This window comes from Lactuca saligna, chromosome 8 (assembly GCF_052625555.1).
Source record: "Lactuca saligna cultivar CGN05327 chromosome 8, ASM5262555v1, whole genome shotgun sequence".
Taxonomy (NCBI): Eukaryota; Viridiplantae; Streptophyta; class Magnoliopsida; order Asterales; family Asteraceae; genus Lactuca; species Lactuca saligna.
Window position 1 is genome coordinate 81,447,150 of NC_136424.1, and position 72,089 is coordinate 81,519,238.

The following is a 72,089-nucleotide window of genomic DNA, read 5'->3' on the forward strand; positions in this document are numbered from 1 at the left end:
GCTAGTAGAAGCATGGGTGCTTAATGATTAACGAAAGATGCATATCGTGCATGCTATATAAATAAAAGGAAGGCTTTCATTTGTCTTATTCTTCTTACGTAAAACCCATAACATGCATCTTATGATGCATGTTCTATCACTTTTGATTATCTCTTGATGATATTACTTGCTTTTATACTCTCTTGGAGTTCATACTTTGGTTATGAACTTCAAGATTAAGAGATTAAGAGTTTTCTTACAAGACTAGCATCTTAAATCAAGTTGACAACTTATTTGTGTCTCTAAAGTTCATCATTCTGCATCAACTTCCAAGCCTCCCAAGAGGATCCAAAAAACTACAAAGGTTGTGATTTCTTCATCTTCTTTATTGGTGCTTGTTTAAATCTTTCTACAACTTGCAAGATGATCCTTAGTGGGTTTAAACTCGCTTTATGTTATTCGAAATTACAAGTCTTCCGTTTCAAAATATTATGTTTTGAAACTGGTTTTTGAATAAAAATCCAATACAAACTAGTGTTGGTAATGGTTATCTAGATAAATTGTCAACACTAACATCCTCCATCAATTGGAAAATAGGGAAAAATATTTTGGTAAATGAAATTACTACCAAGTCCATCAATAGAAGCATGGTCGGGAAAAATGCACCGTTGAATAAAGGGCTAGTGAGCATATTGATTGATGAGGTTTTGGCTTCTATTAAGTCATGTAAGTTCAAATGTTGTGTAAATTAAATCATATTTTTTTAAAAATATAATAGTTTGGCCATTTTTTTCTTCTATATTAAACATTTAAACCTGCCTACTGTTAGTGATTTGTATCACCAATATCATTTAAGTGTAATGGGATAAGTTTGTTGAGAAATGTAAACTTGATAAATATTGAACAAGTAATAGTGATGCAATGTACACACTTATTTGAGTTTATTTTGATTTAAAGTACATTGTTATTTAGGTGCAACCCCCTAAACCTCGGGAGTATGTGGGTAGTGCCCCTATTAGTGAGGTCCCAGGGATGGCAACCCATGATTGGTTAATATTGCTTTAACGAAAAAAACATGAAAATATGAAATTATGTTTGATACCTGTTTTTTACCTTATGTTTAGACCCGATTCTATAGTAATTAACTGATGGTTATGAAACAGTTTTTTTTTTCAGTTTTTAGACATTTGTTAATGTTCCTATTTTTTTCATTTGAATCCAATACGCAAGAAGATCATAACCTTATACATTCTCTGTTCTAAAAATAACTAAGTTTTATCCTATGGAGATTTCGACGGTACCATCAAAATATTGCAATATGAAAGTGCATCATGACTGTCAGTGAGTCCAATAAATCTATGTGCCCAAATTTCTAACATCTACATGGGATATCATGTACTATGTTAAGCAGGTAAACTATTATACATGGCATGCCACATAGGCAAACTCCGTTCGAGTTTCATCCCCATGGTGCTGACATAATATTCATATTGTTTTTTTTAACTAAATTAATTTTTATTATCAATAAAAAAGCTTTTATATAAAATCAATTTTATTATCAATGAATAGTAACTCAAAAAGTAAGACATCAAAAATGTTTGTGAAGATTTTGAAGCCATCTGATCGTAATCTTGAAGCTAAATATAAGGAGGTGTTTGGTACAGGGAAATAAAAGCTGGGAAAAAGAATTGATTCATTTTCTCTTGTTTGGTTAATACAAAAATTATGGAATTGGGAAATAAATTAATTCCTTTTCCATTAAATCCATTCTCTATTTTTAAAAGAAAAAGGAGAGAAAACAAAAAAGAGGGCGTGACCGAGAATCCAAAAAAAAAAGCGGAGAAATCAATTTGCCCTCCATTTGAACCTTAATACATACAATCGATCAATATTTTTCAAGGATTTTCATGCAATCGGCCCACGTAAGTGAACATATTTAATCTCGTTTGCCCTATATAAGCTGATACGTATCGAAAAATCATTCATGACTGTTGTGTTTCTCAATTCATGCCTTCTTTGTAGCTCCTCTTTAGTCGACTTTGGAACCGTCATCTTCCAATCCAAGGTAATCTTCCTATCTATTTTTAAAATTTGTTAACATATTGCTAAGAATTGATTCTTTATACAAGTTTGTATAAGGTTTTTGATGTTAAAATTGATTCTCTCTATGTTATAAGCAATCGTGTTGGATATTATTCCTTTTATATCAGCTCAGATACCGATTGTTGGAAATATAAAAATCTGATCACCACAACAAAAGGCTCGGTTACCAGTTACTGTGTGACAGATATATGAGTTAAAGGTACAAGATATAGATATATATAAAGAATAATAATTGCGGAATAAGTATAAATATAAAAGGTATAAATAACTGAAAGCTATAATAATATAAATGACTGTATTTAAATGACGTAAAGCTATAAATAATATAAATGACTGTATTTAAATGACATAAAGCTATAAATAATATAAATGACTATATTTAAATGACATAAAGCTATAATAAAGTATATATATATATATATATATATATATATATATATATATATATATATATATATATATCAAGTAAGTTCGTCAATAAATTGACTGAACTGGACTTATGGAGCGACTGATCGATATTTGTTCTTTGAATGGACTGGTCGATATTGGGACTCTTGGAGCAACTGGTCGATATTTGTTCTTTGAATGGACTGGTCGATATTGTGACTCTTGGAGCGACTGGTTGATATTTGTTCAAAGATCAATCCGACATTGGATAAGTAACAAAAAGTTCATTTAAAGCTCGATTTTATGTAAAACAAGTGTTTACAAAAGGGTACAAAATACATGGCTTTATGTATTTGTATTTGCAGTATTTTTGGGTAAAAACATGCACACGGGTCGTGTAAGATAAGGCACAAGTGACACGGGTCGTGTAGGAGGGTTTTGGAGGGTTTTCTTGATGAATGATGCTGACACGAGGCGTGTTGATTTAGCCTTGCTGAACACGGGGCGTGTTCATGATGCTGATGCTGACACGGGGCGTGTTGATTTAGCCTTGCTGAACACGGGGCGTGTTGAGGTTAGAAAGTATGAAGAAGGCAATCAGAGGGCAACACGGGGCGTGTTGATTTTGCCTTGGTTTTTAACACGGGGTGTGTTTGTGTCAGAGTCAATTTCGGGATTTTTGTGATTTGAAGGTAAGTTTTGTTTGTGATGTTTTGGCTAGGGTAATGGTATTATGGTGTTTTGAGGATGTTTTCAAGGTTGTTTAGAGGTTAGAAGGAGGTTGATATAAGGTGGTAAAGGTGGTGAAATTTCTATGAAGATGATGATGAATAGTGATGGGTTTTGTGGTTGATCTTGATGCAGAAGGTTTTGGGTTGTTTCATGGTTGTGTTTTGGTGTTTTGATGTAAGGAAAGTGTTTGGTGGTGTATGATGTGATGATCAAAGGTGGTGAAGATGAAAAACCTTTAGTTTCAATGAAGAAGATGAAGATGGTCGATGGTGTTCTTCATTTCATTGTTGATGATCTTGGTGTTCTTCACTTAGCTTCTTGTTTGATCTTGGTGTTCTTCATTTAGCTCCAGGGATGAAGATTGAGAGGGTTTAGTTTTACAAAGGAAAACTCACTATATCATATCTATCTCTATTACTCTCTTCTATTATGTCCAACAGAAACACACACTACATACACATGTATATATATGAGAAACAAATATCTTGTAGTAGTGCACTTAAGTGTAAGTTGAAAGATGATGTAGAGGTTGCAAGTTGATGTAGTAGTAGGAGCAAAAAATGTGGGAAGGTTTTAGGCTTCTTCATCTTTGACTTTTATTGACTTCTTCTTTGTTTGACTATTCAATACATACACAACACATATATACTACATATATACATATATAATACATACATATGTATATAATACATACATATATATATATATATATATATATATATATATATATATATATATTGTTTAAACTGTTTAGTCACACATATGTGTTTTCGTCATTCGCGTGTTTTCGTATTTTCCGTTTTATCACGCATTCATGCAACCTGAAATAACTGATAATATTTGTAAGATTGTATAAAAGCAGTTCATCTTATTTCAGTTATGGTCACATACAAGGTTACATAAGAACATTTTTAAACAATTTCCCCCTATGTGATCATTGCTGAAATAAGGACAGGTATGATATAATCATATTGACAGTTTAACTTTTGAAGATTCGAGATAAAAGATTTGTCAATAGATAAGATATATATAAAACCATAGCAATTGATTTGAAAGTTTGTGACTTTGGTTTAACATATCTTATGTAAAAGATTTTCAGAAATTTGTTTCCGAATCAAAGTCTCGGGTTCGGTTATCAAAGGGTAGCCATATATGTATCTAAAGAAATTTCTTAAGATTTTATAGCATTATTAATGACGACAAGTGGTTTAACAGGTCGATTCAGATGAACGCTCATAGGTATAGCTCACACTTCACTTGGGTTGTTGGTTGTTCTGGCACCAGAACAAGTTAATGATCACTAAAAACGAGTGATATCTCTCTCTGACAACTCACACTCATATTGGAGGTGTTCAACTATGCTTTTCCCGAAAGGTCACTTAGTCTCATTATTAGATAATCAATCACATAAGTCTGGTTTCAGCATTACTCAGCGGGTTTCTTCATTCATACCATTTAAGTTCACTCTCTCTCCGTCGGGAAATACATGTAGAGGGGTTTAGCAATTTTCATAGTGTAGTTTGCAACTAAGAATCTTCAGTGATGAAGGCTACAGTATCCCGGGAAATCCATTGTTGTTGCAGCTTTTTCTTTGATGGTATCCTTTTTGTTGATCAATATCTATTCGTTGTATAAGGATATTTTGTTTTAGCATCGAGAATTTGCTACATTTGAGAAAATTGGGATTTTTGAGAGTATCTATCTTGCGGGATTAAGATATCCCTTTTTATGAAAAATGGTTAAAAACAGATCACGAGATCTTTTGATGTTTACTTTGAAATAACCATTTGGTTGAACTTTGTTTGAAAATACCAAATGTAGAGTTTTTTTTTGTTTTGTTTGGTATTTCTTCGGTGAATGATTTGGCTTTCTTGTTGATTCTTCTTTATCTTGTTTCGTCTTTTCTTGTTGATGGATCACGGGATCTCAAGACATCATTTTTGGTTGGCTTATATCTAGGTAGGGATTAGTGGCATAAAAGACAGTTTGTCTAGTATGTAAGAAATGAATGTATCGTCCTTGGTCATTTTGATATCTAAGCAAAAATGAGACCGTTACAAGGTATAATCGGATATACCTTATAAGCAATAGTGACACACCTAAGCTCACAAGAAATGAATTCCACAATGATTCAGATTGATGAGGCACAAATTCTCACATGGGTTTTTGTTTTCATCTGAACCTCCTAACCTTATGTCCCTTTTTAAAATCATCAATAATGAAATAAAATTGAAGGAAATAAAGTTATGTACATTATGAAAAGTAGGAGATTTGAACCTTCACTCCAATTGAGAATCAATATGACTTAAAATCTTCATCGAGCATAAGCATCTGAAAATTAAGTCAAAAGACGATTAATCACAAGGTTCTATAAAATCTTATTACGGCAAGTCTTTTATTATATTTTTGAATATTTGTTTTTCTGAATGTTTTTGGAAATATTGGTTATTTCAATGTTTTTGGTTTTTTTGAAAAGAAAGCAGTTTTCAAATGTTTTTGAATTTTCTTTTTGAGTGAAAGTAAACACACTTTTGTACAAACAAAAAGTAAAAGTTTAAGGATGGATGTTATCTGGATTTAACATTCCTAGACGGCCTAGGAAGTATTGAAACTTTGTTTCATCGAGAGCCTTAGTGAAGACATCGGCAATTTGATCTTCGGAGTTAATGAAGTGTAGTTCGATATGACCCTTTTGAATGTTGTCTTTGATAAAGTGATATCGAATGTCGATGTGCTTTGTCATGGAATGGTGAACGGGATTGTGAGAAATGGAAATTGCACTGGTTGAGTCACAAAATATGGGAATTTGTGAGATTTTGAAGCCATAGTCACACAGTTGAGTTTGCATCCATATGACTCGTGAACAACAACTGGCGGTCGTGACGTATTCAGCTTCTGCTGTTGATGTGGACACACAAGTCTATTTCTTTGAAGTCCAACTCACTAGTCTACCTCCTAGGAATTGACAGCTACCAGATGTACTCTTCCTATCTAGCTTGCATCCTCCGTAGTCTGATTCGGTGAAAGCGTTCAGCTGAAAATCGGATTTAGCTGGATACCAAAGGCCAAGTTTGGGAGTGCCTTTAAGGTATTTGAAGATGCGTTTCACAACAACTACATGGGATTCCATAGGATTTGCTTGGTATCTAGCATAGACACATGTAGAAAACATGATGTCAGGTCTGCTAGCAATGAGGTACAAGAGTGATCTGATCATTCCACGATATCTTTTCTGGTCAACGGGTTTGCCATTTAAGTCTGCATCAATTTTGTATCCAAAAGCCATTGGGGTTTTTGCGGTATTGGATTTTTCCATTGAAAAACGAGTGAGTGCATCAATTTTGACATAATTCTCTTGGTTGATGAAAATGCCATCAGTTGACTGTTTGATTTGAAGTCCGAGAAAAGTAGTCATCTCCCCAATCATGCTCATTTCAAATTTGCTCTTCATTAGATCTGCAAACTTAACACTTAAAGATTCATTAGTAGAACCGAAAATATTGTCATCAACATATATTTGTACGATTAACAGATATTTATTAAAGATTTTACGAAAGAGGGTTTGATCAATTGAACCTCTTTTAAAACCTGATTCTTCGAGAAAGGTTGACAATGTGGCATACCAAGCTTGAGGTGCTTGTTTCAAGCCGTAGACAGCTTTTTGCAATTTAAAGCTGTGATCTGGAAATTTGGGATCTTCGAAACCTGGTGGTTGTTGGATGTATACTTCACGATCTATCTCTCCATGTAGGAATGCACATTTAACATCCATTTGGAATACTTTGAAATTCTTATGTGCAGCATATGCAAGAAAGATGTGAATTGCTTCAATTCGGGCAACTGGAGCATATGTTTCATCGTAGTCGATTCCCTCTTGTTGTGAATATCCTTTGACTACAAGACGTGCCTTGTTTCGACAAATGATTCCTTGATCGTCAGTCTTGTTTCTGTATACCCATCTTGAACCTATAACAGTAACATCGGGTGGAGTAGGAACAAGATTCCATACGTCGTTTCTTTCAAATTCTGCTAGCTCTTCTTGCATAGTTTTTACCCAATCTGGATCTTTTATAGCAGAATGTATGGTTTTGGGTTCAGTCGTGGATAAGAAGGCTCCAAATAAACATTCATTTGTGGATGCGCCTCTAATCTGAATGCCTAAGTTGGGATCTCCGATGATTTGGTCTGTTGGATGATTTCTGGTCCACTTTATTAAGCGATTCTCTTCCGCTATAATAATTGGAGTTTCAGTATCCCATTGTTCTTCTCCGGGTGTTTCATCTTGGAATAGGTTTGAAGGTTCCCCCATAAATGATGCATCGGGATTCTTTTGGCTATTTGGGGATAGGGTGTTTAAAGGAGGATTTGGTGTTTGTTCCAAAGAGGAAGTATGTGTTGGTGGTTCCCCCTCGAATTGATTTGCATCATTTTGGTTTGTTTGTGGAATTACTTCACTGGGTGTTCCTGTAAGGTCAATTAAAGTAGTTAGAAGTTCAGAATTGTAAGCGGTTTTTGGTTGTTCAAAAAGTAAATCAAGATCGATTTCAATGTCTATGTCAGGAGAAGGTGTTTGTTGAATTGGATTTTGAAAAATATTTTCAATCATTTTTGAACCAAAATGTTCACGATCCAATTTCCTAACATAAAATTCATCGAAATGAACATCGGTACATTCTTCAATTACTCTAGTACGTTTATTCAGTACTCGATAAGCAGCTGAAGAAAAAGAGTAACCAAGGAAAATTCCTTCGTCCGACCTTGATTCAAATTTTGAAAGGTGATCTTTATTATTTTTTACAAAGCATCGACAACCGAAAATATGGAAAAATTTGATGTTTGGTTTTCGGTTGTTAATGACTTCATATGGTGTTTTATGAAGATGTTTATGGATTAAGGAATGATTTTGAGTATAGCAAGCTGTGGCTATTGCTTCTGCCCAGAAGTATTGTGGTAGATTAGCGAAGATAAGCATTAATCTTGCAGCTTCACATAGAGTTCGGTTCCTTCTTTCGACAACACCGTTCTGTTGTGGAGTGTATGGGGCTGAGAAGTTATGTTCAATTCCTTTGTCTTTGAGAAATGAATCTAGAGTATTGTTTTTGAACTCTAAACCATTATCACTTCGGATTCTTTGAACAGGTCGTTTCAGCTTCAGCTCGATTTGTTTGATGAAGTTGATCATCTCTTCAGGTGCTTATGATTTTAGTCTTAAGAAAAAGACCCAAGTAAGCGCGAGAAACCATCAACGACAACAAGAATGTACTTTTTCCCTTGTATGGTTTGGGTTTTGGTAGGGCCACAAAGGTCTATGTGCAACAACTCTAGTGGTTCGGATACGCTAGATTCTGAGATGCTTTTGTGAATGGATTTGGAAAGTTTTCCTTTTTCACATGCGGCACAAAGAGTTTCGTTATCAAGCTTCAGAAGTGGTAGCCCTCGAACAAGATCATCGCCGATTAATTTGTTGATATACCCAAAGTTTAGATGGGAAAGGCGGCGGTGCCATAACCAACTAATATCTGCTAGGGCTTTAGATAGCAGACATATATCGGGTTTACCATAGATAAGATCCATGTCAAGTGGATACATATTTCCGGCACGGTCAGAATCAACTATAACATCTTTGGTTTTGGTGTCCATGATCAAGCTTCGTTGTTTGGTGAAAAGAACTTCAAGATTGTTATCACACAGTTGAGAAACACTGATGAGGTTGTGTTTCAGGTCATCGATGAAGGCAACTTTCTTTATGGTAAAATTACCATTTGTTATGTTTCCATAACCTTTGATTTTTGCTTTCATGTTGTTGCCGAAGGTAACATCTTGATTGGTTTGAAGTCACGTCAGTAGTTCCGGTTTCTTGTCATATGCTTGGAGCAACCACTATCAATATACCATGTATCATCATTGGGTTCTCCAGCATTAAGTACCTGCAATCAGACAAAAAGTTTAGGTACCCAAATCTGAATGGGTCCTGGTTTGTCAGTTGTTATTTTGGGTGCTTTTCTTAATGAATTTCTTTTATCATTTGACTTCACATTATTTTAATGGTTTGGTTTATAACGATGGAATGGTTGAGGTTTGATTTGATCTATCAATTTTACCCAAAATGTGATTTGTTTTTGAAAACCTGTGGGTTGATAAGATTTGTGATTTGGTGAAAGATATCCTAGATGTGAAGGTTTGTTTGAAAAGTTTTCTTCATATCTTGGATGTGATGGACAATTTTGAAAAGCTTTTTGATGATGATGGTTTGAAACTTTCTGATGTGATGGTTTTTGAAAGTTCCTTGAATGATTAAAAGTAATATCTTGAAAGCGGTTTTCAAAAGGTTTTTGAAAAGATTTTGGTTTTTGTTTGGAAACCTGTTTATGAGGTATGACGTAAGGTTTAACTGGTTTCTTTGGTTGTTTTTCAAAAATGTTTGGCTTGATTAGTGGGGTTTTGGTGACTTGAATGGATTTTTTTGCTTGTTTGTTGTTTCTTGGAGTATTTTTGTCCCAGACTAGTTTTTCCAACAATTGATGAAGTCATTGTAGGAAAAGCAGTTGGTATAGAAGTACTACCATCCTCATAAGAGGAATTTTCTCCATTCAAAAAGTTTTTGAGTTTAGTGGTTCCATCGGTATGTTTGATTTGGTGAGTTAAAGAAGTTGCAGAATCTGTTTCAGAATTACAACTCTTTTGAAAGACTTTTTGGAAACACTGAAAGCAGTATCATCTGGACTACAGTTGATAACTGTTTCGTCATCTGAATCTTCCTCATTAACAGATGTGAAAGGATTAGGTAGAGTAGATTCAGAGTTTTCACAATTCGTCATGCTTTCCTGTTTTGCATGTTCAATTTCAAAGGATTCTCTTCCTATTCCTGGTCTATAATTCGTATCAATTTTGCTAGTTCCTAAGGTGTTTGCCTTGGTGAAAATATCATCACTTAGTTTTCTGGCAACTTTGATAGAATCCATATTCCATATCAATCGTTTATTCTCGGTTTCAAGAGAATTGATTTGTTTTAAAGAATCAGTCAATTTTTCATTTAAAACATTATATTTGTCAGTTGATTCTTGAAAGTCTTGTTTCAACTGAAGGATTTCCATTTCTAAAACATCTTTTATTTAAGAAGAAATGACTGACTGATTTTTTAGTTCCAAATCCCTTTTCTGAATTAGGGTCTGATTTAATTGCTCCAAGACGTGATTATAATCTTCTGATTTTCTTTCAACGTCTATTTCCAATTTGCTTTTTGTTCTTGTTGATTCACCAAATTTGAGTTGCAAGGTTTGTAACTCAGATTTGCAAATATCATAATTGACCATTGTGTCATTATATGTTTTAAGATCAGCTTCCAGACTAGTCTCAATTTTGGTTATGTGCGACTCAAAAATTGTTTTGGAAAAACCAAGTTCAGAGATCATAGACCATACCTGTTCTATGACGTTGGGAGCTCTTGAAGGTATTTCAACACCAGCTACGAAGCAGAAGTTTGATTGTGTTAGTTCATGTTCAGCTTCGTCATCAGAAGTTGGCCAGTATTCCACACTTGTTTCATGGATTGTCATCAATGCTCTTTGCTTTTCTTGGTTTTCCAGTTTCTTCAATTCATCGGCTCTTTGAGCATAGTATGCTGAGTCTTTGATTTTGGTTTTGTTTTTGGCTCGACATTCTCTGGCATAGTGATTTGTTCCTTTTCAGTTGTGACAAATGATCACTTCTTCATCACTATCATCCTTTTGACTTTTAATCGGAATTCTTTCAGGTGTTTGAGTTTGGGCTTGTTGGGAAAGTTGAGAATGGTTTTGTTGGAATCCAAAATTTTGGTTGTTTTGGAAACCATTGTTTTGATTGTTGTAACCTTGATTTTGGAAACCTCTGTTTTGATTTTGAAAACTATTGTTTGGATTGTGATTATGACCTGAGTTGGGATCGTTTTGAAATCCCTGGTTTTGAAAACCTTGGTTTGAGTTATTTTGGAAAGAAGGTTGATGAGATTAAAGTTTCTTTTAATCTGTGAAGATCGATTAGATCTTGAACAAGTAAGTAAATAACGACGATGCAAACACAGTAAAATAACAAAACAAGATTGAATCAAACGTGTCGAATGATTAAAACAAAATCCTTAGAAGAGCTCGATTAAGAACATCAACTGTAGAGGATTGGAAGGTTACAAGAATGATCAAAGAAACCTTTAGTCGTCTGGAAAAATTGTATTCTCAGATCTCTAAAACCTTAACCTAATATGCATGCAAGCATAAACTTATATACAAAGCATAAAAGACTCACGGTTGGACAGGCCCAAACCGTAATACAAAACAATATAAGTAGACGAGCCCAAAAGACTCAATCTATAAAGCCCAACAATCTCCCCCTTTGCGTCAATTTGGAGCGAGATCTTTATTTATTACTTGGTCCAGCAGCCGAAACTGGTACCTTCTTCACAGTATTAAACAGACACTTGGTGATGGAAAGAATGGTCTGTCTAAACCGGATGTACCAGTTAATCATATCTTCAAAATACTTAACATCATCGGCCGAGTTCTCTTTACACCGTTTAACAATAAATAGCACATGCTCCAAGCAGGTTGTGGTGTAAAGATGCTTATCAGCTAAAGCGAAGAGACATTTCTGTCCTTCAGCTCTAGTGAACATAACTGTGTTACGTCTTGGGTCAATCTTGCCCAGCTGCATTTGATTGAGATCACTGGCCGATCCCACAGGAGCAATTTTGGGTTTCTTCTTGAAGACTGTGGCGACCTCCTGATCCATAAGAGCAACCTCCATGATATAGCAGACTAACATCCTTTTGACATGGTCTAAAATGGGACCATATTCAGCTTCATTGGTCAAAAGGATATTATACAGGACGATCCAATCATGAGGATTTAGATTCGATAGATCTGCCAGAGAGATGAGATGAACAGATTTTGCAGATCCCCAAATCCGTTTGAACCGAACGTTTATAAAACGTCCCTCAGTGTAAGGTTTTAGCACCCGAACGTTGACAATCTTCTGAGCGCTCCATGTAAGGAATTGAGGACGAGCGGCCGTCAGATAAAAGTCAATGAGCTCCCTGTCAAGCTCAGCGTTCGGGTGAGGGACATCAAAGATATTAGAGAAGACGTGAAAGATAAACGCCTTTCGAGTCAGCGGCATATCGAATTGCGAATCGACAGTATTACTGCAGTCGAACGATATGACCGGCTCGAGCCATAAGATGCTGGGTGTTTCGATGGCCTCTTTGATTAAGCGTTCCCTGGTCCAGGCAGGGAAGAGAGTCTTTCGGCTCTCAAGGAGATCGTGGGCTTTTTTTTGCTTGCGTTCGGCTTCGGCAGCCTCACGTGCCTCACGACTGGCATCATCACCAACCTTGCGACTGTTCTTTCGTTTCAAAATGTCGGCAATGGTCTCCTTTTCGCCTTCTTCATCTTCATCCTCAGCTATATTTTTACCTTTGTTCTTCACACCTGAACTTAAAATTTGATGAGTTGAAGATGGTTCAGTTGTGTGAGTAGCTTTGGAGGAAGGAGGTGGTTTTGAACTTGTCTTCTCATCTCCCCCTTGTTTCGGAATGGACACAAAACTTGGGAGGCCTTCGACTTTGTTAAGTAGATCGATGGCTGGAGAGAGCTTTTCAGCAAGGGATCGCCTCACCGAAAAGTTTAAAATTGGATCGTTAATGTATCTAACTGCTAGCAGACCTGATATCATGTTTTCTGTGTGTTATTGTGCTCGATTTCAGGCAAATCCTCGTGAACCTCACATGCTTGCAGTGAAGAACATCTTACGATATCTCAAGCGAACCACCTCCTTAGGTCTATGGTATCCATCCAACTCAGGCTTCTTTGTTCAAGCCTATTCTGATGCTGACCTTGGAGGATGTGGACTCGACCGAAAAAGCACAACTGGTGGATGTCAATTTCTTGACGGGAAGTTAGTCAGCTGGCAATCCAAGAAACAGACATGCGTGTCACTGTCTACTGCCGAAGCGGAATATATTGCAGCTGCATCCTGCACATCACAAGTGATTTGGATCCAAAGCCAACTTCGAGACTACGGACTCAATATGAAGAAGATCCCACTATATTGTGACTCTGAAAGTGCAATTAGGATCTGTCATAACCCAGTGCAGCACTCCAAAACCAAGCACATAGCACTAAGGTATCACTTCATCAAAGATCACGTGGAAGATGGAAACGTCGAAGTTCACTTCGTAAGAACCACTGATCAACTGGCTGACGTCTTTACAAAAGCTCTTCCTGAAGCATCATTCAATAAAATATTGCAAGGACTTGGTATGATGGAATCTGAATCAGTACCTCACGCTACCTCTCAAACATAAACATAACAACCGAACGTTAGGGTTCGTTTCAACTATCTAACCCACTCATTTCTTCAAAGATAGTTTCTCAATGTTGTGTATTGTATGTACAATTCAGTTTTTACTAGTTTGATTCAAAAAAAAAAAAATAAAATAAAATAAAATAAAATAAATCTCTTAACTAAAACCAACCAAAGGTTCAGGTTCGGTTTTCAAAATTTTCTAGAACCGAAACCAACCGAAGGTTTGGGTTCGGTTTTTCAAAATTTTGTAGAACCGAAACCAACCGAAGGTTCGGGTTCGGTTTTTCAAAATTTTCCAGAACCGAAACCAACCGAAGGTTCGGGTTCGGTTTTTCAAAATTTTGTAGAACCGAAACCAACCGAAGGTTCGGGTTCGGTTTTTCAAATCTTTTCTCAACCGAAACCAACCGAAGGTTCGGGTTCGGTTTACCTCAAAAATTCCAAATTTTTTTTTTTGTTATTATTCGTTTATGTGGATACATTTTATGAACTTCCTAAATGTCCCTAGAAGCATGCTGCTGTATGTGTCTCAAGCCTCATAAGATTTTGAATAATGGCCTTCATGACCTGGTATACACAAACCTTGTCTTCCCAATAAGGCCAATTCATTTATTCTAATTGTGAGCTACCTCACTCTTTTCTCACATGAGTTAAGAGTTTCCTGCTTGGTCCTTCTTTTCGCAGCAGAGGTACTTTGTTCTCTTATACCATCTCTACATTACTTCTCCACTACACTCATTTCATCATGGTAACCCTTGAGACTCTCAGCACTTACCACTGAGGTTTATGGTTGCACAACATCTGTGTTTATGATCTTAGTTTTGTGACACTACGAACTAAGTGAAACCCAAAATTCAACACCTAACGAATTGACGGTGAACAATTATATTGTTCAAGCTTTTACTAAAGAATTGATGAAAGTACCATATTAAAATCTCCAGTTTTATGTGATTCCTATGAAAATGTTATTAACCCATAACTTTTCTTCCCCTGGGATCTTGTCCTTATCTTTCTTTCTGAGATTTTTTTTTTTTTTAAAAAACCCAGTCGTTTTTAGCCTAATTAAAAGAAGCCTTTCAACATTTCTCTATAAATGGTTGATCGTAATATTAACGGACATTCCTTTTAAAATCCTAAGTTTTTCTTTGTCATGTGGCATTTAATGCGCGTGGTTAAACAGTAACGGCTTGTCCCTATGAAACGGCGCTTATTGGGAGGCGTGGTCCTAGGAATCTGACACTCTCTCTCCTACGTGATCATCGCCCGTCCCAACTGTCATCCATAAGAGATTTGAAACGATCTTTCTCTCTCTTCCCACCTACTATAAATAGCCCGTTATACCTCCTTTTACCTCTTTACCACTCTCAAAATTTCCAAAACACAAACTCTCCCATACAGTTTCCTGTTCATCATCTTCTTCACACCTGCATCCATGGCTGACTCCTCTTCAGTTCATGCTACATCCCAAATCCTTCCCATTCGTCCACAGCAATGCTTGGTAATTGATCTTAACCCAAAGGCATACGATCCTTACATGTCGCCGGTCATAGAGTGCTTGAAATATTCACAACTCGAACCAGCACTATCCAGAATCGCATCAGTGCCAATGACGGCCCTATCGCAGGTCTACGCGACTGCATATTACGACAGGGCTGTCGACCGAGTATTTTTCGAGATTGGAGACCACAAAACCTCCGTTTTTCGCCCTCGTTTCTGCTCTCTGCTCGGATTTGCTTCTGACTCATCCAGGGTCCATCCGGAGTCCATTCAAATTGGTCATATGTATAACATGTTTTACAACATGGGATACACGGAGGTTCTTACATCCGTTGCCAGATTCAAAAAGTCTTGCTTACCGCCTCAATGGAACGGTTTATTTACAGTCCTGTTCAAGGGACTGTCGGAGAGAAGTTCAGGTTCCGACGGTGCCAGTCGTCTGTTCCTTACCATTCTGTATGGAGTTTACAATGGGATCAACCTGGATTACGGGTTTGTTCTATGGCAACAACTTCTACAGAGCCTCTCTTCTTCATCCAGACACTCTGAAGTTTCATTGGCCCGATTCTGGATTCTGATCACTAAATGGGCCATGGACAGATTCGACGTTCCCACTGCTGAAGGGGCATCGATGACTTCTGTTGGTACTTTCCACACCAAGAAGATCATCATCTCAGATGCCTCCAAATTCTCCTTTATTGGCTCTATTCCGGAGTCCATGTATGGTAATGTACCTTCGGATAGCAGGTTGATTCGGAAGCTCAAGGAGCTAACACCTTCTGGTCCAAGGGTTCTGACCCCGGACATGCTCAGATCTATCCACGATGCAGATAAACCACTGAGCAAAGGTAAAAAGGCGGACAAAGGAAAGCAAGCAGCAAAACCTTCAAAGGGGCCTTCTCCTAAGAAGAGGAAACAGACAAAAGCTGCACCTTCCCCCCCCCCCCCCCCACCGAAGAAGAGGAAGACTCAACCAAAGCGAAAGCTTATTATACCCTCATCTTCGAGTGACTCTGAGAGTGAGAGTTCGGATTCTGACGACTCTCAAGGGGATGCATCTCCTCCACGAGGCAATACACCACCTCGATCCCCTACCCCAGAGATTGAAATACCCAAATCCCCAATTCCTTCTCCTCCACAAATCTTTACCACCACCACTGAATCACCCCATGTAGCCGAACCTCCTCAACCCAAAACCCACACAACCGAAACTACCCATATACAACCACCAACCGAAACTACCCATACAGAACCACCAACCGAAACTACACCTTCACCCACTCAACCTTCTCCTAATAAACCCTCCACACCCCCACCTCTCCACCCTCTTCATCTCATGGCAATGCCTCTGAGGGTGAAAACCCTTATCTCGGGGGAGAAGACATGATCTTTGATTCGGTCTACTATAGTCCGTTTCAAGTTCAGAGTGACGAGGAGGATGATGCACCAGTCACTAAGAAACATCTCAAACAGCTCAACGAGAAGATTGATCTACTTCTCTCCTCCTCGTCCAACCAACACCAATTGATGAGATTAAAGTTTCTTTTAATCTGTGAAGATCGATTAGATCTTGAACAAGTAAGTAAATAATGACGATGCAAACACAGAAAACATGATATCAGGTCTGCTAGCAGTTAGATACATTAACGATCCAATCATTTGACGATAGAGCGTGATATCAACAGCTGGTTTGTCTAGAGATGGGGTAAGCTTAGTGCCGAATGCCATTGGGACTTTAACTTTCGAGTCTCCCATCATACCGAACTTTGCTAGGAGAGTCTTCTTGTAAGCTTCCTGATTAATAAAGATGCCTTCGGGTACCTGTCTTATGTTTAAACCAAGGAAGAAGTTAATTGGACCCATTGAGCTCATTTCAAACTTAGTCTCCATCAGCTTTCTGAATTCAGCCATTAAGCTTGGATTCGTGGAGCCAAAGATGATGTCATCGACATAAATTTGAACTATCATAAGGTGGTTACCTTCCTTTTTGCGAAAGAAGGTTGGGTCAACCGAACCTTGTTTGAATTTAGACATCTTTAAAAATTTTGTAAGCGTTTCATACCAGGCTCTCGGAGCTTGTTTAAGGCCGTACACAGCTTTATCCAGAATATAGCAATGATTTGGATGCTTTTCGTTCACGAACCCAGGAGGTTGCTCCACGTACACCGTTTCTTCAAGTTCTCCATTGAGAAATGCACACTTGACGTCCATTTGGAAAACTTCAAAGTTTTTGTGGGCAGCATAAGCCAGAAATATTCTAACAGATTCTAGCCGAGCTACTGGAGCGAAAGTCTCTTCATAATCTATCCCTTCCTCCTGACAATATCCCTTTACCACCAGACGGGCCTTGTTCCGTATAACATTACCTTCCTTGTCCATTTTGTTCCTAAAAACCCATTTGAGACCAACAACCGAAGCTTCTGGAGGAGTTGGAATTAGGCGCCAGACTTTGTTCCTTTCAAATTCGTTCAACTCGTCTTGCATTGCTTGAACCCAATCAGAGTGATCGAGAGCAGTGTTAACTGTCTTTGGTTCAACTTTTGATACGAATGAATTGAACATGCAAAACTCTACCTTTGAAAATAAGGAAGTTTGTTTTGCCTTCAGTTGTGATCGGGTCAGAACCTTTTCAGATACATCCCCAACTACTTGAGAGATAGGATGATCTCTGGTCCATTTGATAAGAGGGGGGTAATTTGGATCAAAGGTTGGGTCTAATTCATCATTGATTATTTCGTCTAGCTCAGATTGGCTGTCATAACCGAGTATCACATCATCATGTTCCACCTCAGTTGGTGTACTTTGGAAGATATGAGGTTCGTGTGATTCTAGTGAGCCTGAGCTTCCTGGTGTTGAGACCTCTTCGGTTGAAGTTGTGGAATTTGGCTCCCCCTGGACTTGAGCGTTTGGCTCCCCCTCGACTTGAGCACTTGGCTCCCCCTCGATTTGAGCTTCGTGGGAAGGAGAGTCGTTAGAGATTGATACTTCTTCATACATTCTCCTTGCAGCATCTTCGACAATTTGCTCCATGTGATCAACTTTGTTATCTGCTGCACCTGCTTCAGAAAGTGAAGCATTCTCTGGTTCGTCAAAGAGCTCCAGAAATGTCTCGAATAAATTAGCAACCGAGACTGTAACCATGCCATTTAGAGGAAAGATTTCCCCAGTGATATTTTCTTTAGCGTGCAGCTTCTTAACATAGTTGTCGTCAAAGGTCACATAATACGTTTCTTCAATTTTTCTTGAACGCTTGTTTAGGACCCTGTATGCCTTGGATGTGAGAGAGTAACCCAGAAATATTCCTTCGTCGGCTTTGACATCAAACTTGTTGCGGTGTTCTTTAGAGTTGAAGATAAAACACCTTGAGCCGAACACATGGAAAAATTTCACATTTGGCTTCTTGTTGTTCAATATCTCATATGGGGTGAGCGCGAACCTTTTGTTGAGATATGACCTGTTCTGTGTAAAACAAGCAGCAGAAATAGCATCAGCCCAAAAATAAAGAGGTAAAGAAGCGAAACTTAGCATAGTTCGGGCAGCTTCACACAAGGATCGGTTTCGTCTTTCGATTATTCCGTTCTGTTGTGGTGTGTAGGGAGCTGAGAAATTATGACTGATTCCCTTTTCTGCAAGAAACTCTTCAAACTCCCTGTTCTTGAATTCGAGACCATTGTCGCTTCAGATGTTGCGAACAACCTTCTTGAGCTGTACTTCAATTTGCTTGATAAACATTTTCAGCTTATGAGTCGCTTCAGATTTGAGCTTTAGAAAGAACACCCATGTAAATCGTGAAAAGTCATCAATGATAACAAGAACATACTTGCTACCACCGATGCTTTCGATAGATGAAGGACCACACAAATCAATATGAATTAATTCGAGTGGTTCAACAACTTTTGTGTTGATTATAGATGGATGACTTTGACGACTCTGCTTTCCCATTTCACATGCAGCACACAGATGATCCCTGTCGAACTTGAGTAAAGGAAGGCCCCTTACATGACCTCCTGTAACAAGACGGTTGATATCTTTAAAGTTAAGATGAGATAATCTTCGGTGCCACAACCAGCTTTCATCGGATTGCGCTTTTGACAATAAGCATACAGCTGGGTTTCCTTTGATGGGTTTCATGTTTAAGGGAAACATTTCACCCTTTCGCTCTGACTTGAGAATCACTTTATTTGACTTTTTCTCTATGATTTCTGAACCTTCATCATCGAAAGAGACTTTGAGACCTGTACCTCCAACCAGTTGAGATACACTAATGAGGTTGTGTTGGAGTCCTTCCACATAAGCCACCTTCCTTATGGAGAAGTCCCCAATGGTTATCATCCCGTATCCTTTTATGGTGCCGAAAGAATTGTTTCCGAACTTGACGTTGCCACCATTTGCAAGAGATCTGTACTCCCTAAGCTCCTCTTTCCTCCTTTTCATGTGACGCGAGCAGCCACTATCAATGTACCATTCTTCGTCGAACTACTCGTCACTTATAACCTGCAAAAATCAGACAGATTTAGGAACCCAAAGTTTCTTGGGTCCACGTGAGCTTTGCATGGAAACAGGAGCAATGAGAGAGATATCAACAAGATAAGTTATTTTTACGAGAGTTGTTTTATCTTTCCTTTTAATGGTGTAAACTTTTATTTTGTTAAGATTAGTAGTGTTAGATTCGGTCTCTGGTGTGGATTTATTGACCTTCTGCTTCCACTTTTGCTCAGTTGATGAATGAGATTTAGAACGAGATCGAGATGAAACCGAGGGTGAGGAAGAATTAGAAGAATGAGAAGAATTAGACTTAGAAGGAGACTCTAGGTGACCCTTTTGTTTTCGATCATTGGAGGGACCGACCTTAGAGTTTTGTATTCTTTTGTCTTCAGAAACGAACCTTTGCGTTCGGTTGGAGCTACCTTTGGAACCGAACCTTTGTTTCTGGTTGATATCCTTTTCAGAACCGAACTTCTGCGTTTGGTTGATATCTTCTTGTGAACCGAACCTTGGTTTTCGGTTGATATATTCTTGTGAACCGAACCTTGGCTTTCGGTTTTTGTGACTTTCAAGCTTTCCTGCAGGAATGTTTTCATACTTTAGATTCTTGTCTTGATGAGTGAAGTATGCATTCTGGGAACGCCAGAATTGTTTCCTTTCAGAAAGGTTCTTCCTGTATCTATTATTCCTTTCTATCTTCCTATTCCGCATCTGAGAAGGTTGATGATGAACATTTGCTTTCGTTTTTGTTGACTCCTTGACCGGTTCCATTTGAACTGCAGTAGAATTACTTTGAGCTAAAGGAGCCGAAGGAATGTCTTCTTTTGGTGAGTGAACATTCTTCTGAGGAGTATCTTTTGTACCACTAGTGCTTGGCTCATTGAAGTTGTTTGGCTTATTCAACGGTTCGGGTATGTATCTTCCTTTGCTCTTCCAGGAAGTTCTTTCAGATAAACCAATGGTTTCGTCTGCATTATCAATAGGAGCTTCCCAGAAGTACTCATCACAGCCATCAGCATTGTCTTCGTTTACAATGGCTGCAAGTTCAGCTGTTTGATGTTCGGTTACTCCTGTTACCTTGTATACTTGATTTGGAGTAGTCCTGACCTTTTGATACATAACGGCTTTCTCAACTAATTTCGGGGACTTTTGATGGGACAACCGAGCGAACTCTACAGAATTTTCAGAAATTAGATTCTTGTGATTTTCTGGCTCGGTTTTAATAAATTTTGAGCAGTCAACCGTGTCCTCTACAGAAATTCCACTCATATTATCGTCCTCGTTAAGCTCAGATGCATTTTCAACATCAATTTTGTTTTCTGAGCTTACGTTGGCGTTTAAAGAGTCAAATCTCGGTTCTCAGTTTAAGTCTGTCATTTTCATCCAAAAGATTTTTAAGCATGAGCTTGTGGTCTTTGGATTTAATGAAGGACTCAATTTTGTCCAGTCCATACATGTAGGTGGGATTTACGTCATCAGACGATATCACACTTTCACAATTATAGGCTTCGGCATCGATTTCATCTTCCTTAAATTCTAAGAAGGGCAAGATCATGCGGTGAATCCTTTGGCCTATTTCACAATCCAAGTGAAGCTGAGTAATATTAGAATACAGACGTTTAGCAATTAAACAAAAAACATTTCGTTGTTTTAACAATTTCAAATTGTCTCTTTGCAAATAAATGTTTTCATCTTTAACTTTGACTAATTCCGATTCCTTTAACTCTATCCACATTCTCCGCTCCTCACTCTTCGACGCTGCCCTGCTCAATTGATCAGTTAGGTTAGAATTTGTGACCCGAGTTTGAGTTAAGCTACTATCTAGATGAGATATTCTTGTATTGACATTTTTTAGTTCTTTCTCATAAGAGGATGATGGTACTTTACATGAAATAAAAACAGATTGTACCTTCTTTATCAGTTCATCAAGCTCATTGAACTGCTGACTGAGCGGTTTGGCTGTGAAGCACATGTCCTCCTTTGCATTCTGTCCATCATTGCCTCCATCGGTGTTGTACCCCCTCAATTGAGATACGTCAGAAATCATAAGGCATTTACCACCACTGCCTTCTTCCTTAGACACAAACGCCTTTCCATGAGTAGGCTGCCTCACTTCCTCGTCTTCTGAGTCGGTAGACCAAACTTCCGTGCTACCGAACTCATCACCTGGAACAGAACCCTGCACAATAAGAGCATTACTAGGCGGGTTAGCAGCAGACTTCTTCTTTCTCAACTCATCCAATCTTTTCTGCAACACAGCTTCCTCATCGTTCCCATCACCTTTATCAGCCATTTTCTTGAGGACACAGTCCTTAGCATAATGATTTTTCCCACCACAGTAGAAATAGCTCACCCCAGAGTCTCCGTCAACCTTCGGTTCCTTCTTGTGCTCCTCAGCTTTCGGTTCATTAACCACCTTTTCAGAGCTATAACTCCCCTGCCAGTTTCGGTTTTTGTTGCTGGGAAATTTCTTCTTTATGAACCTTTTGGGATTGGATACCATCAAGGCATAATCTTCTGATGTGAGATCATATTCTTCCAGGCTGAGGTCTTCATCCTCCATAACGGCTTTGCTTTTTGACAAGAGAGCCAACGAACCGAGACCGGAAACGACATTCTTTTCTTGCACCACGTTTTTCTCTTGAGACTTGAGAATTCCCACCAGTTTCGCCAAAGAGTATGGTTTAAATTGCTCATGGGCTTTAACAGTGGAAACTAATGCTCTCCATTCAGACCTTAAACCATTCAGGAATGTAACCTTCTGTTCGATGAGCTTCCTTTCGATATCATGTTTGATCATCTTGCTTAGAAGATGATTGAAGCGATCGAACGTCTGGGTCACAGATTCTTCAGCCCCTTGTCTGAATTCTCCAAACTCAGATAGAAGCAGAGTTTGAATAGAATGTTCAAGATCTTCGTCTGTAGAATATAGTTCACGAAGTCTGTCCCAAACCTCCTTCGCCGTTGTGCACGAGCTAACCAATCTGAATGTATCGGACTGAAGGGCGAACCGGATCAATCTTAATGCTTTTATATTGCATTGGAACTTATCCTTTTCATCTTGTGCAATGTCTTTCACGTCCTTGAGCAGATCATTGTATTCTTTTTGAGTTTTAATGATTCTGGACGTTGCAGAATGAGAAAACGGTCCGTTTGTGATGGCTTCCCAAATCAAATACCCATTTTCCTCCGATCCAATAACATAGTCTTCGAAATGATGTGCCCATACTTCATAATCGTGGGTATATAAGATCGGAATCTTTGTCGTCGAACCAATGCTGTTGGAAATATTAATGATGTTTGATTGTGTTGCGTCCATTATGATCGAAAAACCTGTTCAAAGATCAGACTTGTAATAAAGCAGATTAGGGCAAAATAATAATTATCAAGATACGTCAATAAAGAGATGAAGGCTCAATAAATATTAATGATTGCGGAAAAACCCTAATGAAAATCTTTTTCACAGAAAAGATGTGTATCAATTACACAGCCTCCTGCTCTGATACCAATTGATGAGATTAAAGTTTCTTTTAATCTGTGAAGATCGATTAGATCTTGAACAAGTAAGTAAATAACGACGATGCAAACACAGTAAAATAACAGAACAAGATTGAATCAAACGTGTCGAATGATTAAAACAAAATCCTCAGAAGAGCTCGATTAAGAACATCAACTGTAGAGGATTGGAAGGTTACAAGAATGATCAAAGAAACCTTTAGTCGTCTGGAAAAATTGTATTCTCAGATCTATAAAACCTTAACCTAATATGCATGCAAGCATAAACTTATATACAAAGCATAAAAGACTCACGGTTGGACAGGCCCAAACCGTAATACAAAACAATATAAGTAGACGAGCCCAAAAGACGCAATCTATAAAGCCCAACAAAGGTCTTTGAGAATTTTGTCCAAAGTAAGGTCTAGGTTGAAAACCTGAGTTGTTTTGACCAAAAGATGGTCTTGGTTGAAAACTTGAGTTATTTTGTCCAAAAGATGGTCTTGGTTGAAAATTTGGTCTAGAATTTGATTGACCATGATTTGGGATAAATCTCTGGATATTTGTGTTTGCAACCAACGCACACAGTTGTTGATAATCTACTTCATCATTTGAATCAGACTGGAAGGCTTGGTTTTGAAAAGATGTAGTCTGATTAAAATGATTAAAGTTTTGATCATTGAAAGGTGTTTGGTTTTGAGAAGTTGTGGACACAAGTGCAAGTGGTCCTCCAAAAGCTGCAGTGGTTGGTGAGTCAATCGAGGATTCATACGATTGAAGTTCTCCATACAAGTTGTACAAAGTTTCAGTATGAATAGCTAGATTTCCCTGAATAATGAGTTTAACCATTTTCCAGCTTTCGAAAAAATTGTTTAAAAACATGAGATTTATCTCATGTTGTGTCTTTTTGATACCCAAATTGTTCATTTTAACCATAATCAAATTGAACCTATCGTGAGCATCATGGATGGATTCTGATGAAAATATTTTGAAATTATCGAATTCATTCAAAACAGATGTTCTTTTGTTTCCGATAATTCTTTTATTTCCACAAAAACGATTTTTCAAATTCTCCAAAATTTGATTTGCGGTTAACAGTATAATGTCATCCATTTGACTTAGAATACTATGAGGTATTCCAGAAAGAAGTTCCTTTTTGGCTTGGAGTTCCAACTTTTTTGTAATTTCAGCTTGAGTGGCTTGATTTGTAGCAAGAGTAGCCATATTTTCTGGAGTAACAAATGCTCCTTCTACATACTTCCAGACATATTCATTTATAGCATTAAGATGAAGATTCATACGGCCAACCCACGAATTATACTCTTCAGGAACAAGTATGGGTGCCAGTGAACCAGATCCTAAGCTATTTGCAATGGAGACAGAGTTCATGTTGGAGTAATTTCCCAAAGACATTTTTTTTGAAAGGATTTTGAACAAGTGATATTAAAATTAAATTTTTAAAGAAAAGCTTATGGAAGGTTTATAAACGCTATAACCAAAAGTTTTTCGACAAAAATTTCAAGGTAAATCACACAAGCTCTGATACCAATTGTTGGATATTATTCCTTTTATATCAGCTCAGATACCGATTGTTGGAAATATAAAAATCTGATCACCACAACAAAAGGCTCGGTTACCAGTTACTCTGTGACAGATATATGAGTTAAAGGTATAACATATAGATATATATAAAGAATAATAATTGCGGAATAAGTATAAATATGAAAGCTATAAATGACTGAAAGCTATAATAATATAAATGACTGTATTTAAATGACATAAAGTTATAAATAATATAAATGACTATATTTAAATGACATAAAGCTATAAATAATATAAATGACTATATTTAAATGACATAAAACTATAATAAAGTATATAAATATATAAATATATATCAAGTAGGTTCGTCAATAAATTGACTGAACTGGACTTATGGAGCGACTGGTCGATATTTGTTCTTTGAATGGACTGATCGATATTGGGACTCTTGGAGCAACTGGTCGATATTTGTTCTTTGAATGGACTGGTCGATATTGTGACTCTTGGAGCGACTGGTCGATATTTGTTCAATTATCAATCCGGCATTGGATAAGTAACAAAAAGTTCATTTAAAGCTCGATTTTATGTAAAACAAGTGTTTACAAAAGGGTACAAAATACATGGCTTTATGTATTTGTATTTGCAGTATTTTTGGGTAAAAACATGCACACGGGTCGTGTAAGATAAGGCACAAGTGACACGGGTCGTGTAGGAGGGTTTTGGAGGGTTTTCTTGATGAATGATGCTGACACGAGGCGTGTTGATTTAGCCTTGCTGAACACGGGGCGTGTTCATGATGCTGATGCTGACACGGGGCGTGTTGATTTAGCCTTGCTGAACACGGGGCGTGTTGAGGTTAGAAAGTATGAAGAAGGCAATCAGAGGGCAACACGGGGCGTGTTGATTTTGCCTTGGTTTTTAACACGGGGTGTGTTTGTGTCAGAGTCAATTTCGGGATTTTTGTGATTTGAAGGTAAGTTTTGTTTGTGATGTTTTGGCTAGGGTAATGGTATTATGGTGTTTTGAGGATGTTTTCAAGGTTGTTTAGAGGTTGGAAGGAGGTTGATATAAGGTGGTAAAGGTGGTGAAATTTCTATGAAGATGATGATGAATAGTGATGGGTTTTGTGGTTGATCTTGATGCAGAAGGTTTTGGGTTGTTTCATGGTTGTGTTTTGGTGTTTTGATGTAAGGAAAGTGTTTGGTGGTGTATGATGTGATGATCAAAGGTGGTGAAGATGAAAAACCTTTAGTTTCAATGAAGAAGATGAAGATGGTCGATGGTGTTCTTCATTTCATTGTTGATGATCTTGGTGTTCTTCACTTAGCTTCTTGTTTGATCTTGGTGTTCTTCATTTAGCTCCAGGGATGAAGATTGAGAGGGTTTAGTTTTACAAAGGAAAACTCACTATATCATATCTATCTCTCTTACTCTCTTCTATTATCTCCAACACAAACACACATTACATACACATGTATATATATGAGAAACAAATATCTTGTAGTAGTGCACTTGAGTGTAAGTTGAAAGATGATTTGGAGGCTGCAAGTTGATGTAGTAGTAGGAGCAAAAAACGTGGGAAGGTTTTAGGCTTCTTCATCTTTGACTTTTGTTGACTTCTTCTTTGTTTGACTATTCAATACATACACAACACATATATAATACATATATACATATATAACATATACATATGTATATAATACATATATATATATATATATATATATATATATATATATTGTTTAAACTGTTTAGTCACACATATGTGTTTTCGTCATTCGCGTGTTTTCGTATTTTCCGTTTTATCACGCATTTATGCAACCTGAAATAACTGATAATATTTGTTAGATTGTATAAAAGCAGTTCATCTTATTTCAGTTATGGTCACATACAAGGTTACATAAGAACATTTTTCAACAAATCGTGTGTCAACAGATAAGTGTTGATTTTCAAAAAGAAAACAACAAATCCTTTCATTCATTGCAATTTGTTAATTGGTTATGTATTTACAACTGAAAGTTGCTTTACTATTGCAGTTTTGTTTTTTTTTTTTTTTTTTTTTGGAATTTTTACCCTAATTTGAATAACAATAAAATCTTCATACTATCTCGGAATGAGTAGAGTTTTTTCTCAGATTGTAGTCCTCTATATTGGCTACAATGTAGGCTCAGAAAACAACTTAATTGGTTAAGATATGACTTAGTTATACACCCTTAAATAGGGGCTATTAGGACTGTTGTAAATTGTTACAACATTTTTTATAATTTTTTCAAACTTTGAACCATCATAAAAGTCTCATATAAGCTTGGAATTAGGCGATTTTTTCTTCCATATTGTATTCCTCTTTGTTTTCTATGCTTTAGGATAGTAAAATAGCTTAATTGGTTAAGATATGGATGAGTTATACAACCTTAAATAGGGGCCTTTACAACCGTTGTACATTGTTACAACATTTTTTATAATTTTTGTCAAACTTTGAACCATCATAAAAGTCTCATACGAGCTTGGAATTAGGTGATTTGTTTTCCATATTGTAGTCCTCTATTTTGTCTACGCATTAGGATAATAAAACAACTTAATTGGTTAAGATATGGATGAGTTATACAGCCTTAAACAGGGACTTTTACAACTGTTGTACATTGTTACAACATTTTTTATAATTTTTGTCAAACTTTGAACCATCATAAACTTCTCATACGAGCTTGGAATTAGGCGATTTGGTTTCCCAATTGTAGTCCTCTATGTTATCTACACTTTATGATAATAAAACAGTTTAATTGGTTAAGATATGGATGAGTTATACAACCTTAAACATGGGTTGCTACAACTGTTGTACATTGTTACAACATTTTTTATAATTTTTGTCAAACTTTGAACCATCATAAAAGTCTCATACGAGCTCGGAATTAGGAGATTTTTTCCCAAATTGTATTCCTCTGTGTTGTATACACTTTAGGATAATAAAATATCTTAATTGTTTAATACAGCCTTAAACATGGGCTGTTACAACTATTGTACATTGTTACAACATTTTTATAATTTTTGTCAAACTTTGAACCATCATAAAAGTCTCATATGAGCTCGGAATTAGGCAATTTTTTTTCCAAATTGTAGTCCTCTGTGTTGTCTAAACGTTAGCATAATAAAACAACTTAATTGGTTAAGATATGGATGACTTATACAGCCTTCAGCAGGGACTGTTACAACTGTTGTACATTGTTACTACATTTTTTATAATTTTCGTCAAACTTTGAACAATCATAAAAGTTTCATATGAGCTCAAAATTAGGCAAATTTGTTTCCTAATTGTAGTCCTCTGTCTTGTCTACGGTTTATAATAAAAAATAGCTTATTTGGTTAAGTTATTCCTGAGTTATACAACCCTAAATAGGGGCTATCTGGATTGTTGTATAATATTTTGTATTCATTGTGGTGTGATAATATTATGTTTAATGGTTGAATTACTATTTAAAGCATCTATTATGTAAACATTTTTTGTAGGCATGGCAGGGCGAAATAAATACACATGGACTACCGAAGAGGATGCAATGTTGATTGAATCATTGTTGGAGTTACATGTATCTAGAAAGTATGGTGGTGCCGACAACGGATTCAAACCCGTTTATATGTAGGTCGTGCAACAATTATTAGATACAAGTCTTCCTAACTCAGGTTTGAAAGTAGAGCCTCATATTAAATCGAGGATGAAGACATGAAAAAACCATTTCATCATCATGAACGGTATGGTATACGGAACAAACACGAGTGGATTCGGCTGGGATACGGATAAATGTTTTGTTACCGCTGATGCTGAAGTTTGGGATGAGTACATAAAGGTACTATAATGATTATGTTTGTTGTATTTTTTGCATCATTAAAACGTATTGTAAATGAATAGTAACCAATTAATTTTGTGTAATTCTTGTAGAGTTATAAAGTTGCAGCATGTTTTCGCGATAAACCAATTCCACAATTCGATAACCTATGTAAAATATTTGGTAAGTATAGAGCTACTGATCTTGGAGAAGATGTAACTGAAGAGACACAAAGAAACTCGCCTGTTGATGTGGAAGGGTTGGAAGATATTGTTGGAGAGACGCAACAAAATGCTCGTGGAAATAGTAAACGCAAAAGGCCTCCAACAGATGACATTGAAAGATCTTATAAAGAAGTTGCAGAATAAATGAAAGAAACACTCAAGGAGGTTGGTGAAAAACTTATTGAAACAATATACAATATAGGAAGACAAGAAAATAAGAAAATGTGTGATATGATAGATAAAGTAATCAAAGATATACAACGCATGCCAAATATCGATGTCAAACAGTGAATTACGGTGATTGACATGTTTAGCAAAGATAAATTTCATGCCAGGTCGTTTTTAAAGAGGACAGAAGAAGAAAAGATTTGTTACATGGACATGATAGGGGATGGATCAATATCATGATTAGGTTATTTTAAGTTATGTTTTTTTTTAGTTTTTACGAATATTGAAGTTGACTCTTTGCACATTCTGTATTGGACATAGTTATGCTTTTTTAGTTGTTATAAATATTGAATTATACTTTTTGTGTATCTTTCATTGGACATAGTTTTTGAATAGTATGATTTTCGTATTTCTTTAAAATCTATTTGTAAATTATTCCTTGATATTAGAAATATGTTTTCCAAAACAATATGTATAAAAAATAATACTAATTGATTAGAAAATAAATTATATAGTAACAATTAATATAAAAAAAACAAAAAAAAAAAGATCCATATTATACATACATACATACATACATACATAAATACATATATATATATATATATATATATATATATATATATATATATATATATATATATATATATATATTAATTTTGAAGTGTCAGGTGAACAGTATTTAGCTATGATTGGACGACTTCTATAATTTCTTTTTTTTTTTTTTACCCATTTGCTGTAACTGTATTTTCCCATTATAATGGGTCGTTGCCCCTACTGTTCAATCTCAAAGACGTGGGCGATCCATTTCTCTCCACCGACTAAGCCCTCACGAAAGGACCATCGATTAAGTTAGCATGGTTAGTTGTCCACCGCTGTTTTTCTTGCAAACGGCATGAGGTTTTCATTCTCTGTTAAATCCTAACTCCTAATGGGCGAGGGATCTTTTGGATCAGCCTTATCGACAATTTGAATCATGATTAATTGCGACATCGACGGAGTTTTGTTCGTAGAGGCGGAGTCAGATTCTCGACGACCGTTGTTGTTTCTTTGGGTTTAAGTTAATCTCTCTTCCGATTGACCCCCGCCATAACTGTTCACCAATGTTCTTTTAATATTTTCTTTGCATATGTTCCTTCTTGGTGGCTGCTTCAGAACGAGTTGAAGGTAATGTTTTCTTATACTTTGAGGGTATCGGCTATGGTGGTGGGATATCTTGGTCTTTTTGTGCGTGACCAGGGTTGAATATTGATATGAGCATATTTAGTTATAAAATTCATGCATGATCTTAATACTTTATGTTGATTTTATCTCATTTAATGAACAAAAGGTGCTTATTTAGTTTATAATTTCATTTTTTAGCAACAATTACATGCTCGGATGGAAAAGGAAGCGGAACTAGCGATTGGAGGCTTGGATCTTGGATTTTGAAAAAAGAAGGATGTTGCTGGACATCTTGACCCCTCGTCAGTGTTTTGGCCATATCTCATGAACCGTAACTCCAATTGACGAGATTCAAAATGTTCTGAAAGCTAGACACAATTTCAGACGACTTTCATGTTTTGAGAAAATGTTGATTCCAAACGGACTCGGCGCGTAGACCATCAACTCGCCGAGTTGGTCAGAAGTTTCGAGATTCTTGACTTTGCCTTGCCGTACTCGGGATTTTAAGTGATGCACTCGCCGAGTACTTCACTGTACTCACCGAGTAGCCGCTGTTTTTATAAAATATATATAGAAATGCTTCTCATTCGAACCCTAAGGAATGGGGGAAGTTTAGGACGATTTTTTGAGGCCAGAAGGGTTCTTAAAAGCTGTGGTTTTCGAGATTTCAACCTAAATATCAAATTGGAAGAAGATAAAAGGCAATAACACACTACTTTTATCTTAATCTTTTGCATAAACCATGTTTCAATCATTAGATTATGTTTTTAGTTTGTTATTTGCTGTAGATATGAGCTAAAAACTCATAACTTCTGTTTATGAAATATGAATTTGTCATTATGGTTTGATTTTGTGGTAGGAATGATAAAATATTGGTGATTTTGTTGATTTTAGCTTGTTAAAGAACCTTATGTATGAATGATAACTATTTTTCTGTTAATAGGAAGATAATTGAGCTGCATGAACATCTCTTAGTTGTTAACCTCATATGTTTATGTGACCACTTTATCATATGTCTAGGATTAATGAATATGAAACTAGAATTAATAAGAAAAATAGGTAAATTCATGTGTGAGCTTGTGTGATGACCATCAACAAGAGGTTAACTAAAGGACCAAATTAGTTAACTATTACAAGTCGAAATTAACCCGAATAAATAACCTAGCGAATTGAATTAAATTAGACAACTGGCCACTTTTTGAGTTAGTTTGTTCTCTAAGGATTAGTGCAGCGAACGTGAATCTAATCACTTGAATCGGTAGCCAATAAAAGAATTAATCCATTGCACTATTACCATAATATCAACCATAGGATCAATTGAGTTGAACTAAACAGAAGTTCCCTTTATTATTGAATTTAGTTGAATCTTTGTTTATCTAGTTCTTAGTTTCTTGGTTTAAATTTTAGTTAATTGTTTAAGTTTCTAGTCTTGCAAAACTAGTGAAAACCCAGTTTCTATTACTTGTTTTATTTAGATAATATTAGCATTTATTTTAATTGTTTACCATTCCCTATGTTCGATACCCTACTTGCTTGAACTATATTACTAATCGATAGGTAAACTGCCTTTCGTGTGTTTATTTTGTGTCTAAGTTAGTAGGATTAAAACTAGTTTGTTTCACACACATCAAGTTTTTTGCCTCTTGTTTCTTGTTTGCTACTTGCTACAAACCCGAAACTTTCTTCCTTTTTATTATTGTCTTGCCTGCTACATACCAATTGTTGGATATTATTCCTTTTATATCAGCTCAGATACCGATTGTTGGAAATATAAAAATCTGATCACCACAACAAAAGGCGCGGTTACCAGTTACTGTGTCACAGATATATGAGTTAAAGGTATAAGATATAGATATATATAAAGAATAATAATTGCGGAATAAGTATAAATATGAAAGCTATAAATGACTGAAAGCTATAATAATATAAATGACTGTATTTAAATGACATAAAGCTATAAATAATATAAATGACTATATTTAAATGACATAAAGCTATAATAAAGTATATAAATATATAAATATATATATCAAGTAGGTTCGTCAATAAATTGACTGAACTGGACTTATGGAGCGACTGGTCGATATTTGTTCTTTGAATGGACTGGTCGATATTGGGACTCTTGTAGCGACTGGTCGATATTTGTTCGTTGAATGGACTGGTCGATATTATGACTCTTGGAGCGACTGGTCGATATTTGTTCAAAGATCAATCCGACATTGGATAAGTAACAAAAAGTTCATTTAAAGCTCGATTTTATGTAAAACAAGTGTTTACAAAAGGGTACAAAATACATGGGTTTATGTATTTGTATTTGCGGTATTTTTGGGTAAAAACATGCACACTGGTCGTGTAAGATAAGGCACAAGTGACACGGGTCGTGTAGGAGGGTTTTGGAGGGTTTTCTTGATGAATGATGCTGACACGGGGCGTGTTGATTTAGCCTTGCTGAACACGGGGCGTGTTCATGATGTTGATGCTGACACAGGGCGTGTTGATTTAGCCTTGTTGAACACGGGGCGTGTTGAGGTTCAAAAGTATGAAGAAGGCAATCAGAGGGCAACACGGGGCGTGTTCGTGTCAGAGTCAATTTCGGGATTTTTGTGATTTGAAGGTAAGTTTTGTTTGTGATGTTTTGTCTAGGGTAATGGTATTATGGTGTTTTGAGGATGTTTTCAAGGTTGTTTAGAGGTTGGAAGGAGGTTGATATAAGGTGGTAAAGGTGGTGAAATTTCTATGAAGATGATGATGAATAGTGATGGGTTTTGTGGTTGATCTTGATGCAGAAGGTTTTGGGTTGTTTCATGGTTGTGTTTTGGTGTTTTGATGTAAGGAAAGTGTTTGGTGGTGTATGATGTGATGATCAAAGGTGGTGAAGATGAAAAACCTTTAGTTTCAATGAAGAAGATGAAGATGGTTGATGGTGTTCTTCATTTCATTTTTGATGATCTTGGTGTTCTTCACTTAGCTTCTTGTTTGATCTTGGTGTTCTTCATTTAGCTCCAGGGATGAAGATTGAGAGGGTTTAGTTTTACAAAGGAAAACTCACTATATCATATCTATCTCTCTTACTATCTTCTATTATCTCCAACACAAACACACACTACATACACATGTATATATATGAGAAACAAATATCTTGTAGTAGTGAACTTGAGTGTAAGTTGAAAGATGATGTAGAGGCTGCAAGTTGATGTAGTAGTAGGAGCAAAAAACGTGGGAAGGTTTTAGGCTTCTTCATCTTTGACTTTTGTTGACTTCTTCTTTGTTTGACTATTCAATACATACACAACACATATATAATACATATATACATATATAATACATACATATGTATCTAATACATATATGTATATATATATATATATATATTGTTGAAACTGTTTAGTCACACATATGTGTTTTCGTCATTCGCGTGTTTTCGTATTTTCCGTTTTATCACGCATTCATGCAACCTGAAATAACTGATAATATTTGTTAGATTGTATAAAAGCAGTTCATCTTATTTCAGTTATGGTCACATACAAGGTTACATAAGAACATTTTTCAACATGCTACTTGCTACAGACTATGTGACAACCCTTCTTGCTTGTTACACTTGCAATTGTTCTTACAGAAAATTCTGCCGCTTCTTTCTTCTGATCACCAAACTTGATCAGACTTGCTGCTTATCTTTCATTCTTGCTTTCTTACTTGCTTTCTTTCTTGCTCTCTCGGTCTTCTCTTGGTGAGAACCCTTCTTTCTTTCTTGTCTGCTACTTGCTACAGACTTGTTTTTCTTGCTTCTTTCTTCTTTCTGTCTTTCTTTCTTGCTTCAGATTAAGATCAATTGGTCATCACATCATCAACTTCTTGCTTTCATCCTCTCTTTCTTGCTTGAACCAAGTGTGAACCTGGGTGCTCTGATACCAATTGTTGGAACAAAACTACACAGCCATTATGCCAAGACCGCAACACATGCATTTGTGTCTAAAGTTTTTCCTAAGGAACCCCCACACTCTAAATACTCACAACCCTCATAAACATTCACCCACTTTTTCTGAACAATGCTCATTTTATGCATCCCTCCGAATCCATCACCAGAAAACCTCCTAACCTCAAGGTATTTTTGGTTGAGCAACCCAAGCATACATAATCTAGAAAAGTACAATTTATGATACCACTATGGACCTCTTTTGGAATTCTTCACTTCTTTGATATTTGATCTTTGATTTCTTTGAATTCTCCACCTTCGTTGTTTGATTTTTGGTATCTTCAACTTTTTGAATTTCTTCGGAATTTTCGATCTTCTAATTTCATACTTAACTTTGATGCTCCAAAAATTCTTCAAACTTTTCTTGTAATTCTCTCTCTTTTTTTAACATATAACTCACTTTTTTTCACTCAAAACCCTACATGCTTAAGCAAGGGCGCTCAACTTCAACCTTTATTGGCTAAAGATAATAATTTTCCTGGATACATTTCTGGTACACGATGCTAAACATATTGCATCCTTCAAACTAAGTGAGGTCGTGTATTTGTCCCATGATTTTACTGGAATAAGGAAGCCACAAATGCACTAGAACGTATATAGGCTCGACTAAACATTTGGGTTTTCATGAAATCATCAAATATAATACTAGCATGATCCCTAATTGCTTTACCAAAATTTTCTAAATTAGCCCTAACAATTTTAATGCAAAAATTTCAAAATTAACTAAAATTTTAATTAATGTAACCAACCCCCTACCCCATACTTAATTTATGCAATGTCCCCATTGCATATTATGCATGATAAAGAACAATAAAATAAAGAGGGAATTCGAACAAACTCCCCTGGGATAGTAGTTGCCAGGTTGAACTTCTTCATTTAAAGCTCCATCTTCAGCTGACTTTAGACATAGGAACAGGTCATCCATGCATTGGGTGTCATTCATATCGTGTGGTTGACAGCTCCAAAATATCGAGGAAAAAGCTTCTTGGAAATGCTCGGAAATGAACTTCAAAAATATAGACAATGCCCATGTCGAATGGAATCAAATCGCCAATCTTGAAGGTAAGAGAAAGAGTAACTCGTCGAGTTAACAGTAAAATCGCCGAGTTGAATTGCTATACTTGCAAAAATCATGATTTTTCGTTTGGACTCGTCGAGTTAGTATTATGCACTCCACGAGTTCTTGACTCTGATCAAGTCTTTTCTTCTTTCTGCCTTAGCTTTAATTTTGTGTTCAAGGAGAGTATCAAGGTAATACTACTCCTCATTTTCTTCAGGGACGAGACTCTTTTTAATCAGATATAAACATCAGACTCAACATATCGCTCAAAGTCTTCTAATCTTCTCATAAACGACTCGACCCTTCACTTTAATTCCCTCACGCTTTAAGAATTCGCTCTAATATCAAACAAACATTAAAATAAAAACTATTTTATTTTAATAAAAATTAAAATAAAAATAAAAATTCCTATATTATCTCTAAATACTAGAAGTTTAAAAGAAAAAGAAAAGTAAACTCTAATGATGGGTTGCCTCCCGCAAGCACTTCTTTTTGTGCGAGTCTTTAGCTGGACTCCCAACTTAATAAACTTCTAATAAATTCGATGCCCATCCATCTATTGCATTAAATATTTTCTTTGGACCAATTTGTAAATTTGACTCTGTGCTTCAAAAATTGGCCAAATGAGATCGAATTCATAAAACCCAAGAATATTGACAAGGGTTGGAACCGGTTGGATACTAATCATAAATGGATCATGATTTAGAACTTTCTCCAAAGTTAGAATCATCACCCCATGCTTCGAAACACAAACTAGAAGAACAGGGGACCATGTCGTGGTAATGGTCAAACCACGGGTTGGTTCTTGCAATTTTGCTTGTTCTTGTTCTTTGTCTGACCCCTCTGCCAACAATCTTTCCAGATCCTCTAAATCTCTTTCTGGATTAAATTCTTCATCTTTTAACACTAGCTCTTGTAACTCAGATTTCTCTTGGTTGTTAGTCAAGAAGTTATCTAACCATCTTCCACATTTCTTCAAATCATCATCTGAGTCATACTCCTCATCTTCTTGCTCAATTTCCTGCACTACTTCCTCAAGAAAAGCATCAAAAGCATCGAGATTTGTAAACTACATAATAAAATAAAAAAAATTAAACTAAATAAAAAAAAGTTAATCAACAAATAAAAAAAATAATAATAATAACAATTAGCAAATAAAATTAACTACTTAGAACCGTTCCCCGGCAACGGCGCCAAAAACTTGATGTGTGTGAAACAAACTAGTTTTAATCCTACTAACTTAGACACAAAATAAACAAACGAAAGGCAGTGTACCTATCGATTAGTAGTATAGTTCAAGAAAGTAGGGTATCGAACACAGGGAACAGTAAACAATTAAAATAAATGCTAATATTATCTAAATAAAACAAGTAATAGAAAATGGGTTTTCACTAGTTTTGCAAGACTAGAAACTTAAACAATTAACTAACATTTAAACCAAGAAACTAAGAACTAGATAAACAAAGATTCAACTAAATTCAATAACAAAGGGAACTTCTGTTTAGTTCAACTCAATTGATCATATGGTTAATATTATGGTAATAGTGAAATGGATTAATTCTTTTATTGACTACCGATTCAAGTGATTAGATTCACGTTCACTGCACTAATCCTTAGAGAACAAACTAACTCAAACAGTAGCCAGTTGTCTAATTTAATTCAATTCACTAGGTTATTTATTCGGGTTAATTTCGACTTGTAATAGTTAACTAATTTGGTCCTTTAGTTAACCTCTTGTTGATGGTCATCACACAAGCTCACACATGAATTTACCTATTTTTCTTATTAATTCTAGTTTCATGTTGATTAATCCTAGACATATGATAAAGTGGTCACATAAACATATGAGGTTAACAACTAAGAGATGTTCATGCAGCTCAATTATCTTCCTATTAACAGAAAAATAGTTATCATTCATACATAAGGTTCTTTAACAAGCTAAAATCAACAAAATCACCAATATTAAATCAATCCTACCATAAAATCAAACCATAATCACAAATTCATCTTTCCTAAACAGAAGTTATGAGTTTTAGCTCATATCTACAGCAAATAACAAACTAAAAACATAATCTAATGATTCAAACATGGTTTATGCAAAATATTAAGATAAAAGTAGAGTGTTATTGCCTTTGATCTTCTTCCAATTTGATATCTAGGTTGAAATCTCGAAAACCACAGCTTCTAAGAACCCTACTCGGCGATTACAGTGACCTACTCGGCGAGTCCATGACTTAAAATCCCGTGTACGACAAGGCAAAGTCAAGAATTGCGAAACTTCTGACCAACTCGACGAGTTGATGGTCTACTCGCCAATTCCGTTTGGAATCAACATTTTCTCAAAACATGAAAGTCGTCTGAAATTGTGTCTAGCTTTCAGAACATTTTTAATCTTGTCAATCGGAGTTACGGTTCATGAGATATGGCCAAAACATTGACGAGGGGTCAAGTTGTCCAGCAACATCCTTCTTTTTTCAAAATCCAAGATCCAAGCCTCCAATCGCTAGTTCCGCTTCCTTTTCCATCCGAGCATGTAATTGTTGCTGAAAAATGAATTTATAAACTAAATAAGCACCTTTTGTTCATTAAATGAGATAAAATCAACATAAAGTATTAAGATCATGCATGAATTTTGTAACTAATTATGCTCATATCAAATATTGAAGATTTATGGAAGTGGTGAACCATGCTTATTGTGGGGTGTGATTTTTGAAATAAAAGATGCCAAATGCTCTACACTCCAGTCATTGACGCTCCCCGATGACTATCACTATCCATGATGCCTATCGATATTCACAATCGTGGAACATAAAGTTATATTCCATTCGTTCACTGATCTCTTCTTGCGCCACTGTAACCACCCACACCGTCCTCACCATTGTTTCAAGGCTTCAACCATCGGCATCAAAACTCTTAAAGAGGATTATCAGAGGTATTATTTCATCACAGGTAAATAATATCCATATATATATATATATATATATATATATATATATATATATATATATATATATATATATATATATATATATATATATTTAATTCCTTTGAGAAGTTCGAATTTGGTATCGTATTAGGGTTCTATGAGGAAGATTGTCACTTAGGATTCTGTATTTCGCATAAATTAGTTAGGATTTATGAGGAATTTGGGTTTTCTCCTAAGGTGTTTTAACATCAACTTGAAGTTGTATGTTGAAGAAAGGCTGATAAGGAATGCACTCTATGTGTTCGATGAAATGTGTAGTTTGGGATGTATTTTCAAGCCCTTTTGAACAATTTTCTGGTACGTAATCTCTAATTTTTAACCTAAAAGTATCTTATAACTCCATATGAAACCTCATAATTGTAATGGTTTATAGGGGTATGTGAATGGAGATTTGTATTACCCTAATATGAATACACCAAGAACGTACGATGAACATTTTGAAACCATCAAGCATACTTTTGGTTAAATTAAAAGTGTTTAGGTATTGACATTTGGTAATTAGGTTAAAGATTAGATTTTCTTTTAACTTTTAGATCCATATATATAGGAAGAATAAAAGGGCTTGGTGAAGCTTCAGAGGATAGGATTGGTTTGTTGCATATATTCGCTAGACCTTCCTCTCACCCTGAGAGTGTTGCATATAATGCACTAAATGTACACTCCGACAAAGCTACACTACATGAGGAATATTGATTACCCATACATTTCTTCCATTGAATACCTGATATATATATATATATATATATATATATATATATATATATATATATAATTTTTACACTTCCAAGCATGGAAAATGGTGCTTTTACTTCATCAACAGTTTGCTTCTTATCACTTTTTCCTGTTAATTAACTCATTTTTATTATAATTATAATCATTTGATCTTATTGAGCATGCTAACCTTGATGTTGCAGTCTTTCCACCGTAACATCTAGCATAACAAACACAAATCAAGTTTTTCCTATTTCTGAGGAGCAACTTAAGAGGAAGAAAGAGAAAGAACATAAGGTATGTCGTTTTACCTTTTTCAACTTCACGTCACCTTTAGGCTTTCTAATATTAACTTTATGTGGAGTAGGAAAATGAAAATTTATGTTGTTTTCTTTAGCGAGAAAGTTTCGTTGGTGCCCTTATTTATGTCGTCCCTGTTTACAAATCTACTATAGTTGTATTCCTATTTACAAAAATGACAATTTTGCTTACCTGAAGGAACAAAAAAAAAATTATCCCAAGGGTATTTTCGGCTTTATATAAAATTTTTGTCAAGAAATTTAAGCTTGAGCCATGGATTTTTCTTTTGATATGTGTATTGTTAACTTGCTTTCAATGGGTCTCGATTAACCCCAAAAAGAATTATCCAATGGTTACTGAATACACATAAAAATATGAGATTTGAATGTTTTTATGAATTTTGATGTTAAAGTTTATTAAAGACTTTGTTTTCCTGCATAATCAGTTAAAATCACATTGAGCAAATACAAGAATGACTTATTCCATTCTTTTAAGGTTCTTCTCATTCCTGAACTTCATGAGGAGGTATTCCAAGTTGAGTGGGATCCAAACCATTAAAACTGTGATTGCATCTTCTGCAGATGACAGAAGGTTGATGGCGTGGGACCTAAACAAGTACTTAAACTGATACTCATGTTAAAACACTTGAATTCCCTCATCCTTTCATTTATTCTAAACACATATTCTCAATATGGGTAATTGTTCGAACTTATTTCAGGATTGGAGAAGAATAGCTGGAAGGTGAAACTGAAGATGGTCCACCAGAACTTTTGTGTAGGGAACTTAAATGAAATCATTGGATGTGCTCAACACATTGAGATTATCTACAAGATAAGACATTATACTTTCAGTTGATTTTACTTGAGCATTTTCATAGGTTTGGCATTGTATTATTAGAAATACCAAGTATAGCATATAGAGCATTGAAATTTGATTCTTTGTAAAATTACCAACATTTAAGATTACATTTTGTTATTGCACCACAGAAAATATTAGAGCCATTATATGTAAAGTATTGTAAGTTTGTTGCTATTTCCTGTTTCATAATAAAAGATTATAAAATACCCTTTAACCCCCGCAACTCCAACACCTGCAACGCATAATTCTTCCCTAGTTTTGACTAATTATGATGTACATCATAATGCATTGTTATAAAATAAATGTTACTTGAAAATGAATATACAAGGTAAAAACACTCATTCCTATTTAATTGATTAATACAACCAAACAAGAGAGATGATTCTCAAAAACATTGCTTTAGTGGATTCTCAGTTCTACCAAACAAGGAGTCAATTTTCTTTCTCCAACTTAATTCTTTTTCTCTACATTTTCATTCTCTGCACCCATAGGAAGGTAATAGTCTCTTCATCACATAAGGTTATCCATACTAGTGGAAAACATGTTCAATTTATTAGAAAATTTGGTTACCAACTTAACCTATTAAAGCCGTTGTTTTTATTTATTCTTGTCTTTCTCATCGGTAATGGATTCAATATAAAAGGAATCAAGAAAACAAAATTCACTAAACCCCTCCACATATATGTGGAAAATGGGAAAAGGGTAGTTGGTGGTTTAGTTACAAATCCATGAGAAACCTTCTTCAAATATAAAATTAATTAACTTCTCCTTTTGACGGGGTAAATGAAATAGTTGCTCCTAACTTTTACTTATGATCCCGTTTCCAATGTTTCAAATTTAAAAATCTTGGAATTGCAATTGTTTAAAAATGTAATGTCTAATGTTATCTATGGAAGGTAGCTCTTTGCTACAAAAAAAAAGTTTCAATAAGTTGGTTTCATTTGTAATCACTATCTAGAAACATTTAGCAACAAAAATTCTCCAAACATAAAAATCAATAAAAAATCGAGAAATGCTCTTCAGCCCCTAGCAATGTAACACATTGTTTAATATAATTTATTACATTCTAGACGTTACATTATAAGTTCAAATGCATGGATATGTGCATTGACATAATGAAACACCTCGTCCAATGCTAACACAAATCCCAACTCCACCTGCTCTTTCTTGGCATTTTGTGGCGCAACATTTTGCATAACACTCAAAAGAACAAGGCCCCAGTGACATATTACAAGACCCTGTTGGATGTACTTGAGCATTGTTGACAGATCCTTCCGTTGCATAAACCAACATGAAGCCTGTGTTATGTTTCATGTCAACAATATTTAAAAGTAAACTAATTTGACAAGACTTGAAGTATATTGAAAATACAATATATATATATATATATATATATATATATATATATATATATATATATATATATATATATATATATATATATATATATATATAACTTAATATAAAAGAAGTATTGAATAATCATGTTTGCTCTTTGCTTGACCCTAGTCCGGAAATACAAAAGGAAGAACAATTAACATCACTGTACCATGTTATATGATTTCCGTAAAATGGATGCACTAGTTTTCAACAAAATGCCAACTTAAGCAAATTTTATTGATCAAAATATCCATTCCAATTTCAATCTCGGCCATAAATATTGATACAGGTTTTAAAACTTTTATCAAATATTGTATGGATATTTGAAAATAACTATAGATGTGCAAATAAATTATCATAAATTGTTCATTTTTCAACGAATCTTACATGAAAGAACACTATTTGACCAAATGCTTGATTAAGTTTATAAAACCAATTTGGTCACTTTTAGACTACATCATCAAATGATGAGTTTTATAATTTACATCCACACATACACATACATATATATTTCTTTTAATAGCTAACACACTTTAAAATATAAGAAATAATATACCTGATGTTACAAGGAAAACAAATATGACGTTAAATTTGATCAAAATGTTCGCCATATATAGTGAAATACAAGGAAAATTGTTTGAGGATATATTATGTGAATCACAATATAGATGCTTGATGAATACTCATACTTATAGTGTCGACTGTCTACAACATTTACAATGTAGGTGGAATGAAGGAGTGATTCGCCATTAAATGTCACTTAATGGCATTATGAGGTTGATGATTTTGTATTGAATGGTGGTGTTAAAAGAATTTTCTACTAATTTATTTTCTTTATAAAAAATATTTATGGATTTATTGTACTCTCGAAAATTAGGTATAAGACCCATGTATTACATGAGTTCATTTTAAAGAAAAAAAATATGAAATTCTAAACATTTGATAAATTTGAATTTATAAGAGAAAAATAAAAAAATATTGAATTATTAAAATTAAATTGTTTGTTTTTCTTTTAAATTAAACAAATAATTTAGATAAATAAATAAAGTAAACTAATACAACTTTAATTTAGAAAATTTGAAATTAAAGGAATTCAATTGATGAAATTGATATGCATTTATTATTGCATTTATTGAAATTATTACATTTAAATATCATGTGGAAATTAATAAAAAAAATACCACAAAATGTCATGTGGTAGAAAATTAATTAAGAAATAATCACAAAATAACATGTGATAAAATCAATTATAGTGTAGCATATGATAAAATGTTTTTTATTTATTAGGGATGATATTTAATGATTCATTGTACTCTCAAAATTAATTACCAAAACCAAATTTAGGTTTTCTTTTGGTAAGTCAACGTTATTTACAATTATTATCATGTGTTAAATGCAATGTTTTAAAAACCGGTTTTTTAATTGAACCGATATGGTTCTTGGTTCAACCGGTTTAATCGGTTCGATCGCCGAGTGAATCGGTTTCTATATTTTTCATGTTTTTTTTTTCTATTTTCCTACACATATATACATATATCCTTTCTAATAAATAAATGTTTTTTTACCACTTGTCACACTCTCATGATTATGCCACATGTCATTTTGTAATGATTTTGAGATATATTTATTTTTCATTTGTCATTTACTTCATTTTTCGTTTTTGATATACATCATTAATTTAGTTTCTATAAATTAAACATACTATAATAACCATATTAATTTCAAAATTTAAATTTAAAATTTTAAACTTCAATTTCAATTTTAAATAAATTTACAAACATTCGTATTTACCATTTTGTTATAATTAGCATATTAAATATACGGGTCTGACAACTAAATATATAATTTTAATTTAATTTTTCATGTTTTTTTTTTTTTATAATTTTTACTTATTTCAAATTTCAAATTCAAATAAACTTCATGTTTAATCATTTGTATTTAAAATTTTGTTGTAATCAACCCGTATAGTATACGGGTATCACAACTAGTAAATTATGAATTTGATGTTAAAAATTCAAACATTAAAAATACACATAAAAATAAGTTGTAAATGAATCCAAATACATTAAAATAACACATAACCATAGGTTTTAATGTTTTATATCAACCATATATGCCAAAAAAACTTTATAACATTTTTAGTATATGTTTTTATTTAGTGAAAACTAAATAGATTTGGGAAAAAAAATAATCAATGTTTATAATATAATTAATGGTTCTTTTTTATGTGTTTTTATTCAGTTTAACCTGTTCAACTGGTTTATTTTGATCGGTTCAACCGGGTTTTTCTAAAAACTGATCGGTTCAATCCGGTTCAGAAATCAATGTAAAACCAGTAATAGTTGAACAACTGTCTCAACCGGTTTCCGGTCCAACCGGTTCAACCGGCCGGTTCAAACCGGTTTTTAAAACATTTGTTAAATGCCATATGAATATATGATTACATATACCATTATTTTTGCAATATAGTTTTTAGAAAAAACAAGTACTCATGTTCCTATTAATGTGTGTTAATGTCGTATGATTATATGTTATTAAAATAATAACGAGACTAGTTGTTCTTAAAATTTTAAATACAAAAATAATGGTGTAAATATTTATCGAAAATACTATATATGCATACAAAACTCGGTGTTAAAACATTAAAGTTAAAAATATGACTCTCATTTTTAACATAAATATAAAAAAGTAAATTACAAAAATGTTATCCAAAATCCCAAAAGTTTATCGAAATTCTTAAATTTTATGATATTACAAGGTGGTGGCAAGGTTGAAGAACTTGCTACTTTATATTTGTTCGGTCGACTGTCGAATAGTGAGTACTCGGGAGTACTCAAATTTGCTAATTCATGTAAAAGTAGTTTTAGGAAAATTATATATATCAAAATTATAAATTAAAATGATAAGTTTATTAACATATAAAACAAAATTAGATAATGTGAATACATAAAAACTAAAATACGCACGATGATCTCACTTGGTAAATAGTAACTAAAAATTTAATATATATATATATATATATATATATATATATATATATATATATATATATATATATATATATATATATAGTAACAGAGGTTGTAGACGGTCCGACAACCATCGTGGTGGTGACTAAGTGATGGTGGTCATGGTGTCTAAAATAAGTTATCTTCTAAATATTTAAAACAAATTATGAGAGATGGAGTGGATGAGATTTTTAGGTATTTTTATTTAAAATAATAAAGAAAACAATTAAAAGAAAATAAAAACAATTATACAAATAATATTTATTATAAATAAAAATAATAAATTTAAAGTAACAATCCAACAAAAAGAATTAACGTAATTGAAAAAAAAATAAAAAATTAATTCAATGAAATTATATATATATATAATAGTATTGATTAACATATAATAATCATATTAAAAATAATACAAAAAGAAATAAATTTAAAAAAATTAATTAAAAGAATTAATGTACACTAATTCATTAAGATAAAAAAGAAAAAATTGCATAAATGGTCCTTGTAGTTTGAAAAAAAACGGTAGAAATGGTCCAGAAGGGTAAAACTATCATTTTCAAAAAGTTAACAGCGAAGGAGTTAAACTTAATGAGGTAAGGACCAAAGCTATAACAAAACCACCAAATAAGGAGTTTTTTGCTAATAAACTTTTTTTGGACCTTACCGAAAGAAATTCACAAACCACAAGGATAATTTTTGGAACCTGTTGGTTTACGATCCATTAGAAATTAGAGTTAAAAGGAAGACAGTGTGGAATCTCAAATCGTAAATTTGTTGCTGCATATGTACAATCTCACCTTTACAATCCAAAAAGTACCTGCAAAATATTTAATACACAACTATAAGCACAAACCTTAGCGAGTTCCCAAAAACATCACATGCATCACAGCATAATAAGCAGCTATGGGTTATCAACAACGTTAGGGACTTTCAGCGGTCCTAGTGGGTTAACAACACACCATATGGTTTAATAGGACACCTCGTGGGTTATCAACAACCTAGGGACTATCAACAGTCCCTTAGATTCACATGAGTCTAGGTGTTATTAGGAACTTGATTCACACATAACAAAAATCAACAAAATAAGACCCATCTAGTCAACAAGTACATACTACTACACAAGCAAGTATAGTGCGAAGACTCACCTTGCAGTTAGCAAGTAAATCACAACAACTCTCACATGGTGAAGACTGGTACTAAAAGACACCTAAATACCTATAAAGAAGTACTCAATCAGTCTACACCCTTAAACATCTAAATTGACCAAAAATCAACCATGATCAAAAATCAATGGTCAAAGTCAACAACCAAATCTCCCATTTACTAATCCTCATGCGTGACCAATCCTTGGTCACGTCGTGAGAAAGTGAGTCCAACTCGATTTGTACCTCAGTCCCGATTCAAATCGATCATCCTCAAATCGATAATCGCATTGTGATAGAGCTTCTGTCACATGATGAGAATCCTCAAAAAAAAAAAAAAATCGGGACACCTAGCCTTCCGTTACATTGTGAAGGCCAACCCTTCACATCGTGAGAACTGATATGACTTCCTAATTTCATTAAGTCCTTAATCGCTCTATCCATTCATTTGTACTTTCCCAGTGGCTTTCCTACTCTAAATACAACATAAAAATCGGTTCTTTATGGATATACATGTCCAATGCATTCCCCTTCACACTAGGCCATAATCATAGAAGAAATAGACCTAAACTTGAACTAGAGATCCAAAATCATCAAAACGACATAGAACTAGAACATACAACCTAAAAGGGCCCCCAAGGATCCATAAGGTTAACAACTTTATGGAACTTTGTCACTTAAAACTTCACAAACATAGAGAAAAGGGGGAAAAGAGGCTAGATCTAGCAACTTATACCCATTAAGGTGGAAACTAGAATCATACTCAAGGTCTAAAAGATAGTTAGGACTTGAGATCTTCTTAAGAAAGGCTCCAAAAGTCCATCTTGAAAGAGCTTCATACCAAAATCCACCAAGAACTCCAAAAATGGATGAAAAAGAAGAGAGAGGTGGCTCAAAATGGTGAAAGGGAGGCTTGGTTTTCTCTCAAAAAGCTTTAGGCATGAAGGAGGGTGGAAAAATACCCTAAAAGTATGAAACCACCCTTTAAATACATAGAAAACTCTAAAATTTGTGAGCTAGGGCTGCCCAGTTCTCACCTCGTGACAACCTGTTTGTCACATCGTGAGAATATGCTCTTCACGTCGTGAGAATATTCTTCTCACCTCGTGACAATGGAGTTTCACCCATTTACATTCCAACTTCAAACAATCATAACTTCTTCATTTCAATTCCATTTTCGGTGATCTTTATATGCACGGAAAGGTATTGACGAGCCCTACAACCCTCTCTAATTTATTTTGACTTAATAAATTCCGAACTAAAATGATAATGCATGTACGAAGCCTGGGATATTACTTTTCCCATTTTATCCCTTTTCTTTAAAGAAAAAAATGAAAAGCTTTAATCACTTAACCAACCATTTCAACATCTGATAGGGTCTAAACTCTATTCCCTTGAAGCCAAAACCTTTGCTTTATGCATTTACGGATCATTATTCTGAAATTAGAAACATTTCAAAATCAGGTGTTACAATTCTCCCCACTTAAATTGTATTTCGTCCTCCAAATTGGACTCGGTTAGAATTATATGGAATCTATACTAACACCACCCAAATGTTCCCTCCAATCACTCCATATAATCAACACATCCATTGTAAACTCGAGAGACCATCCAGAACCCAACTAATGCCAACAATTAACTTGGACAATTGTAGCACTCGATTGTAATAACTACATCTCTCTCAAAACTCAAATTCCAAATTCATACCAAAAACAACTTAAAACTGAAACTCCCAGAATTGGAACTAATAACCACCTCCGTCCATGTACTTCACAAAATTGGAAACCCATTAGTCTAAACTGAAGGTTTTTGAGCATTTTAAAATTCCTAAGGTGTACATGCAACCCTAAATACCTTGGATCTATGTTTTCTCTATTATACATGCAAACTTGAACTTCCAAGGTATTGTTCTAACTAGCATAATATGAAGTACATATAATAAAACTTCTAGTAGAATTACATACCTCTTTGTTTTAGCTTGATTCCATAGAGCTTAAGAGCCTAGTGCCTCAAATGTGACACCTCAAATGGTTCACACATCACCAAAATCTTGGAATAACTTGAGAGAAAAGGTTCATATGCTCATATTGGGTAGCCCTCATGTGTACACACACTAGTGCCAATTTCTTGAGCCATGGGGTCGTTATATATTATGGCTATTAGGGTTACACCATGTAATGCTCCATGGGTTAAAACCTCCATGGAGTATCCATGGGTTACTCCATTGGTTTAGCCCAACATGAAGAACTATGGATCATAAGCCCACATATATAAGAATGAATGATTTACACAATCAATCCCCATACATTTAATTAGTCTCCTTTTGATCACAAAGTTAATTCCAAATTAATTCTTGATCAATAATAATTAAATAATATGATTTCATATTAATATATTAGAACTTATAATATATATTAACAAATCATTAATATCATTTTCTCACAAAAGTCTATCCAAATTGTTCCAATGCCATGAAACCCAAATGGGCCATGCCAAGTCAGGTTAATACATACCAATTATAGTTATGGGCTTAGACACTAATCTAATAGTCTCCCACTTGGATAAGTCTAAAACTATTATTGCGTATGACTCCAAAATCTGACTAACAATCTTACCTCTCAAAAGCTGATGTCGAACTCTGAATAAATGAATGACGCGTCCATTAGATATGGGATCATATATTCCTCTATTCTAGATATCATATGGAATGAGACATGGATTATAATCATTTTCTTTGTCCATCTGTTGTTTTCCGATTTCCAATTTATGACGACCGACTAATTGAACAAATCAAATTAGTCCAGGCTTGGCCAAACACTTTGGGGTGTCATCACTAATTCATCGAGGGCCCCATAGATATCGCTTTTATCCCTTTAAGGGTAAAAGGAATGGATAATCTTCGACTCATATGCTTGTTCTACTACTTTGTGAATCATACACAAAGGCACGTTTTATAACATAGAGTTACCAATGTGTTTTCGTACAATCAATGTATAACCAATTCATAGGCAACAACTCATATCTCCAGGTTTGAAGAATATATGATATTATCGTCTCATGATCACTTGTGATAAAACCCATGAAGTGACTCAAATGAGCGTGGGTTGAATCCAATACTCAGAACTTATGAGCACTCATGAATGTTGTAGCAACTCTTGTTATGTCCAATACCTTAAACATCTACAAACTAGCTTCATGATAGTTTTGATGGGTTTTATACAAACAATCCTATGTGTGCATGCAACCCTAATTTGGATCTATGTTTCACTATTAGATACACAACATTATGAACACATGGATAAAACCCTAATGTAGCATGCTATTTTAGAAATTCATATATAAGTTTAGATCACATACCTCTTGTTGTTATATTGCAATAACAACTTAAATCTTCAAACCCTTAGTCTTGAAAGCAAGCCCCACAAGTGTAGTGCCTTTAATGGCTCACAAACACCACAAGCAATTGGAGAGGCTATAGAGAGAGAAGGGAGGAGGTAGAAATCGTCTTTAGATGCTCTAGGGATCAAGTGGGAGAAATTCTAAGGCCTTAGGGGTCTTTATATAGGGTTGGGATTAGGGTTTTAGTCCTTATCCTTATTCAGTTACTTGCCCACCAAGCAACCACAAGATAAGCCTTGAAAACCCTTATCTCTTGGACCTTGGATGATTTTAAGGATATCATTATCCTTGAATTCGTCCATCCTTTAACGAGGATAACCATTGCCCTATTTTGCAACTATCACATAATTACAATTCAGCCCCTCTAGTTTAATTAATTACACATGATCACAAAATTAATTCCTAATTAATTATTGACCAATATTAATTAACCAAATATGATTCTCCTTTAATATATTATTCTTATAACATATTAATAAATCATAATAACTTCTTTCTCTATTTATTTCTCTAGTCAAGTTGCTTTGGTGAAGGCAACCCAAAAGGACCATGCACAATTGGGTCAAGTACTTGCCTAATATAGTTGCAGCCTTAGACACTATTCCAACAGTCTCCCACTTGGATAAGTCTCGTAACTATATGCACAAGTACAATCCGATTTGCAATCGTAGCTCTCAAAGACAATGTTAAACTCTGATCTAATCAATCTTGTCCTTTAGATAAGGGATCGTACAGTCCTCTGTTAGATATCATGCTGACAATTTTATCGAATAATTAGTCTAGCATTTGGTTTCTCGATCTCCGATTTATTTGACATAGAACTTAATCGAACACATCAATTCATTTTTGACCGGGCCCAACACATAAGTTAAATCAAATCATCGAGCGGCCGAGATATCGCTTTTTCCTTCTTAGGATAAAAGTAACAGATAAACTTCGACTTATATGCATTTACTTATTCATTAACCAATTATACACAACAATGTGTTTTATAGCATCAAGTTACTGATGCGGTTTCGCATTATCAATGTACAACCAATTAACAAATAACAAACCATATATCTAGGTTTTAAGACCATATGATATTATCGTCTTGCGATCACCCTTTTGTCACATTCCATAAGGTGATTCCAGCAAGTGCGGGTTTGTTCAATGTTCAAAACAAGTTCATAAACACTCATGAACGTTGCAACAATCTTCTGCTATGTCTAATACCATTTAGACAATCTACACACCAATTCATGACAATATTCATTCATATCTACTTCCGACATATGAACGATTGTGAACAATTTGAATAATTCGATTATTCTTAATAAACTCAATTATTCTGGAAGTCAAAACATGCAAAGTGAAACAATAGTTAAACAATTAACATAAGACAGTAACATTACTCATAAATAAAACTCCTTTATTTAATCATCAAATGTTAATTACATTTATCTATTACACGTTTCTACTACTATCTAGTCTATGCTAATATCCTCCTTCAGCCCAATATTCCTAGCATGCTGCAAGTGCTTTGTGGCAACCCAACGTTAATCCGTTATATAATTCCGTTTCCGCTAACGCATCACGTCATTTACAAAAGTTTCGTAAATTGGAGTCGTAAAATAAATGGATATTTAATCATTTATTTATATTTCATGTGATCATTATTATAGTAAATTAAAGATAACCCGTTATTGTTATTTACATTTAATGGAATAGAGTTATATTATTCAACCACTTAACCCGGGTAAAATGTTTAAACCCCGTTAAACTTTAGCATCGGGTAGTCGTGTACCGGGTGCAATACCCGAGGCATATATAAGGAGAGTGAACACCTCTTGAAATCTTTTTACCAATCAAACACTCTCTCTCACTACTTTCTCTCTCTAGCTCGTTTTCAGCTCCAAAACCACAATTTCCGGCTCCTAAACGTAAGATCTTCAACCCTAACTTGTTCTAAACATACAATATTGTCTTTATAACTCAAAAATCACATGATTCAGACATGGAAAAGGAGTTTACGGCCTAAGAAGCTCCTTCGGCCGTAAACACCCCAAAATGTGCCAAAAAGTCCCAAATTTCCTTCTTAAAAGCTTGGATACTAGTTAGGGGTTTTACGTAGGTGTGTTTTAACATCAAAACCATAAGTTTTAGGGCATTAAGAAGGGTTTACGGCCCAAGCACATGCTTAGGACGTAAACACCCTTTTTCCATGTAAAATGCCCCAAAAACCCTTCCAATGCATGTTTAGGCTTGAGATATAATTTTAGGAAATTCCATTTTGAGTTTGGGACCATTAAACATCAAAATTTGAGGGGCAATTTAGAGTTTACGGACCAAGCACAAGCTAGGACCGTAAAATCCCCCAAACATCACCAAATGAGGGTTTAAATCCCCAAATTGGCCCTAGACCTTCACTAGAAAAACTAAGGGATCGATTTAAGACCTTTGGCATCAATTTTGGAGAGTGAACAAGAGTTCACGGCCAAGCCATGAGGCTTACAGCTGTAAACTCCCAAGGAGTGGCCTTTGGGCTGTAAACTCCAAGGAAGTAAACTCTTGGACTCCCCTGTAACCCCTTTTGGTCTTGTACAATCCCCGAGAACCACTTCCAATCCATAAGACCCTGAATCAATGTTAGGATATGTAAATGTTTTAATAAAGAGCATAAAATGACTAATATCTTGTAAAATACATATCTCATATGTTAATAGGGTCCTAAACGGTGAACAAGTCCTTAATTGACACCAAACACTCAACCGACACTCTTACTCGATTTACCCGACTTCAGGTGAGTTCATACCCCTTATGAACCTTCCAAATGTTTTTATATGTTTTAAGGGGGAGATACAAGTCAAATATACATGTTTATGAAAACTGATCACATGTGATTCACTATTCGTAGTTCAAATCACATGTAATTTATCACTATGCCTTATAAAAGAACTTTGCGTTTTCAAAACTACTTTGGATAAATAAACTATTTTCTAAATGTTTTATTTGGAAAAGATTGTTATTAAATAAATTTTCTTATAAAATGTAACCACACTAATATATTTATATAAGTAAGACTTGAAGGACTTAGGACCGATAGCTCGCCTTATTTCCTGTTCTTGTTTGATTGTGGGCTTAGGGTAGTTGTTATCCGTCCAACTGTCGTTGATTTCTTAGTTATATATCATATATATTGGTGTTGGATACGAGTATTTTCATTCCATTCGATGCCTATACTACACAATTGCTAAGAACCATATACACTAAGTTAACTATAATAGGTATAGTTAAGGCCGCTACTATTCGTTACTGCTACTATTTTACATACTATAATACATGTCATTACTAGACGATACACGAATAAGAGAACACACTACGAACTATATAAAAGACTCCTACACTATGATACAAGGGATAGCACTAATCAGGACGATAACACACTAACTCTCTAGAAGATACTCTACTCGCTACATACTATGCCCAGAGTTTTCCGATAGGAAGACGACGATACATGTATAGATCTATACGAGGCAGACACTATTACATCTCGACTGTTAACTTCAGTCTGAGCCGAGCAAGCCCAGGGATGACACTATTTCACTACACTGTGTATGACCGGGAAGGTCATGGGGTCCTATATTACTCATACTATCAGTCGCATACAAAGAATACACTATATCCACACTAAAATACTAAAAATAAAGTCTAAGCTAATACCCCGAAGTAAATAAATATCTATTACTAATGGGAGTTTGCACCACTATTACGGACGACAGGCATAACCTCTTCTCATTCACACTACGTATTGATAATTTACTAATATACTCTTATAATAAATGGTTTTCAATAATGAAACATACATGCAACTTAACGATTTTCACTCACGATGTATTTTCTGGAAAATATAGGATTTTCTAAGGTTTTTCTACTACTTTCAACTGTAAATTGCAGCTTTACACACTATATGTTTTAATGCATTTTATATCAAAATTCACACTAAACTCTTATGAACTCACCAGTTTTATGCTGATACTCATTTTCAAAATAACTTGTATCTTCAGGACAAAGATAGATAGGTACAGGTGCAACATTTTGGAGAAGATGGAGTATACAAGATACATCTCTTATTTTTGTATTACTTTTGGTGTCTATTGAAACTTTACAGAACACGCTTGTAATTAATTCACTATGCAATGAAATGGTTGTATGTTTCTTGTTTTTACTATTATCCAATTGTGATGATACTGTACATGACGTCCTCCACCCCGAAACGTATTCCGCCGTTATCGGTTTTGGGGTGTGACAGATTGGTATCATAGCATTGTTTATAGTGAATCAAGTATATCAACCTATAAAAGATATACGAACTATAAACACTTTGGGACTAAAACACTCTGACCAAGAATATATACTGTTAAGTATCTAAAAGATTTAACTAAGTATATATATACACACACCACTATAAAATACAGAAGTCAGTATCGCACTAGAACAGAACAAAAAGTATTAAGATTGTTGGACAACACAATTGGGCTTAGAGACATATGGTCACATCTGGAGGGATGTAGCCTGATCAACTACATTTTTTCTGGGAGTAACTAGCATGTGCCTAAGTTTCGCGAGTAGTTAGTAAAAGCATATGAGTCGAAGTTTATCTATTCCTTTTAGTCCTCGGAGGATTGAAAGTGATATCTTGGGCCCCTCGATGATTAAGTTTTGACTTATGTGTCGGGCCCAGTCAGAACTCAATTGATATGTTCGGTTTATTTCGATGTCAAACATATCGGAAATTAGGAAACAAATGTTGGACAATAAGAATGACTATGTTCCATGTGTTTGTCTAGCCAATATCTTGAGAACATAGGATTATATATGATCCCTTATCTAAAATGGCATGTCACAGTTCGACAAAGGCTTTTAAGAGCTACGATTACTAGTCGGTTCCTAAAGTCGTACTTGCAGCTATAGTTATTAGACTTATCTAGGTGGGCGACTGTTGGATAAGGTGTATAAGTCCATAACTATATTTGGTATGTACTTTACCCGAAAGTAGCATGGTACATTTGGGTTGCTTTTCACCGGAACAATTTGTAAGGATGGACTTTTGAGAAGAGGTTATATATGATTTAGTAATATAATATAATCTCTAATATATTAATATGAAATCATATTATTTAATTAGTATTGATCAAGAATTAATTTGGAATTAATTTAGTGATCAAAAGACACTAATTAAATGTAAGGGGATTGATTTGCTAAGTTAATGATTCTTATAGTGTGGGCCTATGGTTATTTAGGATGGGCTAAACCAAAATGCTATTCCATGGATAGTCCATGGAGGTTTAACCCATGGATCCTAAGTAAGATGAAAGGTCATGCATATTAGGGTTTACATGGGTGTAACCCTAATCCTTGCCACACTACAAAAGGAATCCCTTAGCTCATGAAATCAGCCACTAGTGGTCCTTGGAAGAGCAGAGCCGATTTTTGTATGCAAGTTATTCTCTCTCAAGTCCTCCATTGTTGGTGATGTCTTGTGAATAATTTGAGGCATCACATTTGGGGTGCTAGGTTCTTAAAGGTCCAACGTATCAAGCTACAAGAAAAGGTATGTCATGTAACTAGTTTTTGTTATATAAGTACCCATGTTTTGTATGATAGATAGGATAATGCTTGAAAATCAAATTGCATGTATAATTATAGAAAACATAGATCCAAAGCATTTAGGGTTGTTTGTGTACCTTAAGCTTGTTAGAGTGATCAAAACCCATCAGACTCATGCAACACAAATTGGCACTATGTTGAGTAAGGCCCTCTATACCTTTGAATCTGCAACTCACATGGTTTTACACCAATCATACCCCAATCGTCACGGACACTAAGGCCCAATCAATTAGCAGCCTAATCCAGAGCAATCACAGCTGACAGGACAACAACGACAGAGACAACTGCAATTTATGCTAATGCTATATCACTTTAACTTCCCTCCATTAGTTCCTTAAAGATCCTTTTGACCCTTCCTTATCCCCATACGGATCCTATGATTTTAGTAGTATGGACCCATACTACCTTCGACACCTATCCATATGTGTCCACATGTTTGTCTCAAAGTTCCCAAGTCCCTACAGATGATCACTATCAACCATAGATACACATGCCTCCGTAGGCACACACTACCGCTCTTCCAAGACTATTCCTCTAGGACTCCTCTCACACACATGCATGTATTAAAATACTTTAACACTTTCTAGGAACTCCTTCGTTTCACCACCATTTTAGATGATCTTTATATGCACATAAATTTATTGGAGAGCCCCAAAACCTTATCTAATTGTTTTTGGCTTAATACATGTTTAACTAAAAACTATAATCCATGCAAGAAGCCTGATATACAAACTTTCCCATTTTACCCCTTTTTTCAAAGCATAATTTGAGGGCTTTAATCACTTATGACAACATTATCATCATCCAATAGGATCTAAACGATATTTCCTTAAAGCCTAATACCTTTACATGATCCATTTATGGCCCGCTGTCTCGATAATAGAAACATAAAAAAAACTAGGTTTTACAATAGGTGTGTGTAGGTGGTTATATAGGGGTGGGTAGGTGGAGACAAGGTTGGTCGAGGTGTGGGTGGGTAAAGTATGAAGTCAAAGACACATATGAAGATTTTAAAGCACTCTGATCATAATGAAGCTAAATATAAGGGTCTTGTAAACCATACGAAGTTATTAATCTCTTCATCACATAAAGTTATCCATACTTATGAAAAACATGTTCAAATTAATTAGAAAATTTGGTTAACAACTTAAGCTATTGAAGTAGTTGTTTCTATTTATCCTTGTCATTCTCGTTGGTAACAGATTCATTAAAAAAAGGAAACAAGAAAACAAAATTTGCTCAACCTCTCCTCCTATATGTGAAACATGGAGAAAAGGTTAGAACTGTTCACTATTTGAATAAAACCGAATTGTCTAATTTGACAATTTGGATGAACTATTTGGTTTGGATATTTGAAATTTTTGTTGGATTTCACCAAAACCGAATTATTATTTTGGATTTCGGGTTGGTTTTGGTTTATAAATTAGAACTACGTAGTCCAAAAAATTGAATAACAATTTATTATTTATTTATTTTAATATATCTATAATTATTTTATAATTTTATAATTTAGTTTTTTCAAAAAATTTCAAAATTTTCACATAATAAAAAAATTAATATGCATTTTCTTTCAAAAGTGTTTTATTTATCAAATATTAAATTATAACATATCTTCTTACCAGTTTTTAATAAATTTTAAGTCACTACTAAATAATTTGTTTTTGTTTCGTCTATACAAACTAAATGTCGTTTTAAAATATTTTGGCTGTTGAAAAACAAATTATAAAAATCGATCTAACCGAACTATAATTGGATTGAATAAAATCATATTTGAATTTTGTTTTGACAATTCGGATCCATATGTTAAAAACTGAAATCAATTTGGATTTATTTAAACTAGAACGGATCGAACCGATCAATTCAAACGAATACCCTAGAAAAGGTGGGTGATGGTTTAGTTACAAATCCATGAGAAACCTTGATCAAATATAAAATTAGTTAACTTCTTCTTTTGATGAGGTATATGAAATAGTAGCTCCTAATTTGACCACTTCTAATCCAGTTTCCAATGTTCCAAATTTAATAAGGTTGGAATATAAATTATTTAAAAACCTAATATCTAATGTTATTTATGGAATATAGCTCTTTTCTCAAAACAAAGGTTCAATAAGTAGATTTCATTTGTAATCACTCTCTAGAAACATTTAGCAACAAAAATTATCCAAACAAGCAAATCGAGAAATGTTCTTCAACCCCTAGCAATGTAACGCATTCTTTATGATAATTTTGTTATATTCTATACATTCCATTATAAGTTCAAATGCATGGATATGTGCATTGACATAATGAAACACCTCGTCCAATGCTAACACAAATCCCCACTCCATCGGCTTTTTCTTCACATTTTGCAGCACAACATTTTGCATAACACTCGACAGAACAAGGCCCCAATGACATATTACAAGACCCTGTTGGATGCACTTGAGCCTTGGTGACAATTCCTTCCGTTACATACACCAACATGATGTCTACGTTATTTTTGATATCAACAATATTTACAAGTAATCTAAGTTGATGAGACTTGATGTATATTGAAAATAAAAAATATTTTTTTGCAAAAGTAAACTTAAAGTAAAACATTTTTTGAATAATCATGTTTATTGTGTGCTTGACCCTAGTCCGAAAAAACAAAAATACAAAAGGAAACACAGGTAACATTATTGTACTACGATTATATGATTTCTATAAAATGGATGTACTAGTTTTCAACAAAATGCCAACTTAAGAAAATTATATGGCTCAAAATATCCATTCCAATTTCAATCTCCACAATAAATATTGATATAGGTTTTAAAGCTTATATCAAATATTTTATGGATACTTGAAAATAATTATAGATGTGCAAATATATTATCATAAATTGTTTCTATTTCAACTAATATGAAAGAACACTATTTGACCAAATGGTTGACTAAGTTTATAAAACTTTTTTTTAAATTGCTAACTAACACAGTTTAAAATATAAGAAATAGTATACCTGATGTAATGAGGAGAACAAATAAGAAGTTAAATTTGATCAAAATTTTCTCCATATATAGTGAAATACAAGGTAAATTGTTTGAGGATATATTATTTGAATCGCAATATAGATGCTTGACGAATACTCATATTTATAGTGTCGACTGCTTGCGACATCTACAATGTAGCTGCAATAAAGCCAGTGATTCGCCATTAAATGTCACTTAACGACATTATGAGGTTGATGATTTTGTATTAAATGGTCATCTTAAAAGAGTTTTCTACCAATGTATTCTCTTTTTAAGAAATGTTTACAGATTCATTGTACTCTCAAAATTAATTATCAAAACCCAATAGATATTATCTTTTGGTAAGTCTACGTTATTTACAGTTATTAACATGAGTTAAATTCCATATGAATACATGATTATATATACATTTACTTTTGCGATAAAGTATTTAGAAAAAAAAACAAGTCTTCCCATTATAATTAAGCGTTTGTTAATGTTGTATGATTATATGTTAATCCCTATTCTAATTAACGCATATTTTAATTCCCTTTTGCCATATATCACCCTATTATATCTCGTAATTAGTACATGATACTTGTCAACTTATTGATTATCAATTTAAAATTTAAAATTTTAAATTTATCACTCTAATTACATTAAATTAACATTAGGATAAAATTTAATAAAATTAATTCAAATTATAAAGTGATATAGTTTTATATATTTATTTAAATCAATGATTGTAATTCTATATAACTAAAAAAAATCTCTTAATTAATAATTTATTTAAAATAAATGATTAATAATTTTGAATTTTTTTATTATTAAAGTTTAATTAATTTTGTAACCGTGGTTTCCACGGGTTATAAACAAGTAAAATAATAACGAGATTAGTTGTTCATAAAATTTTAACTACAAAAATAACGGTGTGTATATAATCACATGACATTTATGGCACGTTACTAAATTTAAATAATTCAGACTTAAATAAAATATCTACTATATTATGGTAACTAGGTTATAACCCGTGGAAACCACGGTTGCTATTATTATAAATATTATATGGAAAAAAAAAAAATTAAATTTGAACAAAAAATGTAGCATAAGTTTGATTTTGCTAGTTGGTATGTATAATAATGTAATCCATATTTTATAGGATTTATTAAAATGCCATCGGAATTTTTCTAACACTTAGATTTTCCACATGCTTAAAAATATGATAAGTCATAATAAATGTGAAAGTGATGAATTGTGTATACCAGCGAATGAAAATATTATAAAATGTAACATGTTTGTCTAAAAATAATATTGAAAATGATTAAAGAACGTCAATAATTTTATTTAATTCATGACTAATAAGAAATTCATAATGGTATACCATGATATATAAATTATGATAATATGAAAACAACACGACAAACATGCATGATAATAAAATGAATTTATAAAAAAAAAAAAAAGCAAAATAATTGAAGCAACACATACAGATACAAAAATATAAAACTCAAAATCATCAATAAAGACATGTAAGTATATTACTATTATGGATGAAAAACTGAAAGTAAGTTGACATTATGTGTAAAAAAATAAAAATATTATATTTTTGACATTTGCACCTCTGTAAGAACTAAACTAAAAAATAAAATGTTTGACAATATTTGTTTTCCAAAGTACAATTCTTTAAAAAGATATTTACTAAAACTACAAACGTTTTTAACAGAAAACATATGAAAATAGGATGTTATAATTCAAAATTTGAATATTAAATTACAATGCTAACTTATAACTTGTAATAAATGCTTGTATAGAAATTTGCATTTTCAGCAGTTCCACTATTTCATAAAGAAAGTAGGACACTATGATTGAAAAATAAATGCAAGTATGTTGCTACTTCCGCATTTAACGTGTGGTTGACAGATAGAAAGATGTTATTTACCGACTTTGTTAAATGCTATAATATTATCAGTTTGTCCGGATCCGAGAAGCAATTCAATTTTGATAAGACAAAAGGCAAGAAATAACATCTTCCTATGATTATAGGAGCATACTTTCATTTATTCCTATTAAAATAGTTGTACGTTCTTTTATCTTAGTATAACATTCTATTTTTGAAAATCTCACCATCTTCATTTGTGTAAATAACTCCATTAGCCTTAAGGGTAGACTCGTCAATTTGAATAAATATTTCTAAATCTTTGTTTGATTAACCTCGTCCTACATCAAACAGTGCAAGCATAATAACTTTAAATACATCATGCATCAAACAATAAGACTTGAATCATCAAATGTTGAAACCCCAATATACATTTCTTTCTTTCCTTATTTTTTTACCAAAATGCCCTTTTTCACCAAACCCATTCCAGAACCCTTTCAAATTTATCTGAACTCTCAAAAATCTAAAACAAACCTTAAGTGTATGCATAGGAATAACAAAATACAAAACAAAAATCTAAATCTAAAAAAAACTTATATAAATCTTAGGAAGCATAAATCAATTAGTAGTCCTCTAACCTTTTTTTTTAACAGTGAAGACATTTAAAAAGAACATATTCATATACTGAATGAAATACCTTTATACAACTTGGTGTAATGATAATCTTTATTAAAGTAAAGCTTGTGTCTCCGAGTGATTGCATTAATGTACCATAAACTTGCATCAACTTCACTGAAATGTAATGAATCGACATTGGATATGTCAAATAGTAAATGTGCAGGACTTTTTACCTGAAAAGTTAAATAATGAAAAAAAACACTTGTACTTGTGAGGTATCAACATTTACATCTTAATAAGCAAGATTACATGAAATGATATAATAACCAAAATGCAATATCAAACCTATTAAATGTCATTAACACAATCATTAACAGACCGTATGTATGTTATAGTTAGATTTAGGTACAAAGAGATAATGATGTTAATAGTAATATCAATCCTTGTTTTGTTTTTTTTTTTTCATTTAACCCTGTAAGATTCAATCTCTTGGGTTTTTTCTGCCTTCTTATTTATTTATTTTTTTCTTTGGAGTTTCATCTTGAAGTTTCATACATGATACAACCTAAAACATAAAGTAACAACTAAACTAAATAATCAATATAGGGTAACATCTTTTAATTAGAAGTATATAACAAACATGGAAAGAAACTTGAGTGTATTAACTACCACAATTGAATGCATAAAGTTGAATTAGATGCATCGAGAAGAAAAATAACCACCAAATTCCTTGCCCTAAGTTTAAGAACACAATGTACGGAGAAGAATCCGAACCTAGAAAATCAAAATTGAATCCAATCAAATTATAAATCAAAAATTGATAATGGTGGTTTCAAGATCTAAATTCATACCCATGAAATTGACATACACACATAGTTAAAACACATGCGCACACAGTTAAACACACATACACTCATAATAACAGAGATGATTTAAAGACATACACCTTTTTCTGTTCTTGCTAATTTCTAGATCTATCGATGAGGGTGAGTTTGTAGGTTAGTGGGGTGCAATGGCGGCTGTGGAGATGGATGATCGTAGTGGTGGTTTCGTGAGGAATGGCGACTTGGTGGCAAAAGAAATTGTTAGATTTGTTGGGAGAAAGAGAGAGAAAGATCGAAGAAAGAAGATTCATATTCTTTATTTGGGTTTGGAAACTAACAACTAATTGCAGATTTATGGGAACTGGATCAAAAAAATAGGAAACGATTTGAAGAGTAATATTTTAAGTTTGAATCAAATAAAAAAACAGGAAAGAGTAAAATCGTTGAGCGGGAAAATTTTTTGAAGAGTAAACAATAAGGTGCCATGTGGCAAAACTTTGGTTTAGAAGAGGACATGTGGCAATCTAGGAGTCTTTTATTAGAGAGGTAGATTAGCTTTAAAAGAACATTAGATTAGTAAATGTTTTTCGAAAAGATTACATGTGTACAAAACTCGATGTTAAAACATTAAAGTTAAAAAGAATTACCTACTTTTTTAACATAAATATAAAAAAGTAAATTAAAAAAATGGTGTCTGTGAGTTATACAAAATCCCAAATTTGATCCATTTTTTAAGAAAACAAATCCCAAAAGTTCATCCATAAATATGACTTGTATTGTAGTGTTAGTCGTTGATTAATTGGTAAACAATATATATATATATATATATATATATATATATATATATATATATATATATATATATATATATATATATATATATATTGGAAAAGGATCAAATGAGAACACCTAAAACGTTGAGAACGCGAGAACAAGTATATTCATTTGTGATTTCATGTATTCATTTGTGGAAGAATGATAAGTTTTTTATGAACAATCAACATGAATATATTTTTTCTTTTCAATTAAAATTAAAGACGTAAAAATTTATCATTTCTCCACAAAATGAATACACGGAATCGCAAATGAATATACAGTGTTCTCGCGTTCTCAACCTTTTTGGTGTTCTCATTTGATCATACTCTTATATATATATATATATATATATATATATATATATATATATATATATATATATATATATATATATATACATACATACATATCTATATATATATATATATATATATATATATATATATATATATATATATATATATATATATATATATATAGGGTAAAGTGAATATACCTAACAACTTTATATAAGCTTAGGTACCTAACCACATCATATTATGTAATTTTGTATCATATTTGCATTGAAATCACCCAAAGTTCTTAAAATTCAACCTCATAACTTGATTGCTTCCAAAATCTTTGGACTTCCACCATTATCTTCCTTCAAATGACGTCTTTCTATCGGAGACCCCATGGTGGGCTTCATATACTACCATTACAAATCCAATGGTGTAGGAAGAATATAATGGTGAATATCTGAAAATCTTTGAAGTAAATCAAGTTAAGGGTTGAAGTTTAAGAACCTTAGATGATTACAATGGAAATATAATGCTAAACAAAGTAGTATAATATGGTTAGGTACCTAAGTCTATATAAGGTTGTTAGGTATATTCACTTTACCCATATATATATATATATATATATATATATATATATATATATATATATATATATATATATATATATATATATATATATATATATATATATATATATATATATGGATTTATTATAAACTTAGTCTTGAAAATGTAATTTTGTCATCATTTGGTCATTTTAACATCAAATTGGACTAATTGAATCCTTAAAGACTATAAATTATCACCATCTATAATTAGAATATGTTTCATCGGTTTTCTCCTTGCAACTTGCCACGTCGGTCCATACGGATATGGTATTGTAACAGTCAGCTTTTTAACACAAGGTAAACCAAAAAATTATACTTTTTATTTAAATAAACACATTGGTGTACGTTTACGTTAACAATCCTGTACAAATAGTTATCAACATGACCATTTCAAAGAAAATTAAATATAATGATCCGAGTCACTTATCACAATCTCTTTTTTTCTTTCATTGTTTATATAAATTTACCCACAAAATACGCATCACAAAAAGATTAAGCTACAAAGAGCTAAGGAAGTAATCTTTATTTCATTCCACATAATAATAGCAACTCAACCATTTTTCTCTAATTACAATAGTAATGGACTTATAGCTACTCAAGCTTTCATTAGATTTTCACAGGATACTCATTCTCATTTTTAAATTCTATATATTTATTCACATTCTCTCTCTCTCTCTACACACACACACACACACACACACATATATATATATATATATATATATATATATATATATATATATATATATATGGTAAGGATTAAATGTGAATTATACAATTATTGTATAATTGTATAACTAGATTTGGACCATTGGATTATAATTCTTAATGACTAAGATTGTGATGGTATACCATAGTTACTATGTCACACATCACATATTAACAACCATTTTATCAGGAAAAGTTTGAATATAAGGGTATTATAAACATTTTTATTCATCACCAAGAAAGGAAGATGCTATAATTTTGGAAATTACAATTCTTTTTTTTTTTCATATACATGTGTTAAAAAAATTTAGAATAATGTTTCAGATTATATAGTTGTGAACATATTGGTCTTTAATTTTAAAGAGTCTGACTCCAATCTTGTGATTGATTGAGAATTGACATTCTTAAATAATAGGCTTGTCTAAATATTACAATAATAAGAAGTCGGATCAAAATAACAATAATTTTTATTGCAAATTTGACAAATTTACTTGATAATAATGTAAAAAATAATATAAAAATCAAAATTAAACAAAGGCAAGAGTATTCTATGAGAATAGGTGCATTCTTTGTATTCTTTATATCATATTTTATAAAAATAGGAAAGAATGAGAAAGAATGGTTAAGAAAGAGAATAAATAACATAAAACAAGAAAATATACAACATTTTAAAGAATATACACAACTTTCTATACTACATTTTTCAAGAATCTATCATCATTTTTGAAGAATTTACAAAAAGTTATGATATATAATACGTTCTTTAAGAATTTGTCTTCATTCTTGAAGAATCTGTCAACATTCTTAAAGAATTTGTCATCATTTTTGAATAATCTTCTTTTGCTTTTTGATGGCTTTCTCATTCCTCTATCTTTAGATCTCCTTGTTTGAACCTAAACACATAAGATATATCATATTATGCAAAATAGCTAAAGAACATTCAAGAGAATGAAAAATATAAAAAAATCATACACTACAAACTGACACATTCAAATTACCTTGTAAACAGGAAAAAACCTAAAGACCCTATTATTTCTCAATTATAGAGTTGTGGAGTGTTGCTCAATTTGAAATGGAGAGATACGTTAAGAAGGATGTTGTTACTTTTGAAATATATGGGAATTATAGGAGGGCTGACATTTTCATGAAGGTACTCCAAACCTTTTTCTGCTTAAATATTTGTTTTCAATCATATTTATCACTCTAAATTTGAAGGAAGTGCATTCAATCCAATGTTTTTATGAGATTTATAAAGATTGAACAATAGGTGCCAATTACTCCTACGACTCAAGTATAGGAAGCACATTTCTCCGTTCCATCATACTTTGACATTGTATCAACTGCAATTGCAAAAATGCATAAAACAAAGACATAAAAAATCAATATATAAGAGCTTACTCATAGTTGGATAAAGTATTATCAGATGACAAATAATGAAAAATGACAAATATATTGAAACATAAAATTTCAATGTAAAAATCCAATATTTATATGTGTCCGAACGGATTAAAGTAATAATCATAAGCTTCGCCACACAAAATGTTAATTAAGTTTTCCTATAATAATAAAAATAAATCACATATAAAAGAAAAGGATTTTCAGAAGTACTCAATACTACGAAATCAAAGTATAACAAGTTGTAATAGTTAAACATGTAACCATATTCTCTGTGACATTTCATCAAAGATATAAGAAGCATATAAAAATTACTATAGATGAGAGTAAAAAATTAAGACAGAAACATCCACATAGAAATCTATTGACAAAAAAACAAGATACTAGAACACTATAACTAAAATCATTTATAAAAATAATATTTTCTTTTGGAATGACAAAAAAATGTCAGATAAATTCACCTTGAGTAATTTTATTGGACATTCACAAGAAATCAGAAAACATATATGGCATCATCGAGTATTGTGGTATATATATGTTGAGGTATATACAAATTTCATAAGAAAATAAACTCTATGATACATCAATTAACGAGCTTAGGATTGAGAATTTGAAGTAAAACCTAATTATATAAAACAAAAGAGAATTAAATTTGATAGACATAGATCATTTACCTGGCATAAGAGATAAAGATACAATAGAATAAGATGACCATCAGTTCGAGCTCTGTTGTATCATTTTCTAAAGAGAATAGAGAAACAATGACAATATATATGGAATTGAGAAAGAGGAAGTTAAGATCAAATGATATCTCCCCGAAACTTGTCGTCCCTATGAAAAAAATGTCGATGACTAAGAGGGAATAAGAGGAAGAATAGATATCATCTACTCTTAATAATCAAGGACAATAATCCTGATTTCACCATTGGAATCTTCAAGGCGTTACTTGATGAAGAATAGGTGGTGTCGGTTATGCTCGATTATAATGGTGATTAAGATAAAAAAAATGTACGACAAATTCTAAAATGGTGGATTTTAAATTAACTATATTAATTAAGTTTCCAAATTTATAGAGATTTAATTTAATATAATAATTCATTTAAATGATAAATTTACTATAATACCCTTATCAAATGATTGGACCATATTTGGTGATACGTTCATGTTGGATTAGTGTCTAAGTCCATAACTATTTTGGTATGTACTTGACCCGATTATGAGCATGATCCTTTTGGGTTGCCTTCACCATAGCAATATGTAAGATGAATTAAGGAGAGAAAGGTTTAATTATGATTTATTAATAAGAATAATATATTAAAGAAGAAATCATAATGTTTAATTAATATTTGTCAAGAATTAATTAAGAATTAATTTTTTGGCTAAAAGATATTAATTAAACTTAGGGGAATGGAGTTGTAATTATAGGATAATTACAATTGGGAGATGGATCACCTAATAATATATAGGTTGGACGAATTCTATGGGAAGCCCATAAGGAATTCGTCCGAGGGATATGTTAAAAGAGCCCATGGGCTGCTTAGGGCCTAAGCAGTCAGATTAGGAATTCCTACTTGCAAACCCTAATGGCCTACATGTATATAAAGGACCCCTATGCCACAAAAACGTGGCTAAATGTTCCCATAGGGTTTCCAACTGTTTTGGTGCCTCCTCCCTCCCCCCTCTTCATCCAAGTTGCTTAGTGGTGTTTATAACTCCATTAGAGGTGCAACACTTGAGGCACTAAGCTTTGTGAAGCCAAGGATTAGATTGTTAATGCTATATAACAATCAAAGGTTAGATCTAAACCCTATTTTATGTTAATATGATTAATTGTATACTAGATCTAGGGTTTATAGCTTTGGATATTCAATTGCATGTTCATTAGACAAACTAGATCCAAAATCTATAAGAGTTTTCATGTACACCATAAGAATGATGTATTGCTCAAAACCCATCATTGGTATCAGAGCCTAAGGTTGTTTGTTTGATGCAGTTGATGCTATAGTTGATTATACATGCTTTAAAATAAAAAATTAGGGTTTCTGGGGGCTGGATTCGTCGAGTCTATGGCTGAACTCGCCGAGTCGATGGTGAACTCGACGAGTCCATGCTTGACTCAACGAGTCAGCTGGACAGAAAGAGGTAATTTTCGGATTTTGTGCTCCTTTCGCTGTGGGATAGTTACCAAAATGTTTTTTATTGATATAAATCAGATTTTTATGATATTTGATGATTATCCTTGCCAAAATAAAAGATAACTTCATATTAATTAAATAATTATTTCCTTATATCATAAAATTTAATTATTTGAATTATTTGGTGAATTATCTTGCAAGAAATTGGACTAGGTCAAAATTAGATAATTTCCTTATTTGAATTTGTGATCTAGAATGTTCTTGATAAAGTTTGAAAAAGTTTCAAATTAACCCTTTAGGTTTCATAGTTTAAATTTGAGCTTAATAGTTTAAGTTTTGAAATTTAAATAGTTGAACCATAATGTTTAGAAATATTCAAAACTTGGCCTCAAGTTTTGGAATTTAAAATTTAGTTAAAAGTTTAATTTTGTAATGTTAAATTCTAAAACCCTAGTACTTTGAAAGTTCAAATTACACCCTAATGTGTTTATTAATTAATTAAAGTGTATAATCAAAAGAGATTTAATAAAACATAAAGTTTTGGTTTACATTTAATTAAATTAAAAGTATAATTTATTAAATTAGACCACCTAGTATTTTAAAAGTGTAAAACACACCGTGTATATATATATATATATATATATATATATATATATATATATATATATATATATATATAACATTATGTAACGCCCGTAGATCCGGGCTAGTCAATTTAGAGGTAATAGGGGTCGAAAATGACTTTTCGACAAAAGATTATTTAGAATAAATAATCTTAACTAATTTGTAGAATATGTCACAAGGTTTCCGTACATATAAAGAGCGTCGAAATCCGAGTTATAACGAAGAAGTTATGACTCGTCGAAGTTTCGCGACGGAACCGACACGACACCGGGAAGCGTAAATAGTGATTTTACGATGGAGGATTTTTTAGCCTTAGTGATCTAAACAAAACTCGTAGAATATGTTAAACCAAGAAAATCCATAAAAAGAACGCCCAAATCTGACTTCGTGTGAAGAAGTTATGATTTTTCTAAGATTCGGCTTAGTAGTGCACGACCCGAAACTCGAATTTTAGTTCGAGCGGTTTTTGGCTTATGTGACTTAAATGAGAGTTGAAGATCACATTAATAGGAACTTAAAAGTAAAAAGACAGATGAAAATAGAGTCCGTATGAAGGAGTTACGAATTCTTCGCAGTCATTTAACAGTCTAAACGCCTCGTACTGTTAAATTTAAGATCGGTCGAGAATTAGCCGATGGAGTCAAAATGAAAGTTGTAGATATTATTTTTACATACGCGTGGATATAAAGAACGTAAAAAACGGAGGTCGTATGTGAAAGTTACGGATTTTAGAAGTCAGAAGTGTGTTGTGCCAAAATGGGTGATGTGGCACAATCTTGGCCATTGCGTTCTCCCCAAGTCTCGCCACTAGATGGTGACATGTGGCACCAAGTTCAGCCATTTTCACCCTATAAATACCACCTCTCCCACCCTCATTTTCTTCACACCTTTCCTATTCTTTATTCTCTTTACTCTCTCTCTAGAACCTCTCTCTAGCCCCGAAATCCCCCGAAAAGCCTAGGTAACCTCCCTAGCACGAGGCGGAAGCCCCGGAGTGCTTGACGGCTCCAAGAAGAAGAGCTTTTCGGCACAGAAACGCTGCTCCAAGCAAAGCCTGGTTTTCTATAAAACCCGCTGTAAGTGAGCTACGCCTACACTATTTTTAATATAAGTTTTATTTAATTATAGTAACGTTATTAGGAACTTCTAATAAATACTTGGGCTATTATTATGGGTTATATAAGTATTTTTTAACGCTTATATAATAGTAATAATAGCTAGACTAATAATTAGTCATGATAAATATTAGACTAAAATCTAGTGGTGATAATACTAGGTTTCGTCGAAGGAAATTATTTTAACGTAAACGAAGCGCTGTCCGAGTACCGAGTCACCACATTCTCAAGTAAGTGCATAGTTACTTTCATCTTACACATAGATATGAAATATTTTATATAAACTACATGCTATGTGTGCATATTATCTGAATACTTGCTGTCTATGCTGGATGAACGTTTTTTTTATACATGTTTTAAATGATTTGAACTGTATACGTATTTTAAATATACAAGTATGTTGGGTATGACATGGGTAGATGAATGATGAGAGATAAAAGATAATGTGAGTAAACATTGACAGCTATAGACTTAGTGCCTAACTAATAAACATCAGCAGCTATGGACTTAGTGCCTATTGGACAAACACCGGTAGCTATGGATTTAGTACCTGTTAAGGAATTGGTAGCTATGGACTTAGTATCTATTAGATAAACACTGATAGCTATGGATTTAGTACCCGATGAATAGACTATAGCAGCTATGGAATTAGTGCTTTATGAACGAACATTGGCAGCTATGGATTTAGTGCCAGTCCTATAACCCTGGAAGTAAGGGACTTCAGAATAAACGAATGCAGAATAGATGACTCTTAGGATAAATCCTTAAGAGTAAAGAAGATAACGGGGATGGGTAATTGGGTTGATTGTTTGATCATTTAAACATAATAATTATATTATTATGGGTTTAAAAACCTATGTACTCACCAGGTTTCCCAACCCGACCCACTCAGTTTATTTATAGCACAGGTGTTGATATGAAGTCACATTACACCGAGAGATTAAAGAGATGTAGATCACTAGTGTAAATAAATGTAAGTTCTGTTTATGCTTATGTTCCTGTATTGACGATGACATCCCAAACGTTTTAAAATGAATAAAATACGTTTCTTCGAAAATGTTTTAATAACGTATTTATCGTGTTTTTCTAGGAACGAATTCCGCAACATTTTTATTAAAAGAAGAACTCTGATTTTTATAAAGCATAAACAAAATCGGTCTTTTCTGGCCGTGAAAATGGGGATGTCACACATTAAAAGTCTAATATATATATATATATATATATATATATATATATATATATATATATATATATATATATATATATATATATATATATATATATGTAGAATTCAGTCTTACTGTTAGTAGGCCTCATTCACGAAGCTGGTCTATAAGGGGTGTTTAAGGAAATTGTCTATAAAATGGCGATTGAATGGGTATCCACTCTTACCCACCGCACTCTTGACTAGTGGAGGGTCATTAGCCGAACGGGTAGGATAGGACAGAAACCTTCCATTATAAGTATAATGAAGTACAAAGTAACTAAATGCTTTTACAAATTCCCAAATCATAGTTACTTTAGGAAAAATGTGAAATTGTATGCTAATCCATGGAATTACACTTCAATTTGGGGATGCCATTGGTAGCGAAGGGTGGCTCGATGTTTGTCATAGATCAATGGAGTGTGTGTGGCTAACTGGCACATTGATTAGGTGATAGTAGCATTGACTGCACCACGTGATTCGTATGGTTATTCACACCTTATTTGTGATCCTCGGCATCCCAGTCACAAATAGAAGGGAATAATCGAGATTTAAATATGCCATTGAAAAGTTCAATGAATCTCAAAAGATCTAGGAGATTCAATTCTTTTAAAATTTAAACTTCCTTTTTGTTTTTTATGGTGGTAATTGGTAAATCGTCATTTACCTACCATCAAATCTTATGCAACTAGATTACGACATCCCTCTTCTAGGTTGTAGAATATTGTGTTGGATCTTAGCCTTAATAACTCATTTGGGTGATTTATTAAGGACTCAATCAGCATAACTTGAATTTTCTCCCGTTTTGTAGATGTCTGAATCTTACAATGGTCTTCCCAAATCCTTTGGAACAAGCTTTCCAAATGAAGATGATGTTCAGAGATACGATCAAGGAAATGAGAGTCATGCCTCACTTCCTCCACCTTTTCCAATTGTTCTCCCTGACCCACAAGTTCAAAGGCTTGAAAAGTTCAAGCTCACTCGAGCCCTTTTGGCAAGTCAACATGAAGATGGGAAACATGTGTGTGCACACATTCTTAGAGATGAAGTCACACATTGATAGGTTAAGCATGTTGGGTGTATAGATTTCAAGTGAGTTGGCTGTTGACTGGGTTCTTCAGTCACTTCCTAAATCATATGGTGAGTTCGTTAGAGAGTACTATATGATGGACCACGACGTGACCCTCATTGATCTCACCTATTTTCTTATAACTACTGAACCAACAATGATTTGGCGTATTGGTCAAGCAAATTTTTCTGGTGAATCAAACTCAAAAACTTCAATGGACATTGAAAATGATGACATTGGAGATCCAGAAAAGGTGAACTTTGAGATAGTCCCTTGTGTCATTCCAAAGGAGCCCATTTGCTTTTATTGCCAAGAGAAGGGGCATTGGAGACGAAGCTGCATTGTTTACCTGAGAGATCTAAGAGATGGGAGAGTCAAGACGTATGGATCTACTTCAAGTAAAATCCATTAACTAACTCTGTAAGTTCCTATTTTTGATTCTTAATACATGATGTGATAAGTACATTTTAATGTTTTGCAGGATCAAAGAAAAGAAAGGAAGCTTATGGAAGACGCTGCTGAATCTGATCACGAAGAAATGGATTTCGATCTCATGGATTCAAAGATCGGATTTTTGAGCTGCTACTTTAGATTTAGGGTGGATTGCTAAAAAATATGTAATAGCATAGTTTTTCAGTTGAATTGCATTGTAAGGACAAGTTTTTCCGTAGTAAAATAAAATTTGATTTTATCTTATTTATTTATCCTTGCAATGGCATATATGAAAAATTGATGTTTGAAGGTTTCTATTATTAGCAAAATGGATTTGATTCTTAATTAGGTTATTTGTGGAAGTGTCGAGAATTTACCAATTAGGGAGAGTTTCTCATCGCTCAAGTTTCAAGTGGATATAAACTTGGAATCATGCAACGTGTATTGTATGATGAATGAAAAACTTTCACATTTGGGAAATTTAGACTAATTCTTTGACAAAGTATCAATTGAAGGACTAGGAGATCGAGTACACTAGGTTGTGCATTGATCAAGTCCACCACAAGAGTGATAAAGATATTCATCATGATTTACTAAAGTTTAGTAAATATGGTTATATTTATAAGATTGAGTATAGTTTTGTGTTGATTAAAAGAGTTTCAATCAATAGCAGAACGAATAAGAAGAATCTAATAGGTAGAAAGATAAAAGTTTCTCTATTCTAAGAAGAAGGGAGAGTAACTTTTATTGTGTTTTATGATAAGTCTTAATGATTAAGAACCATGTCTCAATTGATCCTCTAAGCGAGTCTTAGTGCAATTTCGTGCCTAAGAAGAGTAATCGAGAATTGTAGAAATGGTTAAAAATCAAGAAGTCAATCATACTTCGTTCCAATATCAAGTCTTAGAGTCAAGATTGTGACTTGGGTGAAAAAGTCTTAAGTAAGCTTATAACACTCAACAAATGTGGAATTTGGAAAAGTTTTCTTATTCTTGCACATTTAAAATTAGTAAGTGGTGCTATCTTGGA

The 72,089-nt window shown here is 33.6% G+C and overlaps 1 long non-coding RNA gene and 1 pseudogene across 4 annotated transcripts; both read left to right on the forward strand.

Moving 5' to 3' along the window:
* The first annotated feature begins 28,058 nt into the window (after positions 1-28,058).
* Positions 28,059-28,738, forward strand: LOC145009808 (uncharacterized; annotated as a pseudogene).
* An 8,896-nt stretch (positions 28,739-37,634) lies between these two features.
* On the forward strand, positions 37,635-39,984 carry LOC145011660 (uncharacterized). Of its 4 annotated transcripts, none has more exons than XR_013664204.1 (5): positions 37,635-37,908; positions 38,123-38,242; positions 38,860-38,953; positions 39,452-39,571; positions 39,675-39,984. It is a non-coding gene; the product is annotated as an uncharacterized LOC145011660 (long non-coding RNA). The 4 variants fall into 4 exon arrangements; XR_013664206.1 differs by having other exon boundaries at positions 37,635-37,891; XR_013664205.1 differs by lacking the exon at positions 38,123-38,242 and having other exon boundaries at positions 37,645-37,891; positions 39,675-39,983.
* Positions 39,985-72,089: the final 32,105 nt, after the last annotated feature.